We start from the raw sequence: 72,089 nt of genomic DNA, 5'->3' as shown, positions 1-72,089 counted from the left end.
TGACGCTTTGTTTGTCTATGTATTCACACATGTATCATGTTTCCGGTTAATACAATTCTAGCATGAATAATAAACATTTATCATGATATAAGGAAATAAATAATAACTTTATTATTACCTCTAGGGCATATTTCCTTCACACGTTCCCTCATAGACCGTAAGCGGAAGCGTTATGAGAACGCGGTTGATGTAGTCGAACGTCTTCGCGATCCGACCGATCCAAGTACCGAATGCACAGCACCTCCGAGTTCAGCACATGTTCAGCTCGATGACGTCCCACGAACTCCGATCCAGTAGAGCTTCACGGGAGAGTTCCATCGGCACGATGGCGTGATGACGGTGATGATGTTGCTACCAACGCAGGGCTTCGTCTAAGCACCGCTACGATATGATCGAGGTGGATTATGGTGGAGGGGAGCACCGCACACGGCTTGGACCAATCAACTTGTGTGTTCTAGGGTGCCCCCTGCCCCAGTATATAAAGGAGCAAGGGGGAGGCCGGCCGGCCCTTGCTAGACGCGCCAAGAGGAGGAGTCCTCCTCCTAGTAGGAGTAGGACTCCCCTTTCCTACTCCTGCTAGGAGGAGGAAAGGAAGAAGGAGATGAAGAAGGAAGGAGAGGGAGGAAAGGAGGAAAGGGGGGCCTCCCCCCTAGTCCAATTTGGTTTGGGCTAGGGGGACGCGCGCCCTGCCACCTCTCTTCCACCACTTGGCCCATGAGGCCCAATACATCTTCCCCGTATTCCCGTAACTCCCCGGTACTCCGAAAAATACCCGAATCACTCGGAACCTTTCCGATGTCCGAATATAGTCGTCCAATATATCAATCTTTACGTCTCGATCATTCTGAGACTCCTCGTCATGTCCCCGATCTTATCCGGGACTCCGAACTACCTTCGGTACATCAAATCACATAAACTCATAATACCGATCGTCACCGAACGTTAAGCGTGCGGACCCTACGGGTTCAAGAACTATGTAGACATGACCGAGACATGTCTCCGGTCAATAACCAATAGCGGAACCTGGATGTTCATATTGGTTCCTACATATTCTACGAAGATCTTTATCGGTCAAACCGCATAACAACATACGTTGTTCCCTTTGTCATTGGTTTGTTACTCACCCGAGATTCGATCGTCGGTATCTCAATACCTAGTTCAATCTTGTTACCGGCAAGTCTCTTTACTCGTTTTCGTAATGTATCATCCCGCAACTGACTCATTAGTTGCATTGCTTGCAAGGCTTATAGTGATGTGCATTATCGAGAGGGCCCAGATATACCTCTCCGATAATCGGAGTGACAAATCCTAATCTCGGTCTATGCCAACTCAACAAGTACCATCGAAGACACCTGTAGAGCACCTTTATAATCACCCAGTTACGTTGTGACATTTGGTAGCACACAAAGTGTTCCTCCGGTAATCAGGAGTTGCATAATCTCATAGTCATAGAAACATGTATAAGTCATGAAGAAAGCAATAGCTGTAAACTAAAACGATCAAGTGCTAAGCTAACGGAATGGGTCAAGTCAATCACATCATTCTCCTAATGATGTGATCCCGTTTATCAAATGACAACTCATGTCTATGGCTAGGAAACTTAACCATCTTTGATCAACGAGCTAGTCAAGTAGAGGCATACTAGTGACACTCTGTTTGTCTATGTATTCACACATGTATTATGTTTCCAGTTAATACAATTCTAGCATGAATAATAAACATTTATCATGAAATAAGGAAATAAATAATAACTTTATTATTGCCTCTAGGGCATATTTCCTTCAGCTATTGCTATGGACCCGTAGGTCCTGTGGGGAACTACTCACGCATCTTTGGAGAGGCAGCAAGGTTGATGTAGAAGCCCTCCATGATCGATTCCCCCTCCGGCAGAGTACCAGAAAAGGCCTCCAGATGGAATCATGGAAGAATAGAGGCTTGCGGCTACGGAATAATTGTTTCGGGTCTCGCCTTGGGGGTTTCAGAATATTTGGGAACTTATTGCGTTGGAAGTAGGTCAAACGGAACTACGAGGAGCTGATAAGGGTGCACGGCATGCCTACCCCCTAGGGCACGCCGTGCTGCCTTGTTGTCTCCTCCTCTGGCTTCTAGACCTCCCCCGAAGCTTCCTAGGTTTCTTTGGTCCAGAAAAATTTATCAAAATAGTTCATCATGTTTGGACTATGTTTGGTATGGATTTTCTATAAAACCAAAAACATGTAGAAACAACAACTAATACTGGTCACTGAGTTAATAGATTAGATCCCCAAAATGATACAAAATGGTGTATGAAGTGTTGGGGAACGTAGTAATTTAAAAAAAATCCTACACACACGCAAGATCATGGTGATGCATAGCAACGAGAGGGGAGAGTGTCGTCTACGTACCCTCGTAGACCATAAGCGGAAGCGTTATAACAATGCGGTTGATGTAGTCGTACGTCTTCACGATCAACCGATCCACAGTACCGAACGTACGGCACCTCCGCGTTCAGCACACGTTCAGCAAGGTGATGTCCCACGAACTCACGACCCAGTAGAGCTTCGGGAAGAACTTCGTCAGCACGACGGCGTGGTGATGGTATTGATCAAGCTATCGACGCAGGGTTTCTCCTAAGCACTGCTACAATATGACCGAGGTGGATTATGGTGGAGGGGGGCACCGCACATGGCTAAAAGATCAATGATCAATTGTTGTGTGTCTATGAGGTGCCCCCTAGCCACGTATATAAAGGAGGGAGGAGGAGGAGGCCGGCCTTAGAGGGGGCACGCCAAGTGTGGGGAGTCCTACTAGGACTCCCAAGTCCTAGTAGGATTCCCCTTTTCCTTTCCGGAGTAGGAGAGAAGAAAGAACGAAAGAGAGAGGGAGTGGGAAAGGGCAAAGGGGGGCGCCACCCCCTTTCCCATAGTCCAATTCGCACCCATGGAGGGCGCGCGCCTCCTTCCCTTTGGCCTGCCTCCTCTTTTCCCGTATGACCCAATAAGGCCCAGTACTTCTCCCGGCGAATTCCCGTAACTCTCCAGTACTCCGAAAAATACCCGAATCACTCGGAACCTTTTCAATGTCCGAATATAGCCTTCCAATATATCGATCTTTGCATATCGACCATTTCGAGACTCCTCGTCATGTCCCCGATCTTATTCGGGACTCCGAACAAACTTCATTCATCAAATCACATAACTCATAATACAAATCGTCACAGAACATTAAGCGTGCTGTGATGCCCGGATATTTAAGCTACAGTAATCATGTGCTAATGATGACACGTCACCATTGTTACTGTTGCTAATCTCGCTTAGATTCTAATTGGTCCAAATCCAAATTTAAATTAAAGTCAAACAATAAAAGTTTTCGAATGTCAAAACTAAAATGTGCAAGCTATGGAAAATAATTCATAAGTATTATTGGTGGTGAAACCAAACTTTTATAAAAGGTTTAAGTGCATTAAAATGTTTAAAATAGTGTCTTAAACAATTATGTAAATGCCTTTTTATAATTTCTATATTAACAATTAATTTATTTAAGTACCAAGCTTTTTGTGGCAGAGGTATAAATAGCAAATACTAATTTAGAAACCAGGTTCTCATTTTACTTCAACTAAGTTAAGGGGTAGATAAATAAATAAAAAGAAAAACAGATCACTAACAAAAAAAAGTAAAAAAAAAGCCCCTTTCCCCCTGGGCCAAATGGCCCAGCTGGCCTCACTGGCCAAACCAAGCCAGCCCACCAGTGCCACCTCCCTCCCTCTTCTGTTCACCGGGGGGCGTGGGCACCGGCGATGGCCACCACGGCAGTGGGCGTCGCTGTGGCGCCCATCCGTCACCCCCCGGCGCCTACTTAACCGACGCCCTCCTCTCCACGCGAACCCTAGCTCACCCCATTCCCCTTCCTCCTTCTCCTCGCGCCCTCGTTTGCACGATCCCGCACCTCACCGCGCGGCCGTCGCCTTGTCGTCGTCGTCCCCGTGGTTGGCTGCATCCCTACGCTGCGCCACCACGTCCTGGAGCTTCGCCGTCATCGCCTTCGTCTCCCTCACCAATGGATCGAGCCCGGGGCCCTGCATCGCGTCGTCACCGTCGTCTCCTTCAACTACGGTCGCCGGCGCGCCCCCGCTCGATCTGCTCCACCGTGCCCTCCCTGTCCTCCCCGGACTGCCCCGAGCTCGCCCCTGCGCTCCTCGGTGAGCCCTCGTCCGATTCCGCTCCCCCCTCTGGAATCTTGTCTGTTTCACGATCGTGTCGCCGTTGCCCGAACCTGTGGCTGCGCTCACCGCACCCCCGCCCTGCTTCATGTGCGCGCCCGGGGCTCGTCCGCCCGCGCCCCTGGCTGCGAGCCTGCGCCTTGCTCAGCCGCAGCCGCGCCCGGCCCGCTCCCCCTTCCACTGTCGACGACATCTGCGCGCACGCATCATCGCACTCGCCGGAGACCACCCTTGCCCGCACGCCTCCTCCCCTGCGCTCACCCCCTACGCATGTGGCCGCGCCCCCGGTCGCTTCCTGCCGCAGCACCCACGCCACCTCGCTCGCCCCTGCTCCGCGCTGCTTCGACCTGCTGTCACCGCCGCCTTCTGCTGCCCACTGCGTACCGCGCTGCTGCTGCTACTTCTGCTGTGCTACTCCGTCGGCCGCCCTGCTGCTGTTGCGCTATGCCGCCACCTCCGCCTCCCACCGCTGGCAGGCCTGCCGTTGCCTGCCCCGGCCGAGTCGTCGGCGCCTTCCGCATGCGAGCACAGAGTAGCCATGGCCGGCTCTCTGTTGCTGGAACGATGCCCCTGTGTTACTTAGGGGCTAATCCACTTTAGATTAATAAACATCCCTCTTTGTTTTAATGTGTGGCTGACACATGGGGCCTACCAACTAATTAAATTGTGTAGATTAACTCTAAATCAAAACTGAGTCTATGACATGTGGCCCCCACCTAATAATCTGTTAGAATTAATTAAGCTGCTAATTTGCACTGTCTCTATGACAGCTAGGTCCCACCAGCCTGTTTGACCAGTCAACATTGACCCAGTCAACCGCTGACTGGACTATTGACTTTGAGCCTGCCCCACCTGTCATACACTGTGGTTGGCATTTCACTACATGACAAAAGTATTTACTGATTAAATTTTGGTATATAAATAAATCCATAATGTGCATTAAACTTTAGAAATTAATATAAAATAAACCGTAGTTTGGATAAAAAAACTGTGTACATGAAAGTTGCTCAAAACGACGAGACGAATCCGGATACGCAGCCCGTTCGTCCGTCACACATCCCTAGCATAGAGAACACGCAACTTTCCCCCTCCGGTTCATCTGTCCAAAACGCGAAACACCGGGGATACTTTTCCGGATGTTTCCCCCCTTCGTCGGTATCACCTCCTACCGCGTTAGGGCATGCTTAGCATCACGCCTTTTCTTGTGTCATGCATCGTCATGCATTTGTTTGCATTGTATTTATTGTTTCTTCCCCCTCTTCTCTCGCTAGACACCGAGACCGACGCTGCTGCTACCCAGTACGACTACGGTGTTGACGACTCCTTCTTCTTGCCAGAGCAATCAGGCAAGCCCCTCCTTTGACCACCAGATATCGCCTACTCTTCTCTATACTGCTTGCATTAGAGTAGTGTAGAATGTTACTGTTTTTCGTTAATCCTATTCTGGTGCATAGCTTGTCCTTGCTACTACTGTTGTTACCTTTACCTGCTATCCTAATGCTTAGTATAGGATGCTAGTGTTCCATCAGTGGCCCTACACTCTTGTCCGTCTGCCATGCTATACTACTGGGCCGTGATCACTTCGGGAGGTGATCACGCGCATATGCTATATACTTTATCCTGTACATTACTTATGATACTGTTCGGAGTTGGGGGCTGAAGGGGCAGGTGGCTCCATCCCGGTAGAGGTGGGCCTAGGTTCCCGACGGCCCCCGACTGTTACTTTGTGGCAGAGCGACATGGCAGGTTGAGACCATCTAGGAGAGAGGTGGGCCTGGCCCTGGTCGGAGTTCGCGGTTAATTCAAGATAACACGTTTAACGAGATCTTGGTATTTGATCTGAGTCTGGCCACTGGCCTATACGCACTAACCATCTACGCGGGGACAGTTATGGGCACTCGACGTCGTGGTATCAGCCGAAGCCTTCGTGACGTCAGCGACTGAGCGGCGCGCGCCGGATTGGACTGGAAAGCCTGCTAGGCTAGGTCTGCTTCCGGCCGCGTTCGCAACGTGCAGGTGTGCAAAGGGCGATGGGCCCAGACCCCTGCGCCATAGGATTTAGACCGGCGTGCTGACCTCTCTGTTGTGCCTAGGTAAGGCTGCGACGTGTTGATCTTCCGAGGCCGGGCATGACCCAGGAAAGTGTGTCCGGCCAAATGGGATCGAGCATGTTGGGTTATGTGGTGCACCCCTGCAGGGAAGTTAATCTATTCGAATAGCCGTGATCTTCGGTAACAGGACGACTTGGAGTTGTACCTTGACCTTATGACAACTAGAACCGGATACTTAATAAAACACACCCTTCCAAGTGCCAGATACAACCGGTGGTCGCTCTCTCACAGGGCGACGAGGGGAGGATCATCAGTTAGGTTTTATGCTATGCGATGCTACTTGGTGAACTTACCATCTACTCTCTTCTACATTATGCAAGATGGAGGTGGCCAGAAGCGTAGTCTTCGATAGGACTAGCTATCCCCCTCTTATTCCGGCATTCTGCAGTCCAGTCCACATATGATACCCTTATTCCATTTGATACCAATGCATACATATGTAGTGTAGCTCCTTGCTTGCGAGTACTTTGGATGAGTACTCATGGTTGCTTTGCTGTGATAGCCTGGCTTATTAGGGATGATAGACTACTCATATCAATAAGGAATTCCTTCTTTTCCAGGAGCCCATTCGGACAGAACTCCAAAGTTAAGCGTGCTCAGCTTGGAGTAGTGTCAGGATGGGTGACCGACCGGGAAGTTGCTCCCGGGTGCGCACGAGTGAGGACAAAGTGCGCAGAAAAGACTAGTATTGATCTATGGGGCCAGTCTAGATCCCGCCAGGAGTAACGACCACCGGCGGGTGTGTCCAGGGTGTTACAAGTTGGTATCAGAGCCGACCCTCGCGGTTACACGGATGGTTGCGGACAGGTGCGTGGCCATGTTGTTCATGACGTTTGTGACCCGTCGTGGCACCCGGCATGGCACATGTACCGGACTGGAAGCACAGACGTTTGTGCCAAGAGGGAACGTTCCTGTGGCCCGACGAGGACGTCGGTTCCTCTGAGTGGGGGTGTATGTGATAGCCTGGCTTATTAGGGATGATAGACTACTCATATCAATAAGGAATTCCTTCTTTTCCGGGAGCCCATTCGGACATAACTCCAAAGTTAAGCGTGCTCAGCTTGGAGTAGTGTCAGGATGGGTGACCGACCGGGAAGTTGCTCCCGGGTGCGCACGAGTGAGGACAAAGTGTGTAGAAAAGACTAGTATTGATCTGTGGGGCCAGTCTAGATCCCACCAGGAGTAACGACCACCGGCGGGTGTGTCCAAGGTGTTACATTTGCTTCCCCTTTTTCCCCTTTCCTATACCCGATTGCTGCGACCAGACGTTGGAGCCTAGGAGCCAGACGCCACTGTCGACGACGACTACCACTACTCGGGAGGTGCCTACTACTATGTGCAGCCTGCTGATGACGACCAGGAGTAGTTTAGGAGGATCCTAGGCAGGAGGCCTACGCCTCTTTCGATCTGTATCCCAGTTTGTGCTAGCCTTCTTAAGGCAAACTTGTTTAACTTATGTCTGTTCTCAGATATTGTTGCTTCCGCTGAATCGTCTATGATCGAGCTCTTGTATTCGAGCCCTCGAGGCCCCTGGCTTGTAATATGATGCTTGTATGACTTATTTTATTTGTAGAGTTGTGTTGTGATATCTTCCCATGAGTCCCTGATCTTGATCATACACATTTGCGTGTATGATTAGTGTACGGTCAAATCGGGGGCGTCACACGTGCGGACCCTACGGGTTTGAGAACTATGTAGACATGACCGAGACTCATCTCCGGTCAATAACCAATAGCGGAACATGGATGCTCATATTGGTTCCTACATATTCTATGAAGATCTTTATCGGTCAAACCACATAACGGTATACGTTGATCCCTTTGTCATCGGTATGTTACTTGCCCGAGATTCGATCGTCGGTATCTCAATACCTAGTTCAATCTCGTTACCAGCAAGTCTCTTTACTCGTTCCGTAATGCATCATCCCGCAACTAACTCATTAGTCACATTGCTTGCAAGGCTTATAGTGATGTGCATTACCGAGAGGGCCCAGAGATACCTCTCAGACAATCGGAGTGACAAATCCTAATCTCTATCTATGCCAACTCAACAAGTACCATTGGAGACACCTGTAGAGCACCTTTATAATCACCGAGTTACATTGTGACATTTGTTAGCACACAAAGTGTTCCTCCGGTATTCGGGAGTTGCATAATCTCATAGTCAGAGTAACATGTATAAGTCATGAAGAAAGTGGTAGCAACAAACTAAACGATCATCGTGCTGAGCTAACGGAATGGGTCAAGTCAATCACACCATTCTCTAATGATGTGATTCCGTTAATCAAATGATAACTCATGTCTATGGCTAGGAAACTTAACCATCTTTGATTCAACGAGCTAGTCAAGTAGAGGCATACTAGTGACACTCTGTTTGTCTATGTATTCACACATGTACTAAGTTTCCGGCTAATACAATTCTAGCATGAATAATGAACATTTATCATGATATAAGGAAATAAATAATAACTTTATTATTGCCTCTAGGGCATATTTCCTTCAGTCTCCCACTTGCACTAGAGTTAATAATCTAGTTCACATCTTTATATGATTAGTTCACATCTCCATGTGACTAATACCCAAAGGGTTTACTAGAGTCAATAATCTAGTTCACATCGCTATGTGATTAACACCCAAAGAGTGATCATGTTTTTCTTGTGAGAGAAGTTTAGCCTACGGGTCTGCAACATTCAGATCCGTATGTATTTCGCAAATTTCTATGTCTACAATGCTCTGCACGAAGCTACTCTAGCTAATTGCTCCCACTTTCAATATGTATCCAGATCGAGACTTAGAGTCATCTAGATCGATGTAAAAAGCTTGCATCGACGTAAATCTTTACGACGAACTCTTTTATCACTTCCATAACCGAGAAATATTTCCTTAGTCCTCTAAGGATAATTTTGACCGTTGTCTAGTGATCTACTCCTAGATCACTATTGTACTCCCTTGCCAGAAAGATGATAAGGTATACAATAGGACTGGTAAAAAACATATCATAGTTTATAGAACCTATGACTGAGGCATAGCGAATGACTTTTCATTCTCTTTCTATTTTCTGCTGTGGTACGGTTTTGAGTCTTTACTCAACTTCACACCTTGCAACACAGTCAAGAACTCCTTCTTTGACTGTTCCATTTTGAACTACTTCAAAATCTTGTCAAGGTATGTATTCATTGAAAAAACTTATCAAGCGTCTTGATCTATCTCTATAGATCTTGATGCTCAATGTGTAAGCAGCTTCATCGAGGTCTTTCTTTGAAAAACTCTTTTCAAACACTCCTTTATGATTTCCAGAAAATTCTACATTATTTCCGATCAACAATATGTCATTCACATATACTTATCAGAAATGTTGTAGTGCCCCCACTCACTTTCTTGTAAATACAGGCTTCAGCGCAAGTCTGTATAAAACCATATGCTTTGATCACTTTATCAAAGCATATATTCCAACTCCGAGATGCTTGCACCAGTCCATAGATGGATCGTTGGAGCTTGCTCACTTTGTTAGCACCTTTAGGATTGACAAAACCTTCTAGTTGCATCATATACAACTCTTCTTTTAAGAAATCCATGAAGGAATATAGTTTTGATATCCATTTGCCAGATTTCATAAAATGCGGCAACTGCTAACATGATTCGGACAGACTTTTAAGCACCGATACAAGTGAGAAAATCTCATCGTAGTCAACACCTTGAACTTGTCGAAAACATTTTGCGACAATTCAAGCTTTGTAGATAGTAACACTACTATCAGCGTCCGTCTTCCTCTTGAAGATCCATTTATTCTTAATGACTCACCGATCATCGGGCAAGTCAATCAAAGTCCATACTTTGTTCTCATACATGGATCCCATCTCAGATTTCATGGCCTCAAGCCATTTCGCGGAATCTGGGCTCATCATCGCTTCCTCATAGTTCGTAGGTTCATCATGGTCAAGTGACATGACATCCAGAATAGGATTATCGTACCACTCTGGTGCGAATCTCACTCTGGCTGACCTACGAGGTTCGGTAGTAACTTGATCTGAAGTTACATGATCATCATCATTAGCTTCCTCACTAATTGGTGTAGGAGTCACAGGAACAGATTTCTGTGATGAACTACTTTCCAATAAGGGAGCTGGTACAGTTACCTCATCAAGTTCTACTTTCCTCCCACTCACTTCTTTCGAGAGAAACTCCTTCTCTAGAAAGGATCCATTCTTAGCAACGAATATCTTGCCTTCGGATCTTTGATAGAAGGTGTACCCAACTGTCTCCTTTGGGTATCCTATGATGACGCATTTCTCCGATTTGGGTTTGAGCTTATCAGGATGAAACTTTTTCACATAAGCATCACAACCCCAAACTTTAAGAAACGGCAACTTTGGTTTCTTGCCAAACCACAGTTCATATGGCGTCATCTCAACGGATTTAGATGGTGCCCTAGTTAATGTGAATGCAGTTGTCTCTAATGCATAACCCCAAAACGATAGTGGTAAATCGGTAAGAGACATCATATATTGCACCATATCTAATAAAGTACGGTTACGATGTTCGGACACACCATTACGCTGTGGTGTTCTAGGTGGCGTGAGTTGCGAAACTATTCCGCATTGTTTCAAATGAAGACCAAACTCGTAACTCAAATATTCTCCTCTGCGATCAGATCGTAGAAACTTTATTTTCTTGTTACGATGATTTTTCACTTCACTCTGAAATTCTTTGAACTTTTCAAATGTTTCAGACTTATGTTTCATTAAGTAGATATACCCATATCTGCTCAAATCATCTGTGAAGTTCCGGAGAACGGAGTCTTAGTCATCTTGCCCATGAGGCATGGTTCGCAAGCATCAACTGATTCATAATCAAGTGATTTCAAAAGCCCATCAGCATGGATTTTCTTCATGCACTTTACACCAATATGACCTAAACAGCACTGCCACAAATAAGTTGCACTATCATTATTAACTTTGCATCTTTTGGCTTCAATATTATGAATATGTGTATCACTACGATCAAGACTCAATAAACCATTCACCTTGGGTGTATGACCATTGAAGGTTTTATTCATGTAAACAGAACAACATTTATTCTCTGACTTTAAATGAATAATTGTATTGCAATAAACATGATCAAATCATATTCATGCTTAACGCAAACACCAAATAACACTTATTTAGGTTCAACACTAATCTCGAAAGTATAGGGAGTGTGCGATGATGATCATATCAATCTTGGAACCACTTCCAACACACATCGTCACTTCACCCTTAACTAGTCTCTGTTCATTCTGCAACTCCCGCTTCGAGTTACTAATCTTCACTACTAGGAAAAACCTTATACATAGAATCTTAGCAGCAGCGAGGTTTAAAAACAAACGCTACTGCTAATTAGCAGTAGTGGGCTCCAGAAAACCGCGCTAATAATAGCCCAGTAGCAGTAGCGCTCTAGATGAAATGAGCGCTACTACTAGAATTGCCACGGTGTTGCCCTTAGGCTAGATATAGTAGTAGCGCCCTTCTCCTGGACGCACTACTGCTAAAGTACTTAGTAGCGGCGTTTTTCTTTGAAACTCGTTGCTGCTAAGTATCATCCCCTCTTGCAACTAATTAAGTTTAGTCCCATACTGCTAAGCGAACAAGGTGTTTACCACCTTAAATATGTTACTTCTCAAACTATCTCGAGCACTTGGTCTTCATTGAACTGTATGTGTAGGATTTGTGGCTGCAATATGAATCTTCACATGTGCCTATACAGGTACGGTGAGGATGTTGGGTTTCGTAGTAATTTCAAAAAATTTCCTACGCACACGCAAGATCATGGTGATGCATAGCAACGAGAGGGGGAGTATGATCTACATACCTAGTAGATCGACAACGGAAGCGTTTGGTTGATGTAGTCGTACGTCTTCACGATCCGACCGATCAAGCACCGAAACTACGGCACCTCCGAGTTCTAGCACACGTTCAGCTCGATGACGATCCCCGGACTCCGATCTAGCAAAGTGTCGGGGAAGAGTTCCGTCAGCACGACGGCGTGGTGACGATCTTGATGTACTACAGCAGCAGGGCTTCGCCTAAACTCCGCTACAATATTATCGAGGACTATGGTGGCTGGGGGCGCCGCACACGACTAAGGAATAGATCACGTGGATCAACTTGTGTGTCTCTGGGGTGCCCCTGCCTCCGTATATAAAGGGCTAAGGGGGGAGGCTGGCCGGCCAAGGAGGTTGCGCCAGGAGAGTCCTACTCCCTCTGGGAGTAGGATCCCCCCCCAATCCTAGTTGGAATAGGATTCGCGGAGGGGGAAAAGAGAGAGAGGGGGGCCGGCCACCTCTCCTTGTCCTAATAGGACTAGGGGAGGGGGGAGGCGCGCAGCCCATCTTGGGCTGCCCCTTCTCTTTTCCACTAAAGCCCACTAAGGCCCATATAGCTCCCGGGGGGTTCCGGTAACCTCCCGGTACTCCGGTAAAATCCCGATTTCACCCGGAACACTTCCGATATCCAAACATAGGCTTCCTATATATCAATCTTTATGTCTCGACCATTTCGAGACTCCTCGTCCTGTCCGTGATCACATCCGGGACTCCGAACAACCTTCGGTACATCAAAATGCATAAACTCATAATATAACTGTCATCGTAACCTTAAGCGTGCGGACCCTACGGGTTCGAGAACAATGTAGACATGACCGAGACACGTCTCCGGTCAATAACCAATAGCGGGACCTGGATGCCCATATTGGCTCCTACATATTCTACGAAGATCTTTATCGGTCAGACCGCATAACAACATACGTTGTTCCCTTTGTCATCGGTATGTTACTTGCCCGAGATTCGATCGTCGGTATTCCAAATACCTAGTTCAATCTCGTTGCCGGCAAGTCTCTTTACTCGTTCTGTAATATATCACCCTGCAACTAACTTATTAGTTGCAATGCTTGCAAGGCTTAAGTGATGTGTATTACCGAGAGGGCCCACAGATACCTCTCCTACAATCGGAGTGACAAATCCTAATCTCGAAATACGCCAACCCAACATGTACCTTTGGAGACACCTGTAGTACTCCTTTATAATCACCCAGTTACGTTGTGACGTTTGGTAGCACCCAAAGTGTTCCTCCGGCAAACGGGAGTTGCATAATCTCATAGTTATAGGAACATGTATAAGTCATGAAGAAAGCAATAGCAACATACTAAACGATCCGGTGCTAAGCTAATGGAATGGGTCTTGTCAATCAGATCATTCACTTAATGATGTGATCCCGTTAATCAAATAACAACTCATTGTTCATGGTTAGGAAACATAACCATCTTTGATTAACGAGCTAGTCAAGTAGAGGCATACTAGTTACACTTTGTTTGTCTATGTATTCACACATGTATTATGTTTCCGGTTAATACAATTCTAGCATGAATAATAAACATTTATCATGATATAAGGAAATAATAACTTTATTATTGCCTCTAGGGCATATTTCCTTCAGAGGATTCATGTTGACTATTTAGATTCTACACAAAAAATCAATGATGACCAATGTATAGTTTTGATGTTTTTAGATGCTTAGCCTTAGTAGTAGCATTTTTTCAGGACAAAGCGCTACTGATATTGGGCTTAGCAGTAGCGCGCTCCCTGTACCCACGCTACTGCTACAGCAAAACAAAACACGCGGCCCGGCCCCCTGCACGCTCATCTCTCTCAGTTGTCCCCCTCCGCCCGACGCCAGCAGCTGCGGTTAGGGTTTCTCCTCCGCCACCACGCGCCACCACCACCGCCGCCGAAGGTAATGCTCCTCCCCCCTCTCGCCACCCCTCTGCTAGCTGCTCCTCCACCCTCTTGCCGCCCACTCTGTCGCTGCCCGCGAGCTCTGGCCGGGCGCCTTTGGCCGACTGCCCTTGATCCCCTTGCCGGTCATTGTCGTCGCCCCCTCTCATAGGAAAGTCACCGACCTTCCCCTCATCAGCACCCCCGACCGAGGTCACCATGCCATCCCCCCTCCTCGTCAGCACCCCCCGAGGGTTGCCCTACCTAGATGCAGCGAGGGCTTATGAATTTCATATGGATAACTAGATGCTTTTGTTTTTCTGTAATAAGTTATTTTTTGCAAAATGTAGGTGCCAATTTAGTTGAAATGCTTTGGTAGGTGGTACAAGTATTTAGTTTGCAAGTGCTAAGCTAATCCCAATTAAATTTTCCACTTGTTCTTTTAAGCAGTTATCTTAGGCAATAGGGGTCAAATTAGATGAAATGTGTCTAGTTGGTGGTACCTTGATTTGGTAGATAACTTATTACAGATCTTAGGATTATACCTTTGGTAGGGGCCAAATAGTTTTTTTGGCGATAGGTGCCCCTGAAATTACTTCTCGCGGAAGAATCTCTTCATCTAGAGATATTCTAGAAGGTGTTAGTAAGCTAATTGAGAACTTGTTGTCTGTGAGTCTTGTTGGCTGATTTGGCATTGGCCTGCTAGTTGTTGGTTCTATTATAGAAGGTGTTAGTAAGTTAATTGAGAGCTTGTTGTTTACTTTTTGGGATCGGGTTCCACTATGAAAATATAACTGAAGAAGAACCAAAAATATCATATGCTACTATTTTTATTTCCTGTGAAGTGGATCGTTAATCCTTTGCTCATATTGCTTTAGGAAAATGGCGCCACCACCACCACCATGTCGACTGTGCAAGTCAAGGTGCGCCAACAGCCTTGCAACTGGCAAGCTGTTCGGCATCTACTTCCAGCCGCATGCGGCGGTAAGAAATTAGATGAAATGTAACAACTATTTTATTTTTAGTGTTGGCATTACTGCATTGTGTCATTTTGCTTTTTTTACACAGATCGTCCCATGCAATGTGAGATTGAAATTCAACAAGCTGACAGGAGACACTGTGACATTTGAGGCTCCTAGGGGCCATACACTATGGAGGTCGAGAAAGGACGCAATATGTCGCAGATTGGAGGAGATGGATGGGCCCGTTTCCTCGCCCGCATGCGTCTTACTGGTGGTGAGTTGATCAGCTTCTTCTTCAGAGCAGAAAGACCCAAGCTGGCTGTCATTTATATCAACCTGGTGGAAGATGATGAAGATGACAAAGATAATGAAGATGACGAAGATGATGAAGATAATGAGGACCCACTCGATGAAGATGATGAGAACCCACTTCATGAAGCCATCGTAGCTCAAAGAATGAGGCTGGGCGAGGAGGAGGTGTGCAACCTATGGGACATAATTCCGCCACATGATGAATTTGTCGGGGTGCCATTCGTGACCCGTCTGACAAGTACCATGGTCAATCGGCATGAAATGGTATGTTATACTGACTGTAGTAATTTGATGATATATATATATATGCTTTATTGTTATACTTACAAATGCAAATTATCCGATGATATACTTAGTGTAGATTCCAATGATATGCTTTGTGGAATCTAGTCGATGATATGCTTTAGTGTAGAGTCTGATCACATGCTTATTAGTGTAGAATCCAAGGAACTATTAGTAGTGTAGATAATCCATATATACTTATTAGTAGAATTCATGCTTAATTAGTACAAATGCGTAGTATTGTGTCTTTTGATAGTGTAGAAATCTATACTCAATAGAAATATATTTGCAAGAGTATGTGCGAGGCTATTTATTAATTGATATGTTTTTCTTATTCAGAAATTGCCAAAGAACCTATCTGTGAGTTGTGGTATCGAGCCTGCTGAAGAAGGCTCAGCTAGACTACGCCTTACCGCAAGGGGCTCCGTCACCACATGTACTTACCGCATGGACACAGACGGTCGCACACACTTAAACTCGGTTGGGTGGAAGAGATTCTTTGTTGGCAAGAATCTTCGTGTTGGACAGGCCATCCTAATTACTATCAGGAACACCCACCGCCCAGGCTTGAGGATGATGGTCGTCGTCGATATTATCTAGCTAGAACTACGTATGTGTGTGTGGCTATATCATCTAGAACTACATTTGATGATCGTCGTCGATATCATGTAGAACTACATATGATGATCGTCGTCGATATCATCTAAAACTATATATGATGATCGTCATCGATATCACCTTTGTACAGCTTGAGGATGCATATGATGATCGTTATCGAGTAATTTGGAACGGAGGTAGTACTACCTAGTACCTATAATGCTTTATGAAATTGATATCTAGTAGTACCTAGTATCTAGAAATTGCAGTTTATTGAAACTGAAACTTGGTAGGAAGCAGGGGAAAATGATGAAACACATAGCAGTAGCGCGGGGCTAGGAAAGCGCTACAACTAAGTAATAGTAGCGTGTTCTAGAAAAGCGCTGCTGGTATAGTCAATAGTAGTAGCGCGGGTGCAAACCGCGCTACTACTAACAGTTAGCTGTAGTGCCTTAGCGCGGCAGCCCGCGCTGCCGATAGCCTCAAAACCCGCACTACTACTAGGGTTTTCCCTAGTAGTGCTTAGCAACTGAACCAGTATCAAATAATGAGGGGTTGCTATCCTTCTTATCCGCCAAATGTTGGAAATATGCCCTAGAGGCAATAATAAAATGGTTATTATTATATTTCCTTGTTCATGATAATTGTCTATTGTTCATGCTATAATTGTGTTATCCGGAAACCATAATACATGTGTGAATACATAGACCATAACATGTCCCTAGTGAGCCTCTAGTTGACTAGCTCATTGATCAATAGATGGTTACAGTTTCCTAACCATTGACATTGGATGTCATTGATAACGGGATCACATCATTAGGAGAATGATGTGATGGACAAGACCCAATCCTAAGCATAGCACAAGATTGTCTAGTTCGTTTGCTAAAGCCTTTCTAATGTCAAGTATCTTTTTCCTTAGACCATGAGATTGTGCAACGCCCGGATACCGTAGGAGTACTTTGGGTGTGCCAAATGTCACAACGTAACTGGGTGGCTATAAAGGTACACTGCGGGTATCACCGAAAGTATCTGTTGGGTTGGCACGAATCGAGACTGGGATTTGTCACTCCATATGATGGAGAGGTATCTTTGGGCCCACTCGGTAGGACATCATCATAATGAGCTCAGTGTGATCAAGGAGTTGATCACAGGATGATGTGTTACAGAACGAGTAAAGAGACTTGCCGTAACGAGATTGAACAAGGTATCGGTATACCGATGATAGAATCTCGGGCAAGTGCTATACCGGTAGACAAAGGGAATCGTATACGGGATTGATTGAATCCTTGACATCATGGTTCATCCGATGAGATCATCGTGGAGCATGTGGGAGACAACATGGGTATCCAGATCCCGCTATTGGCTATTGGCCGGAGAGATGTCTCAGTCATGTCTGCATGCCTCCCGAACCCGTAGGGTCTGCACACTTAAGGTTCGATGACGCTAGGGTTATAGGGAATAGATGTACGTGGTTATAGAATGTTGTTCGGAGTCCCGGATGAGATCCCGGATGTCACGAGGAGTTCCGGAATGGTCTGGAGGTAAAGATTATATATGGGAAATCCAGTTTCAGTCACCGGAAAGGTTTCGGGGTTTATCGGTATTGTACCGGGACCACCGAAGGGGTTCCGAGGGTCCACCGGGAGGGTCCACGTGCCCCGAAGGACCTAATGGGATGTAGTTGGGCGGGAACCAGCCCCTTAGTGGGCTGGTGCGCCCCCAAGGGCCCAAGGCGCCTAGGGTTGGAAACCAAGGGGGGCGCTGCCCCCCCCCCCCCCCGGGGGCGGGCCCTCCCCCCTAGTTGGAAACCCTTAAGGGGGCCGCTGCCCCCCGAGGGGCCGCCCCCCCTCTAGATGGATCTAGGGGGGCGGCCCCCTCTCCCCTTCCCCCTACAAATAGTGGGGGGTGGGAGGGCAACCGCACCCCTTCTCCTGGTGCAGCCCTACCCCTCTCCTTCCTCGTCTCTCGCAGTGCTTGGTGAAGCCCTGCTGGAGTGCCACGCTCCTCCACCACCACCACGCCGTCGTGCTGCTGCTAGACGGAGTCTTCCCCAATATCTCCCTCTCTCCTTGCTGGATCAAGGCGCGGGAGACGTCACCGGGCTGCACGTGTGTTGAACGCTGAGGCACCGTTGTTCGGTGCTTAGATCGGAATCGGGCGCGATCTGAATCGCGTCGTGTACGACTCCACCGACCGCGTTCTTGCAACGCTTCCGCATCGCGATCTTCAAAGTTATGAAGATGCACTCCCCTCTCGTTGCTAGTAAACTCCACAGATTGATCTTGGTGATGCGTAGAAATTTTTTAATTTCTGCAACGATCCCCAACAATGGCATCATTAGCTAGGTCTATGCGTAGTTTCTATGCACGAGTAGAACACAAATTGTTGTGGGCGTCAATTTTGCCAATTTACTTGCCGTTACTAGTCTTATCTTGAGTCGGCGGCATCGTGGGATGAAGCAGCCCGGACCGACCTTACACGTACGCTTACGTGAGAGAGGTTCCACCGACTGACATGCACTAGTTGCATAAGGTAGCTAGCGGGTGCCTGTCTCTCCCACTTTAGTCGGATCGGATTCGATGAAAAGGGTCCTTATGAAGGGTAAATAGAAATTGGCATATCACGTTGTGGTTTTGGCGTAGGTAAGAAACGTTCTTGCTAGAAACCTATAGCAGCCACGTAAAAATTTGCAACAACAATTAGAGGACGTCTAACTTGTTCTTGCAACATATGTTGTGTGATGTGATATGGCCAAAAGGATGTGATGAATGATATATGTGATGTATGAGATTGATCATGTTCCTATAATAGGAATCACGACTTGCTTGTCAATGAGTATGACAACCGGCAGGACACATAGGAGTTGTCTTAATTTATTGTATGACATGCGTGTCAATGAAAATGCCACGTAATTACTTTGCTTTATTGCTAACCGTTAGCTATAGTAGTAGAAGTAATAGTTGGCGAGGCAACTTCATGAAGACACGATGATGAAGATCATGATGATGGAGATCATGGTGTCATGCCGGTGACGATGATGATCATGGCGCCCCGAAGATGGAGATCAAAAGGAGCAAAATGATATTGGCCATATCATGTCACTATTTGATTGCATGTGATGTTTATCATGTTTTTACATCTTATTTGCTAAGAACGACGGTAGCATAAATAAGATGATCCCTCATTAAAATATCAAGAATTGTGTTCCCCCCTAACTGTGCACCGTTGCTAAGGCCCGTTGTTCCGAAGCACCACGTGATGATCAGGTGTGATAGGTTCTAACGTTCGCATACAATGGGTGTAAGCCAGATTTACACACGCAATACACTTAGGTTGACTTAACGAGCCTAGCATGTACAGACATGGCCTTGGAACATGAAAGACCGAAAGGTCGAACATGAGTCGTATAGAAGATATGATCAACATGAAGATGTTCACCGATGATGACTAGTCCGTCTCACATGATGATCGGACACGGCCTAGTTGACTCGGATCATGTATCACTTAGATGACTAGAGGGATGTCTATCTGAGTGGGAGTTCATTGAATAATTTGATTAGATGAACTTAATTATCATGAACATAGTCTAAAAATTTGCAATATGTCTTGTAGATCAAATGTCCCACACTAATGTTGCCCTCAACTTCAATGCGTTCCTAGAGAAAACCAAGCTGAAAGACGATGGTAGCAACTACACAGACTGGGTCCATAACCTGAGGATTATCCTCATGGCTGCCAAGAAAGCATATGTCCTTGAAGCACCGCTAGGTGATGCACCTGTTTTCTCGGCAACTCAAGACGTTATGAACGCCTGGCAGTCGCGTAGTGATGATTACTCCCTGGTTTAGTGCGGCATGCTTTACAGCTTAGAACCGGGGCTCCAAAAGCGTTTTGAGCAGCACGGAGCATATGAGATGTTCCAAGAGCTGAAAATGGTTTTCCAAGCTCATGCCCGGGTCAAGAGATATGAAGTCTCCGACAAGTTCTACAGTTGTAAGATGGAGGAGAATAGTTCTGTCAGCGAGCACATACTCAAAATGTCTGGGTTGCACAACCGCTTATCTCAGTTGGGAGTTAATCTCCCGGATGATGCGGTCGTTGACAGAATCCTTCAGTCACTCCCACCTAGCTATAAGAGCTTTGTGATGAACTTCAATATGCAGGGGATGGAAAAGACCATTCCTGAGGTATATTCAATGCTGAAATCAGCGGAGGTGGGGATCAAAAAGGAACATCAAGTGTTGATGGTCAATAAAACCACTAAGTTCAAGAAAGGCAAGAGTAAGAAGAACTTCAAGAAGGATGGCAAGGGAGTTGCCGCGCCCGGTAAGCCAGTTGCCGGGAAGAAGCCAAAGCATGGACCCAAGCCTGAGACTGAGTGCTTTTATTGCAAGGGAAATGGTCACTGGAAGCGGAACTGCCCCAAGTACTTAGCGGATAAGAAGGTCGACAATACCAAAGGTATATGTGATATACATGTTATTGATGTGTACCTAACCAGCGCTCGTAGTAGCTCCTGTGTATTTGATACCGGTGCCGTTGCTCATATTTGTAACTCAAAACAGGTGCTGCGAAATAAGCGGAGACTGGCGAAGGACGAGGTGACGATGCACGCCGGGAATGGTTCCAAGGTCGATGTGATCGCCGTCGGCACGCTACCTCTACATTTACCTACGGGGTTAGTTTTAAACCTCAATAATTGTTATTTAGTACCAGCTTTAAGCATGAACATTGTATCTGGATCTCGTTTAATGCGAGATGGCTACTCATTTAAATCTGAGAATAATGGTTGTTCTATTTATATGAGCGATATGTTTTATGGTCATGCCCCGCTGGTCAATGGTTTATTCTTATTGAATCTCGAACGTGATGTTACACATATTCATAGTGTGAATGCCAAAAGATGTAAGGTTGATAATGATAGTCCCACGTACTTATGGCACTGCTGCCTTGGTCACATTGATGTCAAGCGCATGAAGAAACTCCATGCAGATGGACTTTTGGAGTCTCTTGATTATGAATCATTTGACACGTGTGAACCATGCCTCATGGGCAAAATGACCAAGATTCCGTTCTCCGGAACAATGGAGCGAGCAACCAACTTATTGGAAATCATACATACTGATGTGTGCGGTCCAATGAGCATTGAGGCTCGCGGTGGTTATCGTTATGTTCTCACTCTCACTGATGACTTAAGTAGATATGGGTATGTCTACTTAATGAAACACAAGTCTGAGACCTTTGAAAATTTCAAGGAATTTCAGAGTGAGGTTGAGAATCAACGTGACAGGAAAATCAAGTTCTTACAATCAGATCGTGGGGGAGAATATTTGAGTCACGAATTTGGCACGCACTTAAGGAAATGTGGAATTGTTTCACAACTCACGCCGCCTGGAACACCTCAGCGTAATGGTGTGTCCGAATGTCGAAATCGCACTCTATTGGATATGGTGCGATCCATGATGTCTCTTACCGACCTACCGCTATCATTTTGGGGTTATGCTTTAGAGACTGCCGCATTCACTTTTAAATAGGGCTCCGTCGAAATCCGTTGAGACGACACCGTATGAATTATGGTTTGGGAAGAAACCTAAGCTGTCATTTCTGAAAGTTTGGGGATGCGATGCTTATGTCAAGAAACTTCAACCTGAAAAGCTCGAAACCAAATCGGAAAAATGCGTCTTCATAGGATACCCTAAGGAAACTATTGGGTATACCTTCTACCTCAGATCCGAAGGCAAGATCTTTGTTGCCAAGAATGGATCCTTTCAAGAGAAAGAGTTTTTCTCGAAAGAAGTAAGTGGGAGGAAAGTAGAACTTGATGAAGTATTGCCTCTTGAACCGGAGAGTAGCGCAGCTCAAGAAAATGTTTCTGTGGTGCCTGCACCGACTAGAGAGGAAGTTAATGATGATGATCATGAAACTTCATATCAAGTTGCTACTGAACTTCGTAGGTCCACAAGGACACGTTCCACACCAGAGTGGTACGGCAACCCTGTCCTGGAAATCATGTTGTTAGACAATGGTGAACCTTCGAACTATGAAGAAGCGATGGCGGGCCCGGATTCCGACAAATGGCTTGAAGCCATGAAATCCGAGATAGGATCCATGTATGAAAACGAAGTATGGACTTTGAATGACTTGCCCGATGATCGGCGAGCCATAGAAAATAAATGGATCTTTAAGAAGAAGACATACGCGGATGGTAATGTAACCATCTATAAGGCTTGGCTTGTCGCTAAGGGTTATCGACAAGTTCAAGGCGTTGACTACGATGAGACCTTCTCACCCGTAGCGAAGCTGAAGTCTGTCCGAATCATGTTAGCAATTGCCACGTTCTATGATTATGAGATATGGCAAATGGACGTCAAAATGGCATTCCTTAATGGTTTCCTTAAGGAATAATTGTATATGATGCAGCCGGAAGGTTTTGTCGATCCTAAGAATGCTGACAAGGTATGCAAGCTCCAACGCTCGATCTATGGGCTGGTGCAAGCATCTCGAAGTTGGAACATTCGTTTTGATGAGATGATCAAAGCATTTGGGTTTACGCAGATTTATGGAGAAGCCCGTGTTTACAAGAAAGTGAGTGGGAGCTCTGTAGCATTTCTTGTATTATATGTGGATGACATACTATTGATGGGAAATGATATAGAACTCTTGGAAAGCATAAAGGCCTACTTGAATAAGTGTTTTTCAATGAAGGACCTTGGAGAAGCTGCTTACATATTAGGCATCAAGATCTATAGAGATAGATCGAGACGCCTCATTGGTCTTTCACAAAGCACGTACCTTGACAAGATATTGAAGAAGTTCAATATGGATCACTCCAAGAAGGGGTTCTTACCTGTATTGCAAGGTGTGAGATTGAGCACGACTCAATGCCCGACCATGGCAGAAGATAGAGAAAAGATGAGTGTCGTCCCCTATGCCTGGGCCATAGGGTCTATTATGTATGCCATGCTGTGTACCAGACCTGATGTAAACCTTGTCGTAAGTTTGGTAGGAAGGTACCAAAGTAATCCCGACATGGAACACTAGACAGCAGTCAAGAATATCCTGAAGTACATGAAAAGGACTAAGGATATGTTTCTCGTTTATGGAGGTGATGAAGAGCTCGTCATAAAGGGTTACGTCGATGCTAGTTTCGACACAGATCTAGATGACTCCAAGTCACAAATCGGATACGTGTATATTTTGAATGGTGGGGCAGTCAGCTGGTGCAGTTGCAAGCAAAGCGTCGTGGCGGGATCTACATGTGAAGCGGAGTACATGGCAGCCTCGGAGGCAGCACTTGAAGCAATCTGGATGAAGGAGTTCATTACCGACCTAGGAGTTATTCCCAATGTGTCGGGCCCGATGACTCTCTTCTGTGACAGCACTGGAGCTATTGCCCTTGCCAAGGAGCCCAAGTTTCACAAGAAGACCAAGCATATCAAGCGTCGCTTCAACTCCATTCATGAAAATGTTCAAGATGGAGACATAGAGATTTGTAAAGTGCATACGGACCTGAATGTCGCAGATCCGTTGACTAAACCTCTTCCACGTGCAAAACATGATCAACACCAGAACTCTATGGGTGTTCGATTCATCATAATGTAACTAGGTTATTGACTCTAGTGCAAGTGGGAGACTGTTGGAAATATGCCCTAGAGGCAATAATAAAATGGTTATTATTATATTTCCTTGTTCATGATAATTATCTATTGTTCATGCTATAATTGTGTTATCCGTAAAATCGTAATACATGTGTGAATACATAGACCACAACATGTCCCTAGTGAGCCTCTAGTTGACTAGCTCATTGATCAATAGGTGGTTATGGTTTCCTAACCATGGACATTGGATGTCATTGATAACGGGATCACATCATTAGGAGAATGATGTGATGGACAAGACCTAATCATAAGCATAGCACAAGATCGTGTAGTTCGTCTGCTAAAGCTTTTCTAATGTCAAGTATCTTTTTCCTTAGACCATGAGATTGTGCAACTCCCGGATACCGTAGGAGTACTTTGGGTGTGCCAAACGTCACAACGTAACTGGGTGACTATAAAGGTACACTGCGGGTATCACCGAAAGTATCTGTTGGGTTGGCACGAATCGAGACTGGGATTTGTCACTCCGTATGACGGAGAGGTATCTCTGGGCCCACTCGGTAGGACATCATCATAATGAGCTCAGTGTGATCAAGGAGTTGATCACGGGATGATGTGTTACTGAACGAGTAAAGAGACTTGCCGTAACGAGATTGAACAAGGTATCAGTATACCGACGATCGAATCTCGGGCAAGTGCTATACCGGTAGATAAAGGGAATCGTATACGGGATTGATTGAATCCTTGAGATCGTGGTTCATCCGATGAGATCATCATGGAGCATGTGGGAGCCAACATGGGTATCCAGATCCCGCTATTGGCTATTGGCCGGAGAGATGTCTCAGTCATGTCTGCATGCCTCCCGAACCCGTAGGGTCTGCACACTTAAGGTTCGATGACGCTAGGGTTATAGGGAATATATGTACGTGGTTACCGAATGTTGTTCGGAGTCCCGGATGAGATCCCGGACGTCACGAGGAGTTCCAGAATGGTCCGGAGGTAAAGATTTATATGTGGGAAGTCCAGTTTCAGTCACCGGAAAGGTTTCGGGGTTTATCGGTATTGTACCGGGACCACCGAAGGGGTTCCAGGGGTCCACCGGGAGGGTCCACCTGCCCCAAAGGACCTAATGGGCTATAGTTGGGTAGGAACTAGCCCCTTAGTGGGCTGGTGCGCCCCCCAAGGGCCCAAGGCACCTAGGGTTGGAAAATCCTAGGGGGCCGCTGCCCCCCCCCCCCGGGGCGGGCGCCCCCCCTAGTTGGAAACCCTAAGGGGGCCGCTGCCCCCCGAGGGGCCACCGCAGCAGGGGCCACCGCCCCCTCTAGATGGATCTAGGGGGTCGGCCCCCTCTCCCCTTCCCCCCTATAAATAGTGGGGGGTGGGAGGGCAACCGCACCCCTTCTCCTGGCGCAGCCCTACCCCTCTCCCTCCTCATCTCTCACAGTGCTTGGTGAAGCCCTGCTGGAGTGCCACGCTCCTCCACCACGACCACGCCGTCGTGCTGCTGCTGGACGGAGTCTTCCCCAACCTCTCCCTCTCTCCTTGCTGGATCAAGGCGCGGGAGACGTCACCGGGCTGCACGTGTGTTGAACGCAGAGGCACCGTTGTTCGGTGCTTAGATCGGAATCGGTCGCGATTTGAATCGCTTCGTGTACGACTCCACCGACCGCGTTCTTGCAACGCTTCCGCATCGCGATCTTCAAAGGTATGAAGATGCACTCCCCTCTTGTTGCTAGTAAACTCCATAGATTGATCTTGGTGATGTGTAGAATTTTTTTAATTTCTGCAACGATCCCCAACACCAAATACTTGGGGCAGTTCTGCTTCCAGTGACCAGTCGCTTTGCAGTAGAAGCACTTAGTCTCAGGCTTAGGTCTAGACTTGGGCTTCTTCACTTGAGCAGCAACTTGCTTGCCGTTCTTCTTGAAGTTCCCCTTCTTCCCTTTGCCCTTTTCTTGAAACTAGTGGTGTTGTCAACCATCAACACTTGATGCTTTTCTCGATTTCTACCTTCGTCGATTTCAGCATCACGAAGAGCTTGGGAATCATTTCTGTTATCCCTTGCATATTATAGTTCATCACGAAGTTCCAGTAACTTGGTGATAGTGACTAGAGAACTCTGTCAATCACTGTCTTATCTGGAAGATTAACTCCCACTTGATTCAAGTGATTGTAGTACTCAGACATTCTGAGCATATGCTCACTAGCTGAGCTATTCTCCTCCATCTTGTAGGCAAAGTGCTGTCAGAGGTATCCTACCTCTCGACACGGGCATGAGTATGAAATACCAATTTCAACTCTTGGAACATCTCATATGCTCCGTGGCGTTCAAAACGTCTTTGAAGCCCCGATTCTAAGCCGTAAAGCATGGTGCACTAAACTATCAAGTAGTCATCATATCGAGCTCGCCAAATGTTCACAACGTCTGCATCCGCTCCTGCAATCGGTCTGTCACCTAGCGGTGCATCAAGGACATAATTATTATGTGCAGCAGTGAGGATAATCCTCAGATCACGGATCCAATCCGCATCATTGCTACTAACATCTTTCAACTTAGTTTTTCTCTATGAACATATCAAAAATAAATGGGGAGCTACATCGCGAGCAATTGATCTACAACATAGATATGCAAATACTATCAGGACTAAGTTCATGATAAATTAAAGTTCAATTAATCATATTACTTAAGAACTCCCACTTAGATAGACATCCCTCTAGTCATCTAAATGATCACGTGATCCAAATCAACTAAACCATGTCCGATCATCACGTGAGATGGAGTAGTTTTCAATGGTGAACATCACTATGTTGATCATATCTACTATATGATTCATGCTCGACCTTTCGGTCTCAGTGTTCCGAGGCCATATATGTATATGCTAGGCTCGTCAGGTTTAACCCGAGTATTCTACGTGTGCAAAACTGGCTTGCACCCGTTGTACAAGAACGTTGAGCTTATCACACCCGATCATCACGTGGTGTCTCGGCACGACGAACTTTTGCAACGGTGCATACTTAGGGAGAACATTTGTACCTTGATTTTTTTAGTGAGAGATCATCTTATAATGCTACCACCGAACTAAGCAAAATAAGATGTATAAAAGATAATAATCACATGCAATCAAAAATATGTGACATGATATGGCCATCATCATCTTGTGCCTCTGATCTTCATCTCCAAAGTAATGTCATGATCTCCATTGTTACCGGCATGACACCATGATCTCCATCATCTTGATCTTTTATCAATGTGTCGTCACATGGTCGTCTCACCAGCTATTGCTTTTGCAACTATTGCTATCGCATAGCGATAAAGTAAAGCAATTACATGGCACTTGCATCTTATGCAATAAAGAGACAACCATAAGGCTCCTGCCAGTTGCCGATAACTTTAACGAAACATGATCATCTCATACAATAAAATATAGCATCATGCCTTGACCATATCACATCACAACATGCCCTGCAAAAACAAGTTAGACATCCTCTACTTTGTTGTTGCAAGTTTTACGTGGCTGCTACGGGCTGAGCAAGAACCGTTCTTACCTACACATCAAAACCACAACGATAGTTCGTCAAGTTAGTGATGTTTTAACCTTCAACAATGACCGGACGTAGTCACACTCGGTTCAACTAAAGTTGGAGAAACTGACACCCGCCAGCCACCTGTGTGCAAAGCACGTCGGTAGAACCAGTCTCGCGTAAGCGTACGTGTAATGTCGGTCCGGGCTGCTTCATCCAACAATACCGCCGAACCAAAGTATGACATGCTGGTAAGCAGTATGACTTATATCGCCCACAACTCACTTGTGTTCTACTCGTGCATATAACATCAACGCATAAACCTGGCTCGGATGCCACTGTTTGTAAACGCAGTAATTTCAAAAATTTCCTACGCACACGCAAGATCATGGTGATGCATAGCAACGAGAGGGGAGAGTGTCGTCTACATACCCTCGTAGACCATAAGCGGAAGCGTTATAACAACGCGGTTGATGTAGTCGTACGTCTTCACGATCAACCGATCCTCGGTACGGAACGTACGGCACCTCCGCGTTCAGCACACGTTTGGCTCGGTGACGTTCCGAGAACTCACTATCCAGTAGAGCTTCGGGAAGAGCTTCATCAGCACGACCGCGTGGTGACAGTTTTGATGAAGCTATCACGCAAGGCTTCGCCTAAGCACCGCTACGATATGGCCGAGGTGGATTATGGTGGAGGGAGGCACCGCACACGGCTAAAAGATCAATGATCAATTGTTGTGTGTCTATGGGGTGCCCCTGGCCACGTATATAAAGGAGGGAGGAGGAGGCCGGTCCTAGAGGGGGGCGCCAAGTGTGGGGAGTCCTACTAGGACTCCCAAGTCCTAGTAGGATTCCCCTTTTCCTTTCCGGAGTAGGAGAGAAGAAAGAAGGAAAGAGAGAGGGAGTAGGAAAGGGCAAAGGGGGGCGCCGCCCCCTTTCCCCTAGTCCAATTCAGACCCATGGGGGGCGCGCACCTCCTTCACTTTGTCTTGCCTCCTCTATTCCCGTATGGCCCAATACTTCTCCCGGCGAATTCCCGTAACTCTTCGGTACTCTGAAAAATACCCAAATCACTCGGAACCTTTCCGATGTCCGAATATAGCCTTCCAATATATCGATCTTTACATCTCGACCATTTTGAGACTCCTCGTTATGTCCCCGATCTTATCCAGGACTCCGAACAAACTTCGGTCATCAAATCACATAACTCATAATACAAATCATCACAGAACGTTAAGCGTGCAGACCCTATGGGTTCGAGAACTATGTAGACATGACCGAGACTCATCTCCAGTCAATAACCAATAGCGGAACCTGTATGCTCATATTAGTTCCTACATATTCTACGAAGATCTTTATCGGTCAAACCGCATAATGGTATACGTTGATCCCTTTGTCATCGGTATGTTACTTGCCCGAGATTCGATCGTCGGTATCTCAATACCTAGTTCAATCTCGTTACCGACAAGTCTCTTTACTCGTTCCGTAATGCATCATCCCACAACTAACTCATTAGTCACATTGCTTGCAAGGCTTATAGTGATGTGCATTACCGAGAGGGCCCAGAGATACCTCTCCGACAATCGGAGTGACAAATCCTAATCTTGATCTATGCCAACTCAACAAGTACCATCAGAGACACCTGTAGAGCACATTTATAATCACCCAGTTACATTGTGATGTTTGGTAGCACACAAAGTGTTCCTCCGATATTCGGGAGTTGCATAATCTCATAGTCAGAGGAACATGTATAAGTCATGAAGAAAGCAATAGCAACAAACTAAACGATCATCGTGCTAAGCTAACAGAATGGGTCAAGTCGATCACATCATTCTTTAATGATGTGATCCCGTTAATCAAATGACAACTCATGTCTATGGCTAGGAAACTTAACCATCTTTGATTCAGCGAGCTAGTCAAGTAGAGGTATACTAGTGACACTCTGTTTGTCTATGTATTCACACATGTACTAAGTTTTCGGTTAATACAATTCTAGCATGAATAATAAACATTTATCATGATATAATGAAATAAATAATAACTTTATTATTGCCTCTAGGGCATATTTCCTTCATAAAGCATACACGATTGATAATATAATAGCATGAAATAATTAAAAATTATAGATATGTTCGAGACGTATCAACACGTCGTCACGAGCGTATGGTCCCACATGTAAGAAGCCACATCACTCACATATGGACCCGCTTGCCAGCATCCACGTCAACACTACATTGGGCCCACATGTCAGAGTTATTGACCGGTCAAACGACAACATCATAACTGTTGGCGACGTTCACCGTCATAGAAAAAATGATGGTCGATCCCACATGTAAGCAACCCCGTCAGCATATTATGGAACCATATGTCAATAGTGTTGACTTGTCAACCAACACCCAACTTATTACTAACAGGCACCGTCAGTGATAAAACCTATGTCGGACCCACTTGGAAGCTGCCCCATCAGTAACTGTTGGCCCCATTTGTCAGAATCTTTGACCAGTCAAACCCACTGAACGATTACTCATGACAAATTATCGTCACCGGAACCGATCTTAGGTGACAGATTGGCCTGTCGTAGGTGACAGTATTGGCGTCACCAAAAATGGCCGTCAGTGACAAAATGCAATCTTGCATGAAGGAAAAATTGCTATGGTCAAGAATTTATTTTCTGTGACGGCACTTCAGTGACGGTGGGGGTGATGAACGGAAAACGTCACCAATCCATATTTGGTGACGAAAAAAGATTTTACTTGACACAAGTGAAACGTCGTAGAATAGCGCTCGTTTTGTAGTGTGAGAAAATCTCAGCGACTCGACTTCCTGTTTCCTATTTAGGTAATCATAAGTAAGTCCCTCGTGCTCAATTGAGAGGATCTCATGACGCTTGAACACTTCACCCATTTGCGATTCAAGAGCAGCATACTCTTCAGACTCCATCTCCTCGACCAATAACTCTTCGAACTTCCTGAGGGTTTTCTCAAAATTTTCAAGGCAGTATTGTTGCTCTTTGGCAATTTTCTCAAGATTGTTGAACTCACTGAAGATGTGCATACTTTAGAAGGAAGAACTTGAAGCATGGATGAACAAGTTACTAAAATTTTTGAGAGTCAAATAATGATCCTAACAAAGTTCACTGGAAAGCCGAAACCTAATCCAGTTGAAAGTGTCAAGTTGATGATAAGTAGCGAAGAAGCTCCAAAGGATCACGATAGGAGGCATATACCTGAGCAATCTTACCCTGTTGACCGTTGCAGATTTCCATGAAGATGTTGACGTTGAAGCATCCACTACGCGAGGTATCAAATGATGAGGCGTATAAATGTTTCGTTGATCGAGATGCACTTAAGGTACGTGAATTAGATGCCAAATAAAATAAGTTGTATGGTAAGCTATTGGCTAAGCAAAAAGGATATATTTGAACCCTTTTATTGAAACAGAGATTGGATTGAATAAGTTCAATGCTTTATGAGATCTAGGTGCTAGTGTTTCTACTATCACTAGGACTGTTTATGGCAATCTCAATCTTGGTCATTTTGTTAATAGCGAAATTAAATTGAACATGACCAACTCTACCTTTACACAAACAGTAGAGATTAAAGATGGTGTAGTCATTCAAATTGATGATCGCCATGTTATGATTGATCTTGTTATCGTTGATATGCCAGAAGATCCCATTGCACCTATTATATTAGGCGGACCATTTCTAATAACTATAAAAGCTACCATCAATGTATTTGAAAAAAAGTGAGATTTGACCTTTCGATGAAGGACCTTTTGTTAGAAACTTTCCCAAGAAAAAAATAGATGGAGATGTATGCAGGAGATGGTATCATCATAAAGGCTAGAATCTACGGGCTTGGCATTATCATGTCGAAGGAGAAGTAATCATCACTAAGGTCAAGCTTATCGACCGAAAATGAAGCGCTTATGGGAGGCAACCCATATAAATAAGGTAGATGAAGAGTAAGTTTGTTTTGTTTTAGCTATTTCAATAAATAGTGTTGAAGTTTTTGTTTGAAGGAAAAGAACAGAAAAAGAGTCGCTACCGAGCACTGATCGACAAACTCTAAAAACATGCATAATTTATATCTGAGCGCATACAATGCAAAAAAAAGACCAACGACTACCCTTCACATTTGTCCGCTCACTTTTCATTTGAAACACCACCACTGCGATATTTTACTCACTGCCATGTCTTTCGGTAGGGGAGATCGTAGCCATCCTACAACCATTGCTCCAACCTAACATCTACTTCCCCTGACCCTTGCCTTCTACTTACTGCCATCGCCATTGCCTATCAACGCCAGGGGTGTCACATGGAGCAAGAAAACTACATTTAAGGCTTAGACATTCGATCAACATGGAAACCAAACCAATTATGAGCATTATCTTCAAAGACATCTATACCAGCGATGGCAAACTAAACTAAACTAGCGGGATGGCCACCACTAGCTACCCAGTTGGGCACGACATGGCTTGCCACGAGGGCCACCAACCCATAAACCCTAACCTAATGTTGGTATACTTCAAGTTTAAGTGTATACAACAGCAGACACCGCTTCACCAATTTGTATAAAGAGGGTGTGTACATCCCCTATTCCTCCCGCATCCGTCGGCTCGCTTCTCTGACGAGCTGATATTCTCGCGAAGCCTCGACCACTACATCATCTCTCGATAGGTAGCTCACCGCCAATGCCGCATCGTTTGTCCATGAATCGCCACATAGTGTAACCTAACTTCTACCCAACCTTTGACTTCCCACCCACCGCCGCCCATCATACCTCCGTCGGCATAGGGGGTAGGGAGGGGGTGTTCACGAAGATCAAGAAAACCCAATATGACAAACATGCGTGCGTAAAACACCATCCATTTGAAAGTTTGTACTCATCAAAGACAAAACAAACCAAACTTTTTCCTACACAATAAATGCACACAAAATACACACACAAAGCCAAAGAATGCCCTCGAACCTATCTATCCACCCATATCTGCAGACGGGCACAAAATCGGTTGTGCAGCAGCGACCGGCAGAGCCGTCGATCCCCCGCCGGACGGCCAGGAAAAGATAGATCGACGCAAACCCGGCGTGACACACGCCGGTCGGCTTCGATCGATCGATCGGGTGCGATCCCGGCTATAAACAACACGAGGGCCATCCGCCCCTCCGCCATCTGCGCCTCGCCCTCGGAGACCCAACAGCGAAGGCCATCAGCCGACCCCCAGCCCCCGCCCGAGCCCCGCTCTCGCCCCCGCCCGCCGCGGCGCTGCCCGCCGGCGAGATGGTCCCGCTGAACCACCCCGGCGTCGCCGCCGAGGTGCGGCTGGTGCTGCAGGGCGCCACCGACGCCGACCGCGAGTCCGTCCGCCGCGAGCTCTGCCAGGTATATAAAACCCTAGACCCGCTCCCCCGCTGCCCGCCGACCGGTTCGGCGCGTCCGATTCGCCCCTCGCCCGCCCGGATCTGTTCCGCTGTGGTTCGTATCAGCTAATCTCACTCGTCACTGTGGGGGTGCGTCCGTAGGTGATCGTTGCTACATTATCGGGTTGGGTGACCTAGATTCCGAATCGGTGGTGTGCACAGCGTTCCGTGGACCATGAATTGGTCGGCTGCCCTCTGTATGCAGGTGTAGGGCCTGCCTGCAAGCCAGAGCACTTGTGCTAGGGCATGTTTGCCCGAGCTTACAATTCCTGGCAATCGGTCAGCACTTAAGCCCAGGAGTCCGCCTTGTACGCGGTGTGCTGCTGATTCCGAGAGGCCGTTTCGCGGAATTCTGATATTATCACTACCGTTTGCGCGCCGCAAGACGACAAGATACGTTTATACTGTAATTAGTAAGCAGAATAGAATGGGAATTCATTTCCCACACTTGGATGTTCCTAATTGAGCTAGTTCTAATTGAACTCGTCATGTCAAATGCTCGCTATACAAATTGCGGTCGGCCCATCTGTCCATTTGACATATGTAGAAGGATTTGGGGATAGGGAATGAGATGTGCCGATGCAGCACCTGGGCTGAGAGTGCAGCACGTGGCGCTGCTGGCATGTGGGATTCCGTCTCCGCATCAGTTGCTTTAATTGCAGACAAGGCGTGGTCTTGTTGGCGGGGCAGTATAGGCATGCCCACAAGCAACTCGCAGCCTTTGTGAACAACCCGGCAGTTTACGAGAGAAATTTATTGCTTTAACCATTTCCGCGTACAAGCAAAGTACATAATTAACTAGTTCGGTGCAGGTTTTCTGATATATTTATCTTTCCACCTTTGCAGTTAGTTGACTATGGTCACGATGGATGTCTTTTGCTGCTCCAAGTCTGTTTGGATGAAGTGCTGCTGAATGACAGGGAGGCCAAAAACTTGCAGTTGAAGCATGATCTTCTATCCGCCACTTTCAGATATTGTCTGGATAAAACGTTTTTTAGCACTTGTTTCTGTGAGGCACTGATGCAGATAAAAACTGGTACCGATGGCCTCCTTGAGACTCTGTCGAGTGCACTGGAACTCTCAGCGGCCGAGAAAGTCGGTATTGGTCTTGCGCTGTCAGATTCTGATAATTCAGGCATGAAGCTGAAAGGTAAACAGTAGGTGGTGAAGTTGAACTCTGTGTTGAGTGTATCAGGGTTGCTTCTTCTGTTTTCAGTTGTTTGTTGACATCTACTTTATTTTCATCGTTCCAGGGCAACAATTTGCAATTGCTCAAATTGAGGAGTTGTGTTTGAATCCTAATCAATCGGTACCAAATGATCAAATTCATGAAATCGTCGTCTTCCTTCACCAGACCGATGGCCTGACAAAGCATATGGATACTTTTAGTAACATTGCTTCTCTTCTAGAAGTTGGACAGAGTCCTTTTTTTGCTCCCATCCCCAAAGATCAGCATGATGTTCAGTCAATAAATCATTCAAGGTGTTTAGTCTTTAACTAGCCAAAACCTATACGTTTCGGTTCACCTCATGTCCATTTGATTACTTACATATTACCCCCCTTATTTTCTGTGTCTTGCAGACATTTGGAGATGTACTTGGATAGCACAAATGATGACTTTGAGTCACTTCTTTCTGAAATTGGGAAAGAAATAAGTATGGCGGACATAGTAACTGAGTTGGGTTATGGATGCACTGTTGACAGCACACAGTGTAAGGAAATACTTTCCACTTTTCAGCCTCTTGATGATGTGGCAATATCTAAGTTGCTCGGGGCAGTTATTGGCACTCAAAATAGTCTTGCAGAGGCCCATAACACTTATGCAACCTTCGTATCTGCTATTCGAAATACCCACTTGAGTGAGTCGCCTCAATTGACTACATGGAACACAGATGTTCTTGTGGATTCAATCAACGAATTGGTGAGGCCTTGCTCATCGTCATGCTGTATTCTTTTCCTTTGCCTCATGCTTTTGCATTTTAACTTGGTTGTTCTTTCCCATGTAGGCCCCAAGTACTAATTGGGTGCATGTTATGGAAAGCCTTGATCATGAGGGTTTCAGTATTCCTGATGAAGCAGCTTTCTGTTTACTGATGAATATATATGGCCGCGCTTGCAAGGTAAACATATATGTGCTCATTTTCAGGCATTTCAACAGACACACATGCTTGGCTGACAAATTTCTTGAATAATACAGGATCCCTTTCCGCTTCATGCTGTTTGTGGGTCAATGTGGACAAATACAGAAGGCCAGATATCATTTTTAAAGCATGCAATTTCTGCCCCTGCTACTATTTTTACATTTGCACATAGTTCGAGGCTGCTGGTACTATTTTCATAACATGTGGCTTTACTCATGACAAGATCGTGTACAATTCATACATCTAACAGTTGTAATTTCTTGTAGGCACTTCCGGACTTTGCAAGTCTTGGTCCAGGTAATCATGCTTGGTTTTGCCTTGACCTTCTAGAGGTTTTGTGCCAGCTTGCTGAAGTTGGACACACTGTGTCGGTGCGGTCCATGCTCGATTATCCTTTGGGACATTGCCCTGAACTCCTACTTGTTGGTCTTGGACACATCAACGTATGACATTCTTCTAGTCCTACTTAACAAGCTACATTCAGTTCAATCATTTTACTACTGTTAATTCCCATGCTCTGCTATGCAGACTGCATATAATCTCCTCCAATTTGAAGTGCTGTCCTGTGCATTTTCTGCTATTCTGAAGGACACCACAAAGAGAAATGTGGTGAATTATCTCTGGCATATTAACCCATGCCTCACCCTTCGAGGATTTGTTGATGCTCATTCTGATCCAAGTTGTCTCCTGAGAATTGTGGATGTGTGTCACGACCTGAAGGTTTGTATAGACACAGTAACATTGACAGTTGTCAAAGTTATTGTTGCAACTTCTTCAGTGTTAATTTTATTTCTGGAAGTTAGGGGTAATATTGGGCTCTTTACAACTACAACAAATAGTAAGCTTTTCCTGAAGAAAGAAACCATTAATGTTGCTGGTGTACCTTGCACGATGATCATTCCATACACTTCTGATATAGAATATTTGGTTATTGCCACCATTTGAAACTGTAATGTTGTAATGTTATCTCTATTTTGTCATCTTGTGTGTCATTCATCCACATTTTATTTCCATTTGAAACAGATCCTATCTGCTGTCCTCGAGTCCACTCCATTCGCATTTAGCATTAGATTGGTGGCTGCTGCTTGTAGGAAAGATCATAGCCATCTTGAGAAATGGCTCACTGAGAAGTTAACTGTATACAAGGACGGTTTTGTCGAGGTAATATGCATGATTATATGCCTAAATTACTATCTCTTGATGGTGCATGCTTAGCCATTTTCCATACTCGTTCAGGAGTTTTAAATCTGCTATTGTATTCTTCAATACTTGCCCCCATTTTTATTAGATCTCGTTCTAGTACGCGTGCAGTCAATGTTTTTTTTTTTCACTTTGATGGCTAATTTCTTTATTTTTCATTTGCAAATGCTATTGTTAGGCTTCTCATAAAAATCTCTTTTGAATCAGTACAGTATTCATGCTTTCCAAACTGTGATTCAAAGAGTTGTGTTCAGATGTGTATAGCTAATGTTTATACTTTATATGTATTTGTTAAAAGTGTGATTCAAAGAGTTGTGGTCAAATATGTATATTGAGACTGTTTTCTTTAAACTTGAGTATATTGAGACTGTTGATGTCCAAAGCGACAAGTAAAAAAGAATGAATTTAGTCTTTTCATTGCCATCTAAAGTTTTAGTTTCCCCTATTTACACTCTGAGCTCTGACTCCCAGGACTGCGTTAATTTCCTGAAAGAAGCTATGAATGCCGCATCTTATGCAGTAGAGGGTACCACGGAACAACCTCAATTTAGTGTTGTGGACACGTATTGGGAAGCTTGTCCTCCCTTTATAAAGGTTTGACCGATTCTTGGTTATTGTGCTTCTGCAATTTGTTAGTAGCTCTATCTTTCTGCGACTCGTAAATATTGTCACACGCATTTGCAGGTTCTCCAGTCTCACTTGGGACAGCTCTTATCCAACCAACTCTCGGATGAACTAAGGGAGTTGTGTGCTCTGTATGAATCGAGAAATCAGGGTCCTGTAGCAAGGGACATACCTACCTCGGAGGGAGGTTCAGATGATGTTGAAGTAGAAGCAAATGCGTATTTTCACCAGATGTTTTCTGGACAGATAAACATTGATGTGATGATACAAATGCTCACTCGCTTCAAAGAATCTCCAGATAAGAGGTGCATTTCTGAGATCAATTTGAAAATGACTTGTTATTGCCTGTTTAACTCAACTTGTGGTTTACGTAGTCACATAGAAACACTGCAAAAAACTGTATGCACAAGGAACTTACAAGCAACTGATGGTAATAAGCTGAAGTGTTGGATATTCAAGATTATAGCTAACCCAAGCACGGAAATACAATATTATTGGTCTCTTTTACAGTGTAGGACATGATTTAATTACACCATCCTGTCTTTTAGTTATCTGGCTTTCTAGAAATTATTGTTATTTTAACTTGTTTAGTTCAGTTTTGGATAGACAGCCCGCGCAACATTGATTGTTTTGAGAAGTTTTCTGATTGAACCACTGACTGCATTTATTTCCTCCAAAGTTTGTTTTGCCAACGTTGTATGAGATGATAAACACACGCCACTAACTAGTATGCTCTGTTTGTTCTCCAACCTCGTCTAGCAAAGTTTTTCCTGCACTGATAGTTGTTGACAAATGGGTTACATGAATGTTATGGATTTCCAGGGAGCAATCAATTTTTAATTGTATGATCTCAAATCTGTTTGAGGAATACAAGTTCTTTACGAAGTATCCGGATAAGCAGCTTAAACTAGCTGCTGTGCTATTTGGTAAGTATATCTTCACTTTGCTACACCTTCATAAGCCACTTATTATATTGAATCGTGACCTGAGGTTACCTTTCTCATTAAAGCACTGTTTTCTGGTTCTCTATCTTGTTGCTTAAACTGCTCGTGACTTAGCTGGGCTTGATATAACATAATCTTTTTCCACACAAGTACAGATCTACTACCCAGTCTTGAAAATTACAGCTTGAAAGGGTTGCTGTGTTTTAGGCTTTAACTGTGTTAGATTTGGTTAGAACAATTCACACGTTCTTCCATCAAGACCTTATATTACTTTGCTATTTGATGCTATCCAAACAATACAAGCTTAGGTTGCATTGTATTTTTATGGGGGTTATGATAACTCTCTGACTGCAAAATGCCCACATGTTCTACGTTATTTCATTATGGATCCATGTTTAGTTGCCTGTAACGTACAATAGTGTTCCACACTCTGTTTGTTTCTGCTACATCAAGATTTGAATTAAGGTTATAGTAGTCCATTAGTAGTCTATATGCCTGGAACATGCTCAGCTGAGGCGCAAAAGTCATCATCTGCTCCACTCAATTGTGCTGTTGTCTAATCCAATTCCATCTTTTGAAACAGGATCCCTTATCAAACATGAACTTGTGGCCCACCTCGGACTTGGGATTGCTCTACGCGCTGTTCTTGATGCCTTACGCAAGTCTGTTGATTCAAAGGTAGCTCAAATCTGTTTTATTTTGGTATCCACATATGTTCACTGATCTGTGCAATCTGTAGTCCTGATCGTGTTATTTGGATGCAGATGTTTATGTTTGGTACGACAGCATTGGAACAATTCATGGATCGTGTAATAGAGTGGCCACAGTACTGCAATCACATATTGCAGATTTCACATCTTCGAGCTACTCATGCTGAAATGGTCTCTGCAATTGAGCGAGCACTTGCCCGAATTTCATCAAGTCAAAATGAGCCCAACGCTGGCAACTTGCTTTCTACGGAGCAGCTTGTTTCTGGATCGTCATCTATTGAAGCCATGGAGGTAAATCATCACAAAAACTTAAATGAGGGTAAATAATCTTGGCAACTGTTGAATCGGAACTGAAGGTGGATTGGCCACCAGGAATGTATTGTTCGGCAATTTTCAGGATAATAAGATCCTGCCACTTTCCTACTGTTTTGATATGTTCTGCTGTGACCTAATCCCTTTTCATCATTGACATGGTTGGATTTCTTTAGGCATCTGAACCATCATGGCAGTTAATGGGTACATCTCCAACTCAGCTAGGAAGGACACCTTACCCGTTGCAGCAAAGGCAACCAAGTGTCCTTGGAGACAGGTCCAAGATCTCCATCGGCACCTCTCAGAATAAGAGCATTTTACCTAGTCAGCCTTCGGTTCCTTCAGCATCTGCTGATTCAGCCTTTAATTTAAAGGTACTTTTCTAAGGCATCTGGGGGTATTAAAGATTTTCTACTCCCTACGTTCCTAAATATTTGTCTTTCTAGAGATTTCAACAAGTGACTACATACAGAGCAAAATGAGTGAATCTACACTCTAAAATATGTCTATATACATCCGTATGTGATAGTCCATTTGAAATCTCTAAAAAGACAAATATTTAGGAATGGAGGGAGTAGATGCTTTCCTGTTACCTTGCCTGTTCATATTTCCAAAAGTGAGATGCTTGGATGCAGTGCTGGTTTCTGATCTTTTTTTCTTTCTTTTATGTTATTTGTGTAACTTAGCCACCAGTAACTGTCTCTCTTTGACCTACTGTGAAAATATTCAATTGCAGACTACTGTTCCACCTTCATTAGCTCACTCTATGAGCATGTCAAATAGTGCTCATTCCACTAGTTTTCTGCGCCCCCGGAATACCTCGACAGGTGACTTGATTACTTGTTATTTTCACAAGAAGAGTGGTGATTACATTTTATTTGTTCTATAATCTCTATGCTACCGCTCCATGAATTATTTTCTGGTCCCTTTTTATAGTTTTGCCCCGGCAACATTCCTACACTACGGGATTTGGAAATGCTTTAAATATTGAGACACTTGTAGCTGCAGCGGAGCAAAGAGATAATCCAATTGAGGTTGGTATTGGCGTATCACTATTGTTTTCCATGGTGTGCTCTCATGGGAGAATACACAATGTGGTTGGGCTAATTGATTTTCCTCTCCATCTAGACTCCCCCATCTGAAGTTCAGGACAAGATCTTGTTTATGATTAACAATATATCCACCTCTAATATGGAAGCCAAGGCGAAAGAATTTAATGAAGTGCTTCAGGAACAATATTATCCTTGGTTTGCACAGTACATGGTCATGAAAAGGTACAATACCCATTCATTTCCTCTCTTTTTTGCACCAGTTTTTCTAACGTTGAAGCACTAATTCCATGTCCATCTTTGCAGGGCAAGCATCGAGCCAAATTTTCATGATTTATACCTGAAATTCTTTGACAAACTTAACTCAAGATCCTTGAGTAAGGAGATGCTGAAAGCTACATATGAGAACTGCAAGGTTGTGGTCACTCTAACTTGTCTACCTTTTCTGCCTTGACCATAAAACAAGCTTGTTGAACCTTAAGATTTTCCTGTGCAGGTTTTGTTAAGATCAGATCTTATCAAATCTAGTTCCGAGGAACGTTCCTTGCTAAAAAATTTGGGCAGTTGGTTGGGAAAATTTACCATTGGAAGAAACCAGACATTAAGAGCCAAGGAAATTGACCCGAAATCTCTTATTGTGGAGGTACTTGTTTTGTACCAGATTCTGCATTTTAGATCTTTTTTGACTGCATACTCTGCCAAATATTCTTTGCTGAGTTCAGTTTCTGAGTTCTCCCTCCCTTCTACAGACCGTTCGGCCATGCCTGACTTGTTTTGGGTCTTATTTATTTCTAAAACTTGCATTTTACCTATATTTGCGTGCATGTATCGGTGGCGTGATTCTGCCAAGTGGTATTAAGCAATTATGCTTGACAATCTTTTGAAATTATCATTTCAGGCTTATGAGAGAGGACTTATGATTGCTGTAATTCCATTCACTTCAAAGGTGTGTATTTGCAGCATTCTCATTTGTATAAAACATGCTGCCTGGTATCTGACCAGTGCTTGCTCTGCAGATTCTCGAACCTTGCCATTCAAGTATAGCATATCGTCCTCCAAATCCGTGGACAATGGGAATTCTTAGTCTACTTTCTGAGATCTATAATCTACCAAACCTGAAGATGAATCTAAAATTTGACATTGAGGTTGTCAACTTTTTTGGTTAGACTGTCTTGTTGACTATCTTTTGTTCTATTGTTACACTCTATAACTCTTATTATGTGGGATTTTAGGTCCTGTTTAAGAACCTCAGTGTGGACATGAAAGATGTGAAACCGACTTCCCTTCTTAAAGATCGAGGACGTGAAGTTGAGGGAAACCCAGATTTTTCAAACAAAGATGTTGCTTCGTCCCAAACCCCAGTGGCTGCAGAAGTCTCTTCAGGTGTCAACCCCCCAATAAAACATGTAGACCTGCAGCCTGAGGTCAATAGCACTTCCCGTACCCTGAGCCTTCCAACTTTGGTGAGTCAAGATGGCTTGGGCATGCGTTATCAATTCAATCATGTTAGGGGGTGCAGTCTTGTTCTATTATATTTACACATTTTTTATGCATGCAGTATACTGCTCCTGTTCGTCTCCCTCCTAACAGTATGGTGGAGGATGATAAAATTGCTCTAATGATGCCTGAGCAAGTTCCCTCTCACACCTTGACCCAGGTCTCATCTTCACAAACACCATTAGTATCACTATCGCCATCGCCACTCTCTCTAACTCAGGTGTGCCATGCTACCATTTTCACCCATCTTTTGCTGGGTTACTAGATTTTATATGTTATTGTGCAATTTCTCATCTGTTGTTTGCAGCTTTTGTCGCTGATTCCACATGATGAGATACGCTTCAAAATAAGCTCAAAACTTTTGCCTTTTGGCTCACAGTTGCAGTTCAGCAAGTATGTTTGATGCTTCTAAACATAAATATCTGACACAATTTGGATTTGACTAGCTGATAAACTCCTGTTATTCCATAGAATCATGGGTGTGGCTTTGGATAAGGCTATCAAAGAGATAATACTCCCGGTCATTGAAAGAAGTGTCTCAATAGCAAGCAAAACTACAAAAGAAATTATTCTAAAGGTTTCCTTGTGTTCTTTCTCAAAGTTTTTTGTCATAGTGAAATTGTTGTTATGTTACTGATATTTTAATTCCTGAAGGATTATGCAACGGAATCTGATTACAGTGCCGCAAATCGCTCGGCTCGTTTGATGGTCGGAACATTAGCTGGAAGTCTAGCCCATGTTACTTGCAAGGTACCTCTTGCTTGTTTTTAAGCCCTATAAGCAGTGACGTTCTTCTGTTTTGTCTTGTGGTTGTTTTTATTGTTTTTAATCTTTTGTGCAACCTATTATATTATTTCCTTTTCCCTCTCGTGTAGGAACCGCTTCGTGTTGCGCTACTGTCTCATCTCCGAAGCCTTACTCAAAACCTTGCTAGCAACAGCGAAACTCTTGAGCAAGTAGTACAGGTTCTGATCAACGACAATTTGGATCTTGGCTGTGCAAGTATCGAGTCTGTAGCGGCGCGCAAGGTAGCTCTTTGACATGCTATCGTGTCCCTTGTCCTACTCAACAAGACAGTAACATATACTTTATTTGCTGTTTCTTAAAAGTCTAGACACATTTTCTTGAGTTTCCATGCATTATGTGATCTTCTATAGTCTAGTTCAGCAATTTGAGTGCCAATATCTACCAGTGATTTACTTTCATACTGTGGAACTTGCCTCCTCTCCTTTTCTAATCACCCTGAGCATGTCCCCATTAGCATTTTGCCAACAATGAGCTACAATCGCGAAGTTGGTCAAGTTCACTGCCTCATGACATGTACGCCATTTTGCAGGCTGTTGATTCGATTGAGGGTGAAATAACTCAATCCTTTTCACAACAAAGGAAGAAAAGAGAGGCAGCTGGTCCTACATATTATGACTCTTTTACTTATGCTCAAGGTCCATTTGCCCCTGTACCTGAAGTATTCCATACCAAGGCAGAGTCTCCTGCCCAACAACGAGTATATGAGGTGTAGCACCAGGACTTCAAATTGTCAATTGGAATTAACACACGATGTTTCTGTACTGTACATGTGACTAGCTGCATCTTGTGTTGTTGATTTCAGGAGTTTGGTCATGTATGGCAGAGTCATGGCCAAAGTGTTGGTGCTGCAGGTTCTGGTACAGCTGCTGTATCGAGCAATTTTGGTGTACCTCGAGCTTACAGCCCAAGTTTAGCACAAGCTTCCAGTGCTTTCTTGTCTGCTCAAACAGCTCCACTTACATTAACTCAGCCTACAGAGCTGGTGTATGAGGAATTGATTCCTGGCGCTGCACAACTTTCTAGGTACACATACTTTGGTACCTTTTGGTTTTGAAATGTGGTTTGCTCGAACTGCTATCCCTAGATTGATGAACACCTTGTGCCTCGTAGTGATTCTCCTGCTCAAGTTGGGATCAGCGACTCTTCTGGCTGGCTTGGTGGAACCATTGGTGATGCATCCACATCTCCACCCTTGATGTCTAATGACTTACCTGCGGGTGGAATAATGGTCACGACCAACATAACATTTCTTCTTCACTTCATGTGTACATGATATATGACAGACTTCTGAAACCTGTTTCAATCATGTACCAGGATTTAAATGTTATGACGCCACCTCCAGCTACATTTTCTGACAATCTAGGATCTGGTTTACCTGATACTTTGAGCACTGGTGATGCTATGGAGAGATACGAACAGGTTTCACAAAAGGTAAATTTGGAGATATATATATGCGAACTGATAATCAGCAACACATGAACTATCATTCAATTTTGTCATGATTTGATGGCTGCTTTCTATCAGAATGAATACCTAAATTTATATTCTATGATCCAAAGGCCAACATATAACAGACAGGTCTGGGTAATAACAGAAAACACCTTATATTTTAAAATGTATTAGCCATGTGAGTCAGTAACTCTATTGTCTTTTATTTAGGACTTGTTATCATATGTTCTATTAATTTTATTATTATCATGTGGAGTTTTTGTTGAATGTATCTGATAATTTATCTTAGTTTCTAACCAAAGCAGCCCTGTTCTTCGCTTCGGATACGAGTATATAAACTGGCTCACTAGTCTGGTTCTGCCTAGGCATGTATATGCCTCCACTTTGTGCTTCGTCTACAGACTGCCCACACCACACGTGCTTCTTTGTCACCTGTGCCATGCTTCATTTTTGTTGGAGACTCTTTAGTAGTTGGTTTGTTGGAGACTCTTTATTTATTTAACAGTAGATAGAAATATTTAGGTTAGTTTCATTTTGAAGATGCCATCACGTACATGTGGGGTTGTCAAGTGGGCCCACATTTCAGTGGCACATTGTTGATATGTCTTTGTGATGGTGCAGAGCGATCTGCATTCATTTTGTTTCTTATGTTTATATATCTCATAGTGTAAATAATTTGAACTTCACTATAAATTCCGACCTTCTGTACTTTCTGATTTAAAATCTCAATTCCATGTACATATCTCTGTTTTGCTTAACTGATTTGTTGTTACCCTCCAGCTGGAAGTCTTGATTGCCAAGGATGGTAAAGATGTGGAAATCCAGGTTAACCCTCATTACTTCCCTCATTACTTCTACTCTGTAGGAATTCAGTGCTTCCACTTTAGGCAACGTGTGGCCTCTGCCACTGCTCCTGTAGTCCTGTGTTGTGAACCAAAACAATAGGTGTGAATACTGTGGCAAGAGAAACAATATGTCATCATCCCGTGTAGCAACTAAGAAGTGTAGGAACTATCGAGTGTGGTGCACCACTGTGTTTTTAGGCAATATTTGCTGTGAACCAAACAGCTCATCGATCTGTCGCTGTAACATTTTGTGAAGTTAATCACACCGTGCATGGTTTCATTGTTTAGTATATTAAAGACTCATATACCTTATCTAATTGTTACTAACATGTCTTCTTCATTGTGTTCTCTTGTTCAGTCTGTTGTAGCGGAAGTTCCTGATATCTTACTCAAATGTGTTAACCGGGATGAGGCTGCATTAGCTGTTGCACAAAAGGTAAATCATGGTCATTTGTTATTCACAATACTCTGTCAATTGTTCTTCTAACATATTTTTCTTGGTGTCTTTGGTCTCAGGTTTTCAAAAGTTTGTATGACAACACATCAAATAGCGGTTTTGTCATGTGGTCTCTAGCAACCTTAGTTGCGATAAGAGATGTATGCAAGCTTGTTGTCAAGGAGCTAACAAATTCCGTATGTTTCTTTATGGCATATACCCTTTGTTTTAGTTGCCTTTTTTCGCTTTCCTGATTTTCCATAATTCATTTTGTTGTACTACGTCAATGTAGTTTGTTGTTATTGATCCAAAGGTCTATGTCACTCGTATATCCATCAATGAGCCTTAATTTCATCTGAATGCCGTGTTTAAATTTGTTATGCTTCTATTTATTAGTTGCATTTGTGTGCAATATGTCTGGTATGTTAGACTACCTTTGATGAGTGTGAATCGACCTTTTTGTGTCTTGTGAGATAATTTAGTGTAATGCAGTTGTGCATAAGAGCGAGCGGGCTGCCAAACAATATTCAGTTAATAAACAACGTACTAACGATACAAATTACAACCGTTAGTTCCGTTTTGGAATTAGCACTTGGCACAGAGGTTTATGCAGCATATTTGAACCCTTGTGCGACAGAGATCACCTATTGATATTTAATTCTCAGGAACGGAGTTTATCAATTGGGCTCTTGGTTTGCTGTGATTTGTTCCACAGTTCTCAGGTTGGGGACTTCACAGACAAGTTTTTTAATTGTCTTGTCAACTTTTTGTGCGCAGGTAATCTATTTGGACGATGAGAAGAAGTTTAATAGTGAAATCATTTTTGCCCTTATTCGTTCTGATTTGCTGGATGTCAAAGAGTACAATGTTCATTTAGCAAAGCTAATTGACGGTGGAAGAAACAGTACGTTGAATTGTTTTGTTTTGTAGTATATAGTACTTCCTGTGTTCATAGTCCTCACAAATACCGGACCTGTGCCTCTTGTATAATTTTCGTCTATTAATTGGGTTGCCAAATGTTTCTTCTCCTCAGAGATTGCAACAGAATTTGCCATGTCACTTGTCCAGACATTGATTACTCAGGACTCTGCTAGTATCTCAGAACTCCAGGATGTTGTTGATGTGCTATCAAAGGTGCACTGATTTTCTGAGCTGCTCTATATATTCAGTTGTTGCCCCGTTGGTCTTGCCCCCAGGAGCATGCTCTGGCAACCAAGGACAATTTTTGTATTTTCTGATTGAATATTTCTATCCAAAAAATATTTCTTTTTGCCAAACAAATTACAAATTTTGGACAACAGCTAGATATTGAAGGTAGTTACTCGAAATGGAGATCAGATTCAGTACATTTCAAAATCTGGCTCACTCTTATACATTTGGGTTTCAGATTTCAAGGAGGCCAGGTTCACCTGAGTTGATGCAACAGGTGAATGAGATTGCAAGGAATAATGCTAACAATGCTCCTGGTTTTGCTTTTGGGAAGGATAAAAAGGTTAGGCCACATTTAAAAATGATCTCAACTATCAAGTGTTGTTTGTTCACATTTAAAAATGATCTCAACTATCAAGTGTCTTTTGTTCACATTTAAAAATGATCTCAACTATCAGGTGTCTTTTGTTCACAATGTGTCTCGTAGGTAAACGCAGTTGGTGACTCGATTGTATCTAAACATGTCTTGCAAATTTGTAGGTTCTACCTAACCGGGCAAACAAAGAGGAAAACAGTGTTAACGACGCCACTGTAGCTGATTCTGTTGCTTTTCAAGACCAGGTATCTTTTGTGGAACTTGTTCAGTAGCATAAACTATGAATTCTGCAATATTTACTAGAACTTTGTTTTGATTCATGTGAATCTTGAGGATATAACAGTAAGATTTTTCTTTGCTATATGTAGGCTTTAGATGCTTATTTGTGTTTCTGATACCCCCTTATTTCTACATTTGATAATTTGGACATGCAAGTTAACTTAAGTAGTGCCTAACCACAGTACAAGTTTTGGTTTAAATCGGTCATCTGGTTTTGTTAACATAATTTTATTCTTACAGTGTAGAAAAATATCAGTGTAACATATTATTTTAAAGGTCCATTTTTACACATCAGAATGAATTGTATATGCTAGGAAGTTTGATGCATTATATTGGTTGATTCACAGGTTGCACACCTATTTTCTGAGTGGTGCCAAATATGTGATCATCCAAATGCTAGTGATGCGGCCTATAGTCGTTATGTTATGCAGTTGCAACATATTGGCCTGCTGAAGGGAGATGAATTCACTGAGCGTTTCTTCCGAATTCTCACGGTGATTATTCTACTCGTAGATTATACTCTGTCTGTGTGTGTTACTTTTTTTGTTACTTTCATGCCAATTTTTGAATCAATCAGGAACTTGCTGTTGCACACTCTCTAGTCTCTGAGCAAATTAATGCTCCTGGTGGATTGTCTCAGCAGTCATCACATATATCATATTTCCCCATTGATTCATATTCGAAGCTTGTGTCTGTGGTGATAAAGGTATCTATAAAATTATTTTGTACACATGCTTCCGTATTACTTTGGAGTCTGCCGTGTATGGTTTAGGATTGTTGTAGGATGAATATGGAATTTTTAAAGGTTCATTCTTTTTGTAGCTGTCAACTTGTTATGTTTGTGAGCAAGAACTGGCACGTGAATAATGTCCCTGCTAATGAAACAGAAAATAAACAGGCTTTTTATAGGAGCAGAATGCAGTGATCGATTTATTTGCCTATCATGTATTCTTCCCTCGTTTATTTTTTTCCAGTGACATGTTGTATAACTTGATGCATATACGTACCTCAAGAAATGGACTCGAGTTCATAATGATTTATTTTATGTATGTATTCTGTGAGTTATGTAGCATTCTGTTTCTTTAGTACAGCTGAATTGTTGTTTGCCCTGGATACTGTTGGATGTTGTTTTTCAGTATGGATTATTTGGTCAAATCACTCACAGGGCTTTACTATCACTGTTTCTTATAGCAAATTTATCCACACTCCCTTTTATGTTAAAAAGTTCGCTTATAGCTAGCCACAGGGGATAACTTCAAACGTGGAAAGTTATGTTTGTCAAAAAGATAGTTGAAGTCACAATTTTTTGACGGCATGCACAGAAGATTATGCTCTCTAATCTCTATTATCCTGGATACTAATTCCTCTTATTATTTGTCTTCAGAATTGTTCAGTGGAAATAGGACCAAATAAAGGCAGCCTTCTTCCCAAGGTCAGTATCTAGAAACCAGTGATAACCTTTTGCCCTATACTAGTTAAAGAATGTAGAATCAAATTCTGGATTCAGAAGTTGGACTTCAAAAATCTTTCATTCAAATTACTTGGAAGTACTGAAGTTAAATTGTTTTCAATGTGTCCAGATATTGTCAGTGACAATTAGGGTCATTCAGAAAGATGCTGAAGAGAAGAAAGCTTCATTTAACCCCCGACCATACTTTCGGCTGTTTATCAATTGGCTGAATGACCTTAGTACTTCTGAACTCCATCATGATGGAGCTAATTTCCAGGTACACATGTTTTTAACTATGTATAGTTTATTCTTTTTGTACCAGGAACTATTTTAGTTTATTATTTATTGTACCAGGAGGAATATAACTCTCTTTTTTGGTATATATCAGGTTTTGGCTGCATTTGCAAATGCATTCCATGTACTGCAACCCTCGAGAATTCCTAGCATGAGGTTTGTCCATCACTTTTGGCTCACTTATTAATCTACCCATCCTATGTCAATATCTACATGCTATGTCATCTGATGTTTCTGAATCATTGTAGTTTAGGCACCATACAAGATTGTTAGTTCAATGTGCTTTATATCCTAGTCCCCGTCCCCCTGCGTATCTTTGAAGATTTTCCTTCTCTAAGTGCTTCGTTAAAATTTTCTTTTGTACAGCATTGATTATGTAATAATGTTAACTCACAGTCCCACATCAAAAGGTCAACTCAATTGTCCTTGTACTCTACTTGCTGTGCGGCTGTTATGCACAAGGTTGGTTAGCTATCAGGATTGGTTAGGGTGCTCACTTTCAAGTACTCCCTCCGTTCCAAATTACTCGTCGCAGAAATGGATGTATCTAGAACTAAAATACATCTAGATACATTCATACTTGCGACAAGTAATTTGGAACGGAGGGAGTAGCAGCCAGCAAAACAGCATGGCTCTTATTTGGATACAAGACCTTGCGTCAAGATGACCAGCCCAATGCCTTTTAATAAAGCAGGCGTCACCTAGTAGTGTTTGTCTTATCTAACTAATCAAATAATAAGATGACTTGACAAAAATAAAGAAAATTACACTAGGGTAACTATATAGATGATACTGCTGCTGCCCCTTGGTGCAGCCTCCAGCCTCTCTGGATTATGTGCACATGCCTGCTTCTCCTTGTTGTCGTCAGACCAAAATCCTGTAATAGTGGTTGATAGTTTCTGGTTTTTTACTGCAGCTAAACCTCAAATGTTCACTTATAGATTTGTACTTTGTTTGAAATCTGTATTGGTAATATTTTGGTAATCTGATTAACACTGTTCTGTTGCAGCTTTGCTTGGCTTGAGTTGGTGAGTCATAGAACCTTCATGGCAAGACTGCTGACGGGCAATTCACAAAAAGGGTGGCCTTTTTTCCAACGGCTACTTATTGATCTGTTCAAATTCATGGAACCGTATTTGAGAACTGCCGACCTTTTAGAACCAGTTAATCCCCCTTTTCCAATCACTTTTCGCATTTGTCTTGTTCAAGTAATTATGAGCCACCTCTTATATCTGTTGTGTTTGTTTTACTTAGGTGCACCTTATGTACAAAGGAACTATGAGAGTGCTGCTTGTACTACTCCATGACTTTCCTGAATTTCTGTGTGATTATCACTTCAGTTTTTGTGACGTGATCCCTTCCAGTTGCATTCAAATGCGCAATGTCATTCTTAGTGCTTTTCCGCGCAACATGAGACTTCCAGACCCATCTACTCCTAACTTGAAGGTCTATCTAAAGAGACATAAAAGTTCCTTCCATTCTCCTAATTTCAGACAATATCTGACTCTTGTTTCTGTGGCAGATTGATCTGCTAGCTGAAATTTCATTACCTCCACGAATCATGTCAGATGTCGATGGTGCCCTCAAGTCAAAGCATATGAAGGCTGATGTCGATGAGTATCTTAAGGTGATGGCATTTATATATGCTTAATGAATTGCTTGCGTTGTCTGGGACCCTCATTTTACAGCATTGTTGAATCTTCACTTGTATTGTGCAGAGACCAGAAGGCTCATCCTTTTTGAATGATCTGAAGCAAAAATTGCTGCTGCCTCAGAATGAAGCTAATGTTGCTGGGACACGCTACAATGTGCCTCTGATGAATTCGCTTGTTCTCTACATTGGCATCCAAGTGAGTATATTTTTTATCTCATGCGGTGGAATTACCAGTAGGGACTTGCTACTTCTGAGTACTTGTTCATAGACCAATTCTTCTTTCCTAAGAAAAAACCACCGCAAATTTCTTCCGCACACTTGAGGTTGTCCTCTTCCTCTTGTCTTACATGTTCTCTTATTTTTCTCTAATATAGGATAACAGTAATCTTCTGTCTCGTTTTTGTTTAATTAGTTTGTTGTGAGTTTGCCATTCTGCTTCTTTTATTTGTTATATGTCATATTCTAAGCTGCTATTTGGAAATAAAATTTCAGGCGGTGCAACAATTGCAAGCGAACAAGGCAAATGCATCTGCGTCAGCACAGCAGATTAACCATAATACAATGGATATTTTTCAGATCGAAACAGCGACTGAATTTTTCAGATATCTTGTAACGAACTTGGATACAGAGGGGCGCTACCTATTTTTGAATGCGATTGCTAACCAACTGCGCTACCCGAATAGCCACACACACTACTTCTCCTTCATCATTCTGTATCTATTTGCTGAAGCTGCCCAGGTATTTTTCAGTTGATGCAAAGCGAGTATGAATCTAGTTTGTTTCGTTTCTCCTAACTAACAAAGGAGCTGGAACTGGAATTTGCAGGAACATATCCAGGAGCAGGTAACCAGGGTTCTCTTAGAACGGCTGATAGTGAACCGTCCTCACCCCTGGGGATTACTCATCACCTTCATCGAGCTGATAAAGGTATTTTGTAAAAAAATTGCATTTTTATTCATGTTTGGTGAAATCCATCACCACAATGGTGACTAATGAATGCGGCATTGTTGCTTTCTGTTAGAACCCACGCTACAACTTTTGGAACCGAGCCTTCACACACTGCGCACCTGAGATTAAGCAGCTGTTTGAGTCGGTCGCAAAGTCATGCGGTGGAGGCGCTGGAAAGGCAGTGGATGATGGCTCTGATGGCGGCCACTAATGTAGTTAGTTTCTTGTAAATGGTATATGGCTGCTTGTCATGGTCTGATGGGTTGATGTGCGCTTGCTGACAGATATTTGTTTTGTATCATACTGGATATTGTGCTGTGAAGATTGTGGTGAACCCTTTAACCATCAGCAAATATTAGCCCTTAGAGGTACTTACTCATATTATATTTGTAAAAATCAGGTGTTTGTCGTATCATACTTTGTTGTTTGTTGAAAAGTGTCTTTCAAACCCTGAGCAATAAACATATCATGCAACAATTGTAAAGCAGTTTATTTTTGACGGAAAACAATAATATTCGTATGTTTTCGCACATGGCACCACGTTTCCCTTCACGCAAGCTGCAGATCTATGAATAGGAAACATCGTCACCAGTGAAGTTTGGACCCTAATATCTGGTGATCGTTTTTGTTGGGGAGGTTAACCAGCAAATGAAAAGCTCACCCTCGAGTGTACAAATATTTTCTTATACTCCCTCTGTAAAGAAATATAAAAACATTTAGATTACTACTTCAGTGATCTAAATGCTTACAAGAAAGACATGGAAAATGAAATTGCCATGTTTGAAAGACAAAAAAAATATATTGTGCATCTGCTGTGTACACAAAACAAATTGAGCAGTTTTAACATGCTCCCTCTTACCCCTCTTTTTACATGAAAGGTAAGACTATATAATACTCCCTCCGTTTCTAAATACAAGTCTTTCTAGAGATTTTAATATGGACTGCATACAGAGCAAAATGAGTGAATCTACACTCTAAACTACGTCTATATATATCCGTATGTAGCCATAGTGAAAATTTCTAGAAAGACTTGTATTTAGAAACGGAGGGAGTGGATCTACAGTTGATCTCATTAGTTAGTGGTCTAGTTAAACCTTCTTACCTCACATGTAAAAAGAGAGGGAAGAGGGAGCATATTAAAATTTGCCTTACATGTGAACATAAAAAAGATTAAATTTGCCATGATAAAAAGAAAAGGAAAGAGGAAGTGAGAATTGATCCAATGCAGTAGGAGGGTTATGTTTGAATATGATGCATTTTGCACGGCTTTTGTGTCCTAGCTAACGAGTTTCAAAAGTTAACACATTAAGATCTGTGCGGCACATCCAATGGCAGCCGATGCGTCCACTGGGAGAAGCCAATTTTTTTTTGTTTCTAACTTGAAAGGCAAGTGCAGAAGTATGAGTATGAAATGTTGTCATCAATAAAGTTATTAGGTTTATAGTAGTGATTGGATTTGATAGATTTTTTGTAGGGGGAGATGCCGCAAGGGTCGGTGTTGTTGGTGCAGACAACCGTCAGGGTTCACAGGCCGTCGCCAGGGTGCTGCGAGGAGGGGGTGAAATGCATGGGGGTGTTATAGGTGACAGGGGCTATTGCATGCCATCACCAAGGTTCTCCGATGAGCATCGTATGTTGCAACCGACATGTCGCCTAGTACAAGGAGGCCCTGTTGCGAACTAGTCGTCGACGGCCTCCTTCATGTCGGTGCAACATTTTCAATGCTGCGACCACTATGGGAGTGTCACCAATGCTTCAGGGGAACATCAGCGATGCTGCAAGAGCACGAGCTGCGGCTAGTTAGGGGGCAGGCTAGCAATGTTGGTGGTCTACAAGGCTACGATGTTGCAAAGCAGTGCTGGTGTCGTTCACAGTTTTTGGTTGGAAGGGGGGTGCGCAAGGCAAAGGCGACTATCTAACGGCACGGGAGGCGACCGATTTCTTCCATGCGACAACCTTTTTTTTTGTTGCTGTTATCATGTACTATAGCACTGTTTTGGATTGCTGACACTGAGATGCCCCCCTCAACTTGTGACGCTCATCTGAAAGAACTTAGGATATGGAGTAGCATTGCCTGATAACAAAAACATACCTTCTGAGTTGCACTCCATTTCTCAATTAAGTTATAATGTGGTCATGTGGCCATGATTAACCCAGTCATGGATTCATAATTTGCACAAGTTGCTAGCACTTACTATTACAACACAAATGAAACACACCAAACTTAAAGGAAGAAGATTATACTCTATTATGCCCAACGCAAACAACCCATGACTAGAGATCATACACATTACATATAACCAGCAAAGTGAGAAAAGATTATGTATGCTAACAGATTCCACGCCGAGCAATTCTGTTGAGTCTCTCTCACATCGCCTTGTGTGCTTACGAGAACTGTAAGTAACAGTCTCGGAAAAAATTAGTTCACACGGTAAAGGTAAGTCTGATAAAAAAAAGCTTTTCCCATAACCAGTTTTTAAAGAATAGGCATTGTATTTAAGAGACTTTTTAGCAAACAAACACGTCAATAATGGAAGATAAAGTACTTTCCAGAAATATGCCTTCTATTAAAGTGAAACAGCAGATACCTGTCATGTTAATTGGTTTTCCTATTGCTTGGGGCCTTCTGAACATGCAGCCAGAAGGCCGCGCTCAATGCACTGTCAAAAAAGATATAAGGTTAAGAAATGGTGTTTTAACCGATCGAAAGTAGCTGGGTCTTTCTGATGACAGGACTCTGTGTTAGCAAAATTGAGTACGTTACACTACATAGCACTTCTTTGGACATGACAATATTTATGAAGTGCATTATTTTAGAAATTGCAAAAGATTGAATGCAATCTTTAAGAAAATAAATCTGCTAATTTTTCTCAGGTACCTGAAGAAGATAGCCATGAAGCCAATCTAACGTTTGAGGAAACGAGTTTGCTGAGATGTCAACAACAGTCAATCCCTGATCAGATTTAGACAGTAGGTTAGAGAAAACAAACAATGAAACACTAAACTAGAAAAGATGGTGATTCAATACAAGAAACAACATGATCCTTGACTCCTTGGGTAAATAGCTCTTGTAAAAAAATGACATCTTGAAGTAAAACATGACTAGCTGATTTCACGTTTTTCATGGGCAAATACCCTGTTGGGGGGGGGGGGGGGGGGGCTTTATAGCAGTTTAAACGTGACAAATTTGACAAATGGGTCATCGCCAAGGAACAAATTTCACACTTTTGACCGATGAAGGAAAAATTACCTGTGCCTCAAAAGAGCAAAGATAATCCTGAATAAGTTTGAGGTTGTTTATAAGCTTTCGATGATCCTGAACAACATCAACTAAAAGTCAGATGCTAACCTGCAGTTTTTTTTTCTAAGAGAAAGAAGAAAAAAGGAAACATGATACTCGGTACTGGGTAATGTCACTTCAAAATTCAAACATTGACGTTAAGCATAAAAAATATGGTAAAAGATAAAATGGGGAATGTCAAGGAGTTACAATTATCTCATGCTCATATTTCATTAAACAAGGCTACTTAAAGTCGCATAGGGAAAGTATGCTGCACCACTTTGCATATAGCGCCTCCGTCCAAAATAAGTGTCGTGGCTTTACTTCAAATTTGTTCAAACTTGAACTAAAGCCATGTCGCTTATTTTGGGACGGAGGGAGTATATTCTGATATCAGGACTATAACAGAGTTAGATGGTTGTTACTAGTAACTGCATCAAAGAGCTAGATGATTGTTAGTAATAATTGCATCACAGAGCTAGATGGTTATTGGTATTAATTGTATCAATGATACGGATAATTCTTATCACCTAATACCAATTCATGGTTTCTGTAAAAGATATAGACCAATAATAGATTGACATTTAATAACGACTCAGCATGCTTGCCGGTATAGCCTTAAAACGAGGATAATAAAAACAAAGCACAGTTGCTAGTCAGATGGTAGACATCATGGAGCTTTCCTTCCAAGTTTTCATGAGACTAATCATTTAATGTCACTTATGATGACCATGCTTACATGAAAAAAAGAAGAAACTATGCTTATACCATACGATTTTACAGGATAGTACCAAGACAAAACAATAATTTACTTGTGTACTCAAGCTTTTCAGGAATACCTGAGGAAGGCAATTATCTCTGATAGCTCTAGTGGCTATCCATTCCTCTAACAATGCCTGAACAAACAAACAAAGCAAATCTGAACGAGAATGAAATGAGCTAACAAACCAAATAATATGAGTGTGTAAAATACAGAAAATATCAAATATGAAAGCCAGATACGTGTTCTGGATATACTTTAGAATTTCTAGCTGGGACGATGCGCCTATTTCCGGCAAGCACAACTTCAGAGAAGGAATCAGTTTGAAACAGAAGAAAGGTAGGCCTTCAACTTGGTTATTTGGAGAGGTCAGAAACGCAAAACAGAAAATATTAAATATGGAAGCCAGATATGTGTTCTGGATATATTTTAGAAATTATAGCTGGGACGCTGCACCTATTCCAGGCAAGAGCAATTTCAGAGAAAGAACCAGTTCGAAAGAGAAGAAAGGTAGGCCTTCAACTTGGTTATTTGGAGAGGTCAGAAACGCAAAACAAACTTTTGATGGAAGTAGGTTTGTTCGTTTGATGTATGAACCCAGAAATTAAATATATGGAAACACATTTAAATTTATAAACCAGGTAGACAACACACCTTGTGATCAAAATCAGACATCCTCAACACAATTGGAACAACTATCGGTTCAGCAGCAGGCTTGTCTTTCTTGGCACTGTTGCTCTTCTGTTGGTCCAAATCCTTTTGTCCATTGCCTACAAAGTATAAAGACAGTGACTGGCCACCAACTAGAACATGGCACAGTACAGTATTCTGTAAGAACCATACAGGATCTGATCCTTTACTTCCCCGGATACTATATTTTTCCACCAACTAGAACAAGAAATAGAGATTTACTTTGGCATACACCAGCCATGTTGTCATACTGACCACACAACAGTAACATGGGTCACATTTATCAGAGTAATTTGACTTACCTTCAGCTTTGAGAATTTTCTCTTCAGAATCAGAAGAGGTAATCTCATGGCTGTCAGCACCAGACAGACCTTCACTGGTCCTACTCTCAGGCAGGCAGTCCTGGCTTTGTATGATATCTTCCTTTAGAACACTTACAATGTTCTCAGGTAGACCATTTTCTGATTGCTGTTCTGTTTTCTTTTCTGCAGAGATGGATGAATTTCCAGATTCAACCTTTTTCTCAATTCTGGAATTGTCATCTGCATTCTCCTCGTCCATCAGGTAAATGCTTGGATCCAAATGAATTCCCTGAAGTCAAAATATCAGCCAAAATTAGGCATAATTTACACATGTGGGGCACACTAACTAAATACAGATGCTACAGATCTTTTGACTAGCTCCCACCCACCATCCCAAACAAAATCCATCTTCTGCTTTGTATTACTGGTCACCCCACCATCCCCAACAAAATCCATCTTCTGCTTTGTACTACTGGTCAGACATCACTAGCTAATCTCAAATGCAACAAGTGCTAGAAAGTAAATGTGGTAGTGTAGAGCTATGCAGGATCTATTTTTTAAAGGTTCTAACCATGTTGAGCAACAGCAGAAATGTGTGGACTGTCAGATTATTCACATCCAAAAGAAAATAATTTTAATTGCCAGTGAAGTTCTGCCATGCCGCAAAAGCAGGAGTGGACTATGCTGTCAACGAGCAATTTCTGTACACATGTTATGTAATGTTCACACATATAAATATATATGTGCACCCCACTTTGATCCATGAAGATCTGTGACGGATGAAGCAAACATAGACAGCTTAAACCAATGCAGCACAGATCTGCCTCCGAGTCTTTACAGGTTTGGAAAGAAGGGTAATTTGGGCTTTTCCGCTTTTAAACATTTTTCTGTTCTTGTTTCCTCCATTAAAAAGTTGCGACTTTCCAACCGTTTTCAGTTCCATAGGTTTTTATGGATGACATTGACATATGCCAGTTTGCCTGTCTCCAGACTAGTTAGCTGGTATTTCCATATCATTTTTTTCCAAAAAGGATGCGGGTGCCCAATGGCCCTGTCAGATTGGGCCCCACTATCAGCCAAATATTTTTTCTGTCTCACACAGAAGGGGGAGAAAGAAAAGTGATCCATGAATCCCCCGCGCCATTCATGCTCTCACCCGCCGATGGTACTCGTATGCATGCCATGAATTTGAACAAATACTCTCAAGACAAAACGACGGAAGAGTGAATAGCTAACATACACACGAACACAATTATATTACCTCCGTCCCAAAATTCTTGTCTTAGATTTGTCTAGATACAGATGTATCTAACACTATAACGTGACTGGATAAATCCGTATCTAGACAAATCTAAGAAAAGAAATTTGGGACGGAGGGAGTAGAAAGTAATGATCTGCTCTGAGCCTCTGATTCATTCGAAAGCTAGCGACGGCAACATGGTTGACAGAGAGCGAGACATTGAGGGTGATGGATGGTGCGGTTGGGCACGAAAGCCACAGGAGAGAGGATACCACATGTATGTGAACAAAAATTTCCATTTTAACATAACGATGTTGCTGTGTTGGCATGTTTGGGAAAATATCATATCAGCTACTGACGCCTCCCTTCATTGTTGCATCCTCTGCTCATGTTTGGACAATATACCCACGGAACACTAACAAGGACAAATGTACATCCTTCTAGAAGGAAATCCAAAAGGCCAGTTAGTGTTGTGACTGAAGTTGGATGATGGGAATGCAAGCAAAATGGCTGGTAGAAGTTTTTGATAACCATCCCAAATTATGTCTCGTTTTGCAATAGAAGGTAATGATCAATGTAAAATGACCCTGTAACATCATATGACATGTCTACACATACTAATTGGCACTGTACAATTAAGAAACAATAGAACTGAAGACTTTAGTGTCAGTTAGTATTCAATGTGCAGAAGAAGTCCTCTATAGTATCCAACCCTACTGCTAGGCCCTCCGCTCAATAATATCCAATCGAACAGGCATTTGAACACCATGCTGTAGGAATTAAAATGAAAAAACAATATAGAGCTGAGGTATTTTCACAAAATTAATTTCACAGTGCAACCCATAAATATGGTTTTTTGTTTTCAGGAGAAACATGTAAGGCATAACAACATACCTCTATTATAATTGGCTTCCCATCTTTCATTGCTTTCTTCAAATCACCAGCCAAACCTAGTAAATGTGAACAGCAAGCAAAAAAAAAATGAGTGCCTGCAACTAATTATATCCAAAGTAAGCAGCTTTTATGTGTGCAATACAAAACCCTTCTTTCCACACAAAAAATAAATACCTTTGCGAACAACTCTGCATTCTCTGCAAAATTCGGTGATAAGTTCTTCAGGTGAATTAAAATCCCGAGCCCACACAGGTACTGAAGTTAGCGGGGCACTGCATGTGTTGTTGAGATCAGTAATCTATACACAGACTACAGGTTTTGGAAATGGGGAACCATGGGCACATCAAACAACTCATATTGCAGAGAATAACCAAGACCAGGAAAAGAAACTCACTCTGTTGATGTCCGCAACAACTCATATACCATGTCTGTCTACATGTTATAATCAAGAAATGAAGTCAAGGTGACAATGGTAGCAAACAGGACTCTTATATATGGCACATACAACGGGAAGAGAAAATAAACCTGTAAAACATTTGGTAGGTTGAGCCTTTGAGCTAGCTGTGTAGCAATTGTTGATTTTCCAGTGCAAGCAGTTCCACACACCAAAATTACTAGTGGTACTCTTTGATGATGGAATCTGCAGTTAAGGATAAATAGAGCATAAACATGCTATCAAAATGACACTGAAGTAAAGCTTCTGCAAAGTAGACTTGACATGAAGACAACAATAATATAAGGTTACCACCTTAAACTATGGAATTCATTATCATTAATAAGGTACAATTGAAAAGAAGTCCGAGGGAGCCTACTCTAGTAAGGTCCCAAACATTATATTATTCAAAATAGAGCAGCCTTTCCTCCAAAAACACACCTTGTCATCATCTTATATCGATTAATGTAGTCCTCTCCATATCCCCTTTTCTCCATTAGCTGTAAATAAACTAGTATTTTTAAGTTAACAAAATAACAAACATGTCTATTTAAATGAAGTTAAAGGTAGTCACCTTGAAAAGGTTGGCCTCTAAGTCACACTGTGAACTGCCCAAAACATTTGCTAGCATATATAAGTCTAAAAATCAGGAATTGATGAATGATGATACACAAATTAGTTAAGTGTAAACCTTATCAGTAAGGTTTTCATTTTGCTATCATGACAACAATAATGATTGGACAATATTATGTATGCGACACTTTCATCATTTGAAAACAAAAGAAAAACATGTGGGAAACTGTTGAAGTGTATATGTGAATTGTCTAGCCCTTTCCATCACTTCGGACTTTTGGTTGCGTTGGCTAGTGCATGAAGCTTAACATAAACAACATAGGATCGCTTGAAGCAAGTATAATAACAAAGTGTTTTTACTTACTTAAATAAATGTTTCAGTGATTCACATATCACAATTCACGCGACTTGATTGACACTTTCTGGCTAGTGACAAAATTTCATGCTACAAGCAACAGGCGCTCTGCACCTAGGGATATACTAAAATTTGAACAGTGGGCTATTCTAAAATAATAGGTGAAATTGAGACGGCGACATATATGCAGAAGAACACAATTAGTATAGCTTGATGAGCCTAAGGCAAATTTTGCTGTATATACACGATATGATTAACAAGAGAATCAACAGAAAGAAGTAGCAGATTGTTCGAATTCATGCATGACTAAGTACGTACACCACAAAAAAGAACCGAAGGAAAGAGCATGGTGAACAGTGTAAGCAATATAGAACACAGAGGGGGGGGGGGGGGGGGGGGAGGGGGGGGGGGGGGGGGGGGGGGGGGCGGGGGGGGGGGGGGGGGGGGGGGCGGGGGGGGGGGGGGGGGGGGGGGGGGGGGGGGGGGGGGGGGATATAGAGTGAAGGGCGAACAAACATACACATCAAGAAGGCTGTTGTCGACGAGCAACTTCTTGAGCTCAAGGGCAATCTTAATGGCGACGTGGTTCGGAATCTGAAGAAGGAGGCGGGAAAGATGACCAAAGTTGTTAGCTTACACTTTGTAGTTTATACAGTCCTTCCTTGGTACTACTTGATATCGAAACTAGAAGTGTAAGTTGTTGGAAGCGTAGCATATTTTTCACTATTCGTTTGTAGTATTCGATTATGGCAAGGGGAATCTAAACGGTTTTATATTAGTTTACAGAGGGAGTAATAGGCAACCTTGAGTCGACACAGCGGATTAAACAGAGGGGGAAAAATTGAGTAAAAGCAGAGACCTTGGTGACGGTGAGCATCCTGCTGAGGAGGAACCTGGAGAGGACGTAGTAGTGGTCGGCGTTCTCCCCGAGCCAGACCTTGACCTGACGGCGCAACCACGGCAGAGAAGTGATAAACGTGATGAGCCGAATGGTGGGGAGCGAGGGATGGGGGAGAAGGGGAGGGCGACGGGGAGGACTGACCTTGACGAAGTCGTACTTGGAGGAGGCGTTGCGGGAGGGGAGCCTGGCGGCGGCCGCGGCGGAGGAGGAGCCGCCCTCGCCGCCGGCGTGCTCCGGCGGAGGGTCCGGATCCCCGGAGCCGGAGGCGGCCCCGGCCTGGTCCTGCATCGGGGGGAGCAGAGCGCGCCGGCGGCCTGATCGATCTGGACGGGGAAGTGCGTGCGGGGGGTGGATGCTTCTCCTTGGTTCGACCGACGGTGCGGTGGTCGGCGGGTGGTGTCGCGTGGCGTCGTGCGCACGCACGCGCGTCCGTTTCTTCTTTTCTTCTTCTTTGCTTTGCAGAATCGGACACGGTCTTGGTATTGGTAATACTTTTTTCCTTCGATAAAAAAAGGCCAAAAGGTCATGTAATGTATTAAAGTCGATCAACCCTTTTAAGTTCAGAATACAAGGTCGAAGGTGGGTAAATCGATTTCTGCATTCATCTGTGACGCGTCGGGAGCGAAGCTCGATGCCGCCTCCTCATAAAGAAGAAGAAGAAGAACTAGAAGAAGCAGCTCGATGCCGCCCTCTCATAAAAAAAAGCTCAATGCCGCCCCTTATGAAAAAGAAGAAGAAGCTCGATGCCGCCTCTAGAACTCTCAATGGAGCAGGGAAACGTTGCTAACGCAAGTGGCAAGGAAGTTGTCGGTCAAAGACAGAAGATGAGGGTCACAACGATCTGAAAACATATCACTGTCTCGGAGAAGAAGGTGATGAAGAGGGTTGGATGAACACCCTAGATCTAGACAAATATACTCGGGGAGACGTAACTTCACAAGCCCCTCCAACAACACAGTCTGAATGTTGTCGGTCGGAGAAGAAGCCATAGGACCAAGACATGAAGTGGAACTATCCACACCGTCGGGAGACACCTTCCAAGACCACCGAGATAACACGATCCACCATTTAGAAAGAGCAGCGACCAGATGACCCCCCCTCCCATCCTCTACATCATCGATGAGGCTGCCGCTAACCAGGTGGACCAGGATTCGGGGAATCCTTATGCTTGATCCCCACAACCCCGTCATCGCCACAACAACACTGTTGCCGGGGAACAAGATTCTGATTCTAAGAGACCTAACTGCAGCGCCACATGCAAAATTGGGGTCCCCACCCCTCCAGTCGGTTGGGGTCCCCACCACATGCAAAATTCTAAGAGACCTAAAGGAATTACATGGCGTTTGCACTTCATACAATAAAGAGACAACACTAAGGCTTCTGCTGGTTGTCAATATTATAAAACATGATCATCTCATACATCAACATATATCACATCATATCTTGACCATATCACATCACAACATGCCCTACAAAAACAAGTTAGACGTCCTCTACTTTGTTGTTGCAAGTTTTACATGGCTGCTACAGGCATCTAGCAAGAACCGTTCTTACCTACGCAAACAACCACAACAGTGTTTCATCAAGTTTGTTGTTTTAACCTTCTTCAAGGACCAGCAGTAGTCAAATTCGATTCAACTAAAGTAGGAGAGACAGACACCCGCCAGCCACCTTTATGCAAAACTAGTTGCATGTCTGTCGGTGGAACCGGTATCATGTGCGTGGACATGTAAGGTTGGTCTGGGTCGCTTCATCCCACAATACCGCCGAATCAAAATAAGACGTTGGTGGTAAGCAGTATGACTATCACCGCACACAACTCTTTTGTGTTCTACTCATGCATATCATCTACGCATAGATCTGGCTCGGATTCCACTGTTGGGAAACGTGCATGGAAAACAAAAAAAATTCTACACACACGCAAGATCTATCCATGAAGATGCATAGCAACGAAGGGGGAGAGTGTGTCTACGTACCCTCGTAGACCGCAAGCGGAAGCATTTCAGAACGCGGTTGATGTAGTTGAACTTTCTTTGCGAAGACACAACCATATCCACCATTCCGAAAGAGCAGTGACCAGATGACCCCCCCCCCACACCATCCTCTACATCATCGATGATGCTGCCGCTAACCAGGTGGACCAGGATTCGGGGAATCCTTATGCTTGATCCGCACAACGACGTCATCGCCACAACAACGCTGTTGCCGGGGAACAAGATTCTGATTCTAAGAGACCTAACTGCAGCGCCGCATGCAAAATTGGGGTCCCCACCCCTCCAGTCGGTTGGGGTCCCCACCACATGCAAAATTCTAAGAGACCTAAAGCAATTACATGGCGTTTGCACTTCATACAATAAAGAGACAACACTAAGGCTCCTGCCGGTTGTCGATATTACAAAACATGACCATCTCATACATCGACATATATCACATCATATCTTACCATATCACATCATAACATGCCCTGCAAAAATAAGTTAGACGTCCTCTACTTTGTTGTTGCAAGTTTTACGTGGCTGCTACGGGCATCTAGCAAAAACCGTTCTTACCTACGCAAACAACCACAATGGTGTTTCATCAAGTTTGCTGTTTTAACCTTCTTCAAGGACCGGCCGTAGTCAAATTTGATTCAACTAAAGTAGGAGAAACAGACACCCACCAGTCACCTTTATGCAAAACTAGTTGCATGTTTGTCGGTGGAACCGGTCTCATGTGCGTGGACATGTAAGGTTGGTCCGGGCCGCTTCATCCCACAGTACCGCCGAATCAAAATAAGACGTTGATGGTAAGCAGTATGACTATCATCGCCCACAACTCTTTGTGTTCTACTCGTGCATATCATCTATGCATAGATCTGGCTCGGATGCCACTGTTGGGAAACGTTGCATGGAAAACAAAAAAAATTCTACGCACACGCAAGATCTATCCATGGAGATGCATAGCAACGAAGGGGGAGAGTGTGTCTACGTACCCTCGTAGACCGCAACCGAAAGTGTTTTAGAACGCGGTTGATGTAGTCGAACTTTCTTCGCGCTCCAACCGATCTAGTACCGAATGCGCGTCACCTTCGCGTTTTGCACACGTTCAGCTCGATGACGTCCTTCGCCTTCTTGATCCAGCAAGACGGTGAGGTAGTAGATGAGTTCCGGCAGCACGACGGCGTGGTGACGATGATGGTGATGTGATCTCCGTAGGGCTTTGCCTAAGCACTACGAAATATGGCCGAGGGAGTAAACAATGGACGGGGGCGCCACACCTGGCTAAGACAATGTTGTGTTCTTGTGTGGCACCCCCTTCCCATGTATATATAGGTGGGAGGGGAGAGGGGGGTTGCCAGGGCAGCCATGGCGCCCCCCTAGGGGCTGGCCGCCGGCCCTAGGGCTCCTGCCCTCCTGCGCCCCTTTCCTTGTATGGACAAGGGGGGAAGGAAAGAGGGGGGAAGAGGGAAGGAAGTGGGAGTCCGACTCCACACTTTCCGTTCCTTCCCCATAGGGACGGCCCCATAGAGGGTGCACCAGCCCCTTGTGGGCTGGTGTGTTCCCTCAGTTGGCTCATAAGGCCCATATCTTTGCCGAGGATGCCCGAAACTCCTTCCAGTGACCCGATAAGTACCCGGTACCCTCTGAAACACTTCCGGTGTCCGAATACCATCGTCCTATATATCAATCTTTACCTATCGAGCATTTCGAGACTCCTCGTCATGTCAGTGATCTCATCCGGGACTCCAAACAACATTTGGTCATTGATACGTCTCCAACGTATCTATAATTTTTGATTGTTCCATGCTATTATATTATCTGTTTTGGATGTTTAATGGGCTTTAATATGCTCTTTTATATTATTTTTGGGACTAACCTATTAACTGGAGGCCTAGTGCCAGTTTCTGTTTTTTGCCTATTTTAGAGTTTTGCAGAAAAGGAATACCAAACGGAGTCCAAACGGAATGAAACCTTCGCGAGGATCTTTCTTAGACCGAAAGCAATCTAGAAGACTTGGAGTCGAAGTCCGGAACTCCACGAGGAGGCCACGAGGCAGGAGGGTGCGCCCAGGGGGGTAGGCGCACCCCCACCCTTGTGGGCCCCTCGTAGCTCCACCGACGTACTTCTTTCGCCTATATATACTCTTATACCCTAGAAACATCAGGGGGAGGCACAAAACCATTTTTCCACCGCCGCAACCTTCTGTACCCGTGAGATCCCATCTTGGGGCCTTATCCGGCGGTCTGCCGGAGGGGGAATCGATCACGGAGGGCTTCTACATCAACACCATTACCTCTCCGATGAAGCGTGAGTAGTTTACCACAGACCTTCGGGTCCATAGTTATTAGCTAGATGGCTTCTTCTCTCTCTTTGATTCTCAATACAAAGTTCTCCTTGATGTTCTTGGAGATCTATTCGATGTAATACTCTTTTGCGGTGCGTTTGCCGAGATCCGATGAATTGTGGATTTATGAAAAGATTATCTATGAATATTATTTGGTTCTTTTCTAAATTCTTATATGCATGACTTGATATCTTTGCAAGTCTCTTTGAATTATCGGTTTAGTTTGGCCTACTAGATTGATCTTTCTTGCAATGGGAGAAGTGCTTAGCTTTGGGTTCAATCTTCCGGTGTCCTTTCCCAGTGTCAGTAGGGGAAGCAAGGCATGTATTGTATTGTTGCCATTGAGGACAAAAAGATGGGGTTTATATCATATTGCTTGAGTTTATCCCTCTACATCATGTCATCTTGCTTATTGCGTTACTCCGTTCTTATGAACTTAATACTCTAGATGCATGCTGGATAGCGGTCGATGTTGTTGGGTTATGTTGCAGAAAACAAAAATTTTCCTACGGTTTCACCAAGATCCATCTATGAGTTCATCTAGCAACGAGTGATTGGATTGCATCTACATACCTTTGTAGATCACGCGCGGAAGCATTCAAAGAACGGGGATGAGGAAGGCGTACTCGACGTGATCCAAATCACCGAAGATCCTAGCGCCGAACGGACGGCACCTCCGCGTTCAACACACGTACGGTCAGCGTAGCATCTCCTTCTTCTTGATCCAGCAAGGGGAAAGGAGAGGTTGAGGAAGATGGCTCCAGCAGCAGCACGACGGCGTGGTGGTGGTGGAGCTGCAGTACTCCGGCAGGGCTTCGCCAAGCACTATGGAGGAGGAGGATGTGTTGGAAAGGGAGAGGGAGGCACCAAATATGTGTTATAAGAGGCCCTCCTTCCCCCACTATATATAGGGAGTCCAAGGGGGGGGGGGGCGCCGGCCCTAGGAGATCCAATCTCCTAGGGGGGTGCGGCCAAGGGGAGGAATCCATCCTCCCCAAGGCACCTAGGAGGTGCCTTCCCCTTTCGGGACTCTTCCCCTCTTGAACCCTAGGCGCATGGGCCTCTTGGGGCTGGTGCCCTTGGCCCATATAGGCCAAGGCGCACCCCCTACAGCCCATGTGGCCCCCCGGGGCAGGTGGCCCCACCCGGTGGACCCCCGGGACCCTTCCGGTGGTCCCGGTACAATACCGGTGACCCCGAAACTTGTCCCGATGCCCGAAATAGCACTTCCTATATATAATTCTTTACCTCCGTACTATTCCGGAACTCCTCGTGACGTCCGAGATCTCATCCGGGACTCCGAACAACATTCGGGTTACTGCATATACATATCCCTACAACCCTAGCGTCACCGAACCTTAAGTGTGTAGACCCTACGGGTTCGGGAGACATGTAGACATGACCGAGACGACTCTCCGGTCAATAACCAATAGCGGGATCTGGATACCCATGTTGGCTCCCACATGCTCCTCGATGATCTCATCGGATGAACCACGATGTCGAGGATTCAAGCAACCCCGTATACAATTCCCTTTGTCAATCGGTATGTTACTTGCCCGAGATCCGATCATCGGTATCCCAATACCTCGTTCAATCTCGTTACCGGCAAGTCACTTTACTCGTGCCGTAATGCATGATCCCGTGACCAGACACTTGGTCACTTTGAGCTCATAATGATGATGCATTACCGAGTGGGCCCAGTGATACCTCTCCGTCATACGGAGTGACAAATCCCAGTCTTGATCCGTGTCAACCCAACAGACACTTTCAGAGATACCCGTAGTATACCTTTATAGTCACCCAGTTACGTTGTGACGTTTGGTACACCCAAAGCACTCCTACGGTATCCGGGAGTTACACGATCTCATGGTCTAAGGAAAGGATACTTGACATTGGAAAAACCCTAGCAAACGAACTATACGATCTTGTGCTATGTTTAGGATTGGGTCTTGTCCATCACATCATTCTCCTAATGATGTGATCTCGTTATCAATGACATCCAATGAACATAGTCAGGAAACCATGACTATCTGTTGATCAACGAGCTAGTCAACTAGAGGCTTACTAGGGACATGTTGGTGTCTATTATTCACACATGTATTACGATTTCCGGATAACACAATTATAGCATGAATAAAGACAATTATCATGAACAAGGAAATATAATAATAATACTTTTATTATTGCCTCTAGGGCATATTTCCAACAGTCTCCCACTTGCACTAGAGTCAATAATCTAGTTACATTGTGATGAATCGAACACCCATGGAATTCTGGTGTTAATCATGTTTTGCTCTAGGGAGAGGTTTAGTCAACGAATCTGCTACATTCAGGTCCGTATGTACTTTACAAATATCTATGTCTCCATCTTGAACATTTTCACGAATGGAGTTGAAGCGACGCTTGATGTGCCTTGTCTTCTTGTGAAACCTGGGCTCCTTGGCAAGAGCAATAGCTCCAGTGTTGTCACAGAAGAGCTTGATCGGCCCCGACGCATTGGGTATGACTCCTAGGTCGGTGATGAACTCCTTCACCCAAATTGCTTCATGCGCTACCTCCGAGGCTGCCATGTACTCCGCTTCACATGTAGATCCCGCCACGATGCTCTGCTTGCAACTGCACCAGCTTACTGCCCCACCATTCAAAATATACACGTATCCGGTTTGTGACTTAGAGTCATCCAGATCTGTGTCGAAGCTAGCGTCGACGTAACCCTTTACGACGAGCTCTTCGTCACCTCCATATACGAGAAACATTTCCTTAGTCCTTTTTAGGTACTTCAGGATATTCTTGACCGCTGTCCAGTGTTCCTTGCCGGGATTACTTTGGTACCTTCCTACCAAACTTACAGCAAGGTTTACATCAGGTCTGGTACACAACATGGCATACATAATAGAACCTATGGCTGAGGCATAGGGGATGACACTCATCTCTTCTATATCTTCTGCCGTGGTCGGACATTGAGCTGAGCTCAATTTCACACCTTGCAACACAGGCAAGAACCCCTTCTTAGACTGATCCATATTGAACTTCTTCAATATCTTATCAAGGTATGTGCTTTGTGAAAGACCTATGAGGTGTCTTGATCTATCTCTATAGATCTTGATGCCTAATATATATGCAGCTTCTCCAAGGTCCTTCGTTGAAAAACTCTTATTCAAGTAGGCCTTAGTGCTGTCCAAGATTTCTATATCATTTCCCATCAAAAGTATGTCATCTACATATAATATGAGAAATGCTACAGAGCTCCCACTCACTTTCTTGTAAACACAGGCTTCTCCATAAGTCTGCGTAAACCCAAACGCTTTGATCATCTCATCAAAGTGAATGTTCCAACTCCGAGATGCTTGCACCGGCCCATAAATCGAGCGTTGGAGCTTGCACACCTTGTCAGCATTCTTAGGATCGACAAAACCTTCCGGTTGCATCATATACAATTCTTCCTTAAGGAAACCATTAAGGAATGCCGTTTTGACGTCCATTTGCCATATCTCATAATCATAGAATGCGGCAATTGCTAACATGATTCAGACGGACTTTAGCTTCGCTACCGGTGAGAAAGTCCCATCGTAGTCAACCCCTTGAACTTGTCGATAACCCTTAGCGACAAGGCGAGCTTTATAGATGGTTACATTACCATCCGCGTCTGTCTTCTTCTTAAAGATCCATTTATTTTCTATGGCTCGCCGCTCTACGGGCAAGTCAGTCAAAGTCCATACTTTGTTTTCATACATGGATCCTATCTCGGATTTCATGGCTTCTAGCCATTTGTCGGAATCCGGGCCCGCCATCGCTTCTTCATAGTTCAAAGGTTCACCGTTGTCTAACAACATGATTTCCAAGACAGGGTTGCCGTACCACTCTGGTGCGGAACGTGTCCTTGTGGACCTTCGAATTTCAGTAGGAGCTTGATCAGAAGTATCTTGATCATCATCATTAACTTCCTCTCTAGTCGGTGCAGGCACCTCAGGAACGTTTTCTTGAGTTGCGCCATTTTCCAGTTCAAGAGGTAATACTTCATCAAGTTCTACTTTCCTCCCACTTACTTCTTTCGAGAGAAACTCCTTCTCTAGAAAGGATCCATTCTTGGCAACAAAAATCTTGCCTTCGGATCTGAGGTAGAAGGTATACCCAATAGTTTCTTTAGGGAATCCTATGAAGACGCATTTTTCCGATTTGGGTTCGAGCTTTTCAGGTTGAAGTTTCTTGACATAAGCATCGCATCCCCAAATTTTTAGAAATGACAGCTTAGGTTTCTTCCCAAACCATAATTCAAACGGTGTCGTCTCAACGGATTTCGACGGAGCCCTATTTAAAGTGAATGCGGCAGTCTCTAAAGCATAGCCCCAAAAAGAAAGCGGTAAATCGGCAAGAGACATCATAGATCGCACCATATCTAATAGAGTGCGATTACGACGTTCGGACACACCATTACACTGAGGTGTTCCAGGCGGCGTGAGCTGTGAAACTATTCCACATTTTCTTAAGTGTGTGCCAAACTTGTGACTCAAGTATTCTCCTCCACGATCTGATCGCAGGAACTTGATTTTCCTGTCACGTTGATTCTCAACCTCACTCTGAAATTCTTTGAACTTTTCAAAGGTCTCAGACTTGTGTTTCATTAAGTAGACATACCCATATCTACTCAAGTCATCAGTGAGGGTGAGAACATAACGATAGCCACCGCGAGCCTCAACACTCATTGGACCGCACACATCAGTATGTATGATTTCCAATAAGTTAGTTGCTCGCTCCATTGTTCCTGAGAATGGAGTCTTGGTCATTTTACCCATGAGGCATGGTTCGCACGTGTCAAATGATTCGTAATCAAGAGACTCTAAAAGTCCATCAGCATGGAGCTTCTTCGTGCGTTTGACACCTATGTGACCAAGGCGGCAGTGCCACAAGTATGTGGGACTATCATTATCAACCTTACATCTTTTGGTACTCACACTATGAATATGTGTAGCATTACGCTCGAGATTCATTAAGAATAAACCATTCACCATCGGAGCATGACCATAAAACATATCTCTCATATAAATAGAACAACCATTATTCTCGGATTTAAATGAGTAGCCATCTCGTATTAAACGAGATCCTGATACAATGTTCATGCTCAAACTTGGCACTAAATAACAATTATTGAGGTTCAAAACTAACCCCGTAGGTAAATGTAGAGGTAGCGTGCCGACGGGGATCACATCGACCTTGGAACCATTCCCGACGCGCATCGTCACCTCGTCCTTCGCCAGTCTCTGCTTATTCCGCAGCTCCTGCTTTGAGTTACAAATGTGAGCAACTGCACCGGTATCAAATACCCAGGAGCTACTACGAGTACTGGTAAGGTACACATCAATTACATGTATATCACATATACCTTTCGTTTTGCCGGCCTTCTTGTCCGCTAAGTATTTGGGGCAGTTCCGCTTCCAGTGACCACTTTCCTTGCAATAAAAGCACTCAGTCTCGGGCTTGGGTCCATTCTTTGGCTTCTTCCCGGCAGCTTGCTTGCCGGGCGCGGCAACTCCCTTGCCGTCCTTCTTGAAGGCTTTCTTACCCTTGCCCTTCTTGAACTTAGTGGTTTTATTCACCATCAACACTTGATGTTCCTTTTTGACTTCTACCTCTGCTGATTTCAGCATTGCAAATACTTCAAGAATGGTCTTTTCCATCCCCTGCATATTGAAGTTCATCACAAAGCTCTTGTAGCTCGGTGGAAGCGACTGAAGGATTCTGTCAATGACCGCGTCATCCGGGAGATTAACTCCCAGCTGAGTCAAGCGGTTATGTAACCCAGACATTGTGAGTATGTGCTCACTGACAGAACTATTTTCCTCCATCTTACAGCTGAAGAATTTGTCGGAGACTTCATATCTCTCGACCCGGGCATGAGCTTGGAAAACCATTTTCAGCTCTTCGAACATCTCATATGCTCCGTGTCTCTCAAAACGCTTTTGGAGCCCCGGCTCTAAGCTGTAAAGCATGCCGCACTGAACGAGGGAGTAGTCATCGGTACGTGCCTGCCAAGCGTTCATAACGTCTTGTTCTGCAGGGAGAACAGGTGCGTCACCCAGCGGTGCTTGTAGGACATAATCTTTCTTGGCATCTATGAGGATGATCCTCAGGTTCCGGACCCAGTCCGTGTAGTTGCTGCCATCGTCTTTCAGCTTGGTTTTCTCTAGGAACGCGTTGAAGTTAAGGACTACGTTGGCCATTTGATCTACAAGACATATTGTAAAGATTTTAGACTAAGTTCATGATAATTAAGTTCATCTAATCAAATTATTCAATGAACTCCCACTTAGATAGACATCCCTACTGTAATCTAAGTATAACATGATCCGAGTTAACTAGGCCGTGTCCGATCATCACATGAGACGGACTAGTCAACGTCGGTGAACATCTTCATGTTGATCGTATATTCTATACGACTCATGCTCGACCTTTCGGTCTTCTGTGTTCCGAGGCCATGTCTGTACATGCTAGGCTCGTCAAGTCAACCTAAGTGTTTTGCATGTGTAAATCTGTCTTACACCCGTTGTATGTGAACGTTAGAATCTATCACACTCGATCATCACGTGGTGCTTCGAAACAACGAACTGTCGCAACGGTGCACAGTTAGGGGGAACACTTTCTTGAAATTATTATGAGGGATCATCTTATTTACTACCGTCGTTCTAAGCAAACAAGATGCAAAAACATGATAAACATCACATGCAATCAAATAATAATAGTGACATGATATGGCCAATATCACATAGCTCCTTTGATCTCCATCTTGGGGCTCCATAATCATCTTGTCACCGGCATGACACCATGATCTCCATCATTGTGTCTCCATGAAGTTGCTCGCCAACTATTACTCCTACTACTATGGCTAACGCGTTTAGCAATAAAGTAGAGTAATTTACATGGCGTTTCTCAATGACACGCAGGTCATACAAAAAATAAAGACAACTCCTATGGCTCCTGCCGGTTGTCATACTCATCGACATGCAAGTCGTGATTTCTATTACAATAGCATGAACATCTCATACATCACATATATATCATTCATCATTCATCACAACTTTGGCCATATCATATCACAAAGCACTTGCTGCAAAAACAAGTTAGACGTCCTCTAATTGTTGTTGCAAGTTTTACGTGGCTGAAACAGGGTTCTAGCAAGAACGTTTTCTTACCTACGTGAAAGCCGCAACGTGATTTGTCAACTTCTATTTACCCTTCATAAGGACCCTTTTCATCAAATCCGCTCCAACTAAAGTAGGAGAGACAGACACCCGCCAGCCACCTTATGCAACTTGTGCATGTTAGTCGGTGGAACCGGTCTCACGTAAGCGTACGTGTAAGGTTGGTCCGGGCCGCTTCATCCCACAATACCGTTGAAGCAAGATAATACTAGTAGTAGCAAGAAAG

The 72,089-nt window shown here is 43.7% G+C and overlaps 2 protein-coding genes across 2 annotated transcripts; one reads left to right on the top strand and one right to left on the bottom strand.

Annotated features, from left to right (window-relative positions):
* Positions 1–32,469: 32,469 nt before the first annotated feature.
* On the top strand, positions 32,470–51,422 carry LOC125511555 (CCR4-NOT transcription complex subunit 1-like). The gene is made up of 51 exons (XM_048676958.1): positions 32,470–32,714; positions 33,599–33,902; positions 34,006–34,234; positions 34,334–34,673; positions 34,759–34,872; positions 34,950–35,078; positions 35,160–35,336; positions 35,422–35,613; positions 35,917–36,054; positions 36,565–36,687; positions 36,778–37,022; positions 37,540–37,643; positions 38,245–38,339; positions 38,426–38,662; positions 38,860–39,057; positions 39,420–39,510; positions 39,620–39,717; positions 39,812–39,957; positions 40,039–40,147; positions 40,229–40,375; positions 40,631–40,678; positions 40,749–40,877; positions 40,965–41,195; positions 41,291–41,449; positions 41,537–41,622; positions 41,701–41,806; positions 41,884–41,979; positions 42,105–42,257; positions 42,566–42,742; positions 42,839–43,059; positions 43,147–43,264; positions 43,351–43,467; positions 44,266–44,310; positions 44,689–44,766; positions 44,847–44,963; positions 45,544–45,670; positions 45,800–45,900; positions 46,154–46,258; positions 46,456–46,536; positions 46,918–47,064; positions 47,148–47,276; positions 47,955–48,002; positions 48,151–48,297; positions 48,409–48,470; positions 49,324–49,477; positions 49,569–49,760; positions 49,837–49,941; positions 50,033–50,164; positions 50,461–50,706; positions 50,794–50,895; positions 50,990–51,422. Exons 1-51 carry the CDS (start codon positions 32,613–32,615, stop codon positions 51,125–51,127), a joined length of 7,215 nt encoding a protein of 2,404 aa, XP_048532915.1. The 5' UTR covers positions 32,470–32,612; the 3' UTR covers positions 51,128–51,422.
* Positions 51,423–52,991: 1,569 nt separating this feature from the next.
* On the bottom strand, positions 52,992–60,812 carry LOC125511556. The gene is made up of 16 exons (XM_048676960.1): positions 60,486–60,812; positions 60,303–60,386; positions 59,964–60,037; positions 59,090–59,123; positions 58,957–59,015; positions 58,608–58,722; positions 58,477–58,514; positions 58,257–58,354; positions 58,083–58,138; positions 55,949–56,237; positions 55,611–55,726; positions 55,036–55,092; positions 54,167–54,232; positions 53,795–53,869; positions 53,505–53,576; positions 52,992–53,310 (listed from the first exon to the last, which is right to left on the bottom strand). The coding sequence occupies exons 1-15, from the start codon at positions 60,630–60,632 to the stop codon at positions 53,526–53,528; spliced, it is 1,359 nt and encodes a 452-aa protein (XP_048532917.1). The 5' UTR covers positions 60,633–60,812; the 3' UTR covers positions 52,992–53,310; positions 53,505–53,525.
* Between the last annotated feature and the right edge of the window lie 11,277 nt (positions 60,813–72,089).

This window comes from Triticum urartu, chromosome 5 (genome assembly GCF_003073215.2).
Source record: "Triticum urartu cultivar G1812 chromosome 5, Tu2.1, whole genome shotgun sequence".
NCBI classification, from domain to species: Eukaryota; Viridiplantae; Streptophyta; class Magnoliopsida; order Poales; family Poaceae; genus Triticum; species Triticum urartu.
This window is presented reverse-complemented; position numbering and strand designations above follow the sequence as displayed.

What these genes read in the sequence shown, in the direction of transcription:
- LOC125511555 (XM_048676958.1), top strand. Translation starts at nt 32,613, where the DNA reads ATGGTCCCGCTGAACCACCCCGGCGTCGCCGCCGAGGTGCGGCTGGTG. An exon ending in TTCAGGCATGAAGCTGAAAG is followed by an intron (nt 33,903 to 34,005) that starts GTAAACAGTAGG and finishes TCATCGTTCCAG; the next exon opens with GGCAACAATTTGCAATTGCT. An exon ending in ACAAGGACGGTTTTGTCGAG is followed by an intron (nt 36,055 to 36,564) that starts GTAATATGCATG and finishes TCTGACTCCCAG; the next exon opens with GACTGCGTTAATTTCCTGAA.
- LOC125511556 (XM_048676960.1), bottom strand. Translation starts at nt 60,632, where the DNA reads ATGCAGGACCAGGCCGGGGCCGCCTCCGGCTCCGGGGATCCGGACCCT. An exon ending in GACAACAGCCTTCTTGATGT is followed by an intron (nt 59,124 to 59,963) that starts GTATGTTTGTTC and finishes TGTTTTGGGCAG; the next exon opens with TTCACAGTGTGACTTAGAGG. An exon ending in TAGAGGCCAACCTTTTCAAG is followed by an intron (nt 59,016 to 59,089) that starts GTGACTACCTTT and finishes GTTTATTTACAG; the next exon opens with CTAATGGAGAAAAGGGGATA.